This window comes from Lethenteron reissneri, chromosome 44, assembly GCF_015708825.2.
Source record: "Lethenteron reissneri isolate LAM-NWPU_2019-01 chromosome 44, ASM1570882v1, whole genome shotgun sequence".
Lineage (NCBI taxonomy): Eukaryota > Metazoa > Chordata > Hyperoartia > Petromyzontiformes > Petromyzontidae > Lethenteron > Lethenteron reissneri.
Genome location: NC_083822.1, coordinates 5,141,116 through 5,213,204, shown reverse-complemented (window position 1 = coordinate 5,213,204; position 72,089 = coordinate 5,141,116). Strand labels below are relative to the sequence as shown.

Below are 72,089 nucleotides of genomic sequence, written 5' to 3'. Positions count from 1 at the left end.
TTTGTTTACGTGTGAGCGTGTCCTAGTGTGTTGGCGTGCTATTACGCCTCTTAATCAGTGACCATGGACACGACTTGCTGTGCCAGCCACCGTGTGCGCGCATTCATTCAAAGCACAAGTGAGAATTCGTGAGTTCTTCTCCTGATCAGCATTATGATTATCAGTTAAAGCCACAAATTCAATTAATGTTATCTATTTAATGAATCAATTCCATTCAACTATTCATCAACAACATTAATATTCCTTAATTAATTCGATAAACGTCGTCGTTTTAATCCTTCAATCCCATTCATCTCCGTCATTATCCTCGCCAATTCAAATACGTGTCATCAATGACATTCACCTTATCAACATCATCATCATTATTATTATCAGAGACATTCATTTAATCTACCAGTTCCATTGATATGATCGTCTTCCAATTTTGTTAGCAATGTGACGTTTTTAAATTTGATCACATTTTAAGACCGTCTACAAATAGGGTGACCATGCACACCTTGAGGGGATCTCAACAAGAGGTTAAAACAAAACTCATGCTGTTGTTTTGCTCAGAGGGGAGGGAGTGAGGTGGTAGATGAGAGCAGGGAAATTGATCGATGGACAAGAGACAGTCAGTTTTAGCCAGTGTAGACGACGAAGGTCTTGAGCCTGAACTTGAACATGGGGAGGATCTCAATTCCGGACAACATGGTCAGCAGCAGAGAAGTAACGACCTCCCCATTGAGTGGAGGTTGACTGAAGCCTGCAACAGAAGGCCTAGGTCTTTTTTGGCATCGACAGCATGTGGAGGGGAGTAGAGTGAGACATCAAGGGAGGGGAAGAGATCGCGTACACAGGGGATCTTGAAGATGGCGAGAGCAATCTTGTAGTTGATCTCGGATTGGGTTGGGAGACGGTGGAGGGATTTGAGAATTCGGCTCACGTGGCTTCGTTTACGGTGCAGGTGAGGCATCTTGTGGCACTTGGGGCTTGGGGAGGACGGAGTTTTGGAATCAATAGGGGAGAGAGAAGGCATGGATAAGTGTCTGAGTGGCAGATGGGGCAAGGGCGTGGCAGATCTAGGAGATGTTTGCGTAATGTTATTATTTAATCATCACTATAATGAATTTCTTAACAAGATAAAAAAAATAATGGAGCCACGAGCCACCAATTCTTGTCTCAATGCCAATAATTTGGCTCCATTGTCTGTTCAATAAATCTGGCACTACCTGGTGAGGCACACCACTATGTACAGTAAATGGCCCTGTCAAGGGAATGTGGGATTTTTACCACCAGCTCAGCAACAACAATAGCATAACAAAGGCTCACCCATCGCTTTGGGGACAATTTGACCGTCTAGTTTATTCATGGCACACGTGCGCTCAAATTTCATTGTCCTTTGAAAAACGTGAAGGAGCATTATGAGGGTGCTTGCATTAAAAGCGGAACATTTAAGCTCGCTTTCATTTCGTGCTAAATCTGTTCAACAGCGTTTGTACGTGACAGCGTGATGCAAGGTACAGCCTTGGTTCCCGAAGATGCGGTCACATGCAGAGCCGCGAGATTGCATTCGTGGATGCCCGGTGATTTAATCAAACGCTCCAACCCGCCCACTTTAAATTGGAACGTTGCCAGTTCAAATCTCGGACAAAGATCCACTCAGCACCTAATCGTCCCTCTGGGGTCCATAGAATGAGTATCCACTTTGTCGGAAGTCATCAGTGGTTATGTTATACAGACGCTGTGGCCTCTACCGTGGGAATTTAGAATTTTTGCTCCTGGTTCAAGGCAGCCAATGGAGATGAGTTCCACCCCATTGCTCATTTGAGATGGGAGACACCGACTCTAAACCTGACCAACCCAACCTACTCTCTCGACGACCGGACATCTCATTGGCTTTCTCGTGCTTCTTGTTTTATGGTGACCAGTCTCTGTGGCATGCGTCTCTCATTCTTGCTCTTTTTCAGTGCCTTTATCCACTTTCACCTCTCTCAGTGCCCATTTGTCTCTATTAAGAGGTCTTTTTAAATCCTTTATATTAAGTTCGCTTGCTTGCTTGCTTACGACCATGCAAATCTTTCGGTCGTTTTTTAACCCACTTCCCGTGATCCAATCGAACTGACATTTTGCACACAGACTCGTTGTGCGAGACAATTAATGTTCGTGAAATTTGTTTTCCAAAATGTTACACTGTTTAGGGAAAACAAATTAAATATTTAATTACCAATTGCTTAATACTGGCACACAATCATCTGACCCATAGGTGGCAGCCATCTCAAGCCAGAGGACGAGAGGACTCTAGCCGCCACGCATATAAAGGATTTATAGTGAAAAACTTTGTTTTTACGGGTTATACTTATTTCCAGTTGTATTCCATGATATAAGAGGAATGTCCATTCACAGCTCTAGAAAACCAGTACTACCCAGTGTTAGAGAACGGTCCTCAGAAGGAGACATCATATAACTTATTCTGAGACCACTACAACTAGGGGGCATACATTCCCACATATTATGCTATGAAATTGGTGTTGATTACATGGCAGTTACATATATACATTTTTAAAAATTATTAGATGTGAAATTTTGCCTAATTAAGTACATTTATCTTGAGTGGTGTATTATTCAGAAACTGACAATATGGCTGACTTATAATGCTCTGGGAAGACAGATTTCCCCGCACAGCCAACTCAAACAGTAGATGTCCTGAGAAAACCAGGTGGCTGGCGACCCTAGTCCCACTACTTACTTACTTGCACTGCACGCTATGTGTGAGTGTGAGTTGACACGTTGAGGACTGACTGTCCCATCTCATCGAGTGTTCAACCACCACTCTGTAGGTCAAAGCACTTCCCTTTCTGCCTCTTTCCTCATGATGCTCGACTGTGGAATTGCCTCCCATCGACTCTTTTCCCAAGCTATTGTAGCCTTGCTCGATTCAAGATGCGTATTACTTCTTATCAATGACAGCCTTAATAGTGCTGGTTTTGTTGTTGAGCATTTGCCATTTTGGGTTTTGGGCCTGTGCTATACATATATATAATCAATGCACGGTTAGGGTCAAACCTAGACAATTTAGATATTGCCCATTGTGCCTGAGATTCAATACGTAATATCTGGTATTATGATCCTAGGAGTAGCATCTTCCTACCCTGGGCAAATTCACCTCTGTCCCCTCGAATCAAGAGACATTGAACAGCAAATCACCGCTCAGTGTACACTTGAATGGATGTAATTGGTAAACGCAAGAATACTTGAGACCATGGAAGTTAACATGCCCTGCGATAAACCCCAGTGCCTGTTTTCTTCGCTTTATTTTCCTTCACGCTCTCGGGCAAATTTCAAGGTTCACCCCAGTGCTTATTTCCATTGTAAATCGGATTATGCTGAAACACTGCAAACCGCGTGAGACAACGGTGATGCCTGGTTGCAAAGCCCCACTGCAAATGTAGTCATTTTTGTTTCATCATTATGGGCCCATTAATGCTCAGGGTCAGCATGCGAGAGAATAGAGGTTTTATGATCCACCACCCAGGGCTGTCATTCCATTAACGAATTTCATATATGCATATATAATTTTTACTGACCATGTTTTATTGTGTTTTCTGTCTCGTTTGTAGAGTTTTCCTCTGGCAGAGCACTGGGGATGATCGAGGCGTCCAGGGACACGGGCTCACAACTTGCATTAAGCTACCACGTGATCTGGTGGCAACCTTCCATTCTTAAGTTTTCCTCCCCCCGCGAATTTGTTAAATGTAATAAATTATTAATTTAAATGTATGCATATGAAAACATTGAATGCACTTACATTTCTTTGAGAGAAAAAAACATCCTAAAAATAAGATACCCATTGGATGTGACAAATTGAAGTGGTTTATAAATTAATTCAGTGCCTGATTCTTCACGTTATAGTTTTGTTGTTGTTGTTGTAATTCTGAATGCTTTACTGCATTCTTGTGATGTTGGTGGCCCAGGTCACTCTGATCTCTTGCGTGCTCACCCGGTTAAACAAAATATACTTTGAACCTTGCCATCTTCCAGTGGCCATTTCATGCCAAGGTATCATGTTACGCTGCTCAGTACGGCAGTGTCCAGGTGGAGATTTCTTCACCTTATGATATGGCACCAACAGCACAATTAAATATATTTTAGAGAAAGATTTTACTCAAATACCAGAGTCAAATAAAAAACTAAAAATGATGGAAACATATTTTTTTGTCTGTTCATTGAAATAGACCTTGAAGGTTTACACTAATTAACTGCTTAAGAAATTGGGTCTTAAATATATTGCAAATGATGGGCAAGGGCTTCTGTTCAAACTGTTACTACAGCAATATGCTACTTTCCGTACAAAATTCTCCCAGCCCAACACAGACCCACCTTTGTAAATGACTGTTTTTACAGCGGTCATTGCGCCAAATGCCATTAACGGTGCAAGAATGCAGCGGGATTTAGTTTTAATAGAGGAAAAATAAAGGGAAATGTTTCATACAATGTGAAAATACACACTCGAAAGTGATTATAACATGTGCACGTGTACAGCCCCTTTGTCAATCCACTGCTAGATGAAGGTCTCCCCACGCCGTGCGGGTCGTGGAGGTTATCTGACCATACTTCACCCCGCTGGTCAGTGCGGGTCGGTAAAAGCAGTCAGCCTAGTCGTGGGAACTTAGTACAGTCGAAAGTTACAGTTTGCAGCACTGCCCTTTGCTGCCTACAATGTTATCGCCACAGCAACTGATAACACCTGTTTTATTCATGGTGGCTGCCCATACAACCACCATCTAGGCTCAACCAACCATAGCTTGACTTCCAAGATCTGATGAAATCGGGCACATTGCAGGTGATTTAATCATAGGGTTCGCAATAACAATCCTTTATTTTTCCAGCAAAGCCAACATTTATTTATACAGCAAAAGCACGTGCTTTTGTAAGCCAGACACAGATAGCTGGCGGCCAGATATAGGGTCAGCCTGCGATGTCCCCAACAAGATGCTCATTGCAGATGCAACGAATGAACTGCCTGGCTTATCCTTGACACTGCAGTGCGCATAACCACCACGTGATCACCACACCTGGGAGGTGCGGCTCTCTCCTCCCTGAATTCGTGAATAAGGAATCGCAGCTGCGGCCAAGTGCAATACATCACTCACATCAAATTACACAGACAGAATGGGTCACTGCGTTAATCTATGGTCCTCTGTGAGTCTATGGGTCTCTATGTGAGTCGTTGCGTATCTGTGAGTCTAGGGGGTCTCTATGTCCATTTGGAAGCAGATTATGCCACAGACAAACAGCTGCCACGAGGGGTGCTCTTGGAATGTTTAAGATGAGATGTGATGCAAGTTATACCCTTAGTTTTTTCGGTAAAGTCACGTAGGTAAAAATTGAAATTAAAATTAATACAAATAAAATTATAATAAAAATCACTTGATACAGCAAATCTGGCTGTGACGGTCCCACCTGATGACGGAGAATTGTGTTGCCTCCGAAACGTCGTGATTTTTATTATTTAATTTTTTATTAATTTTAATTTCATTTTTTACCTAAGTGACTTTAACGAAAAAACTAAGAGTATGAATCATTGCAGTCACGAAAGCTTCAAATCTAGAATTGATGCAAGTTACTTTGAGCTTACCAGGCATGCAAGGAACGCCATATACATTCAAAATGTTATGGGTCTCAAAGTGAATCGATGGGTTTCTGGACGAGTCTATGTACGCGACTTTGGTGAAGTGGAATCCATCACTCATGGCACCGATCATCGCCCAACACACGTTCTTGCTGGAGGTGCAAATGGAATCCGTCTGGTGGACGCCAGGTGCTACATCACTAGCACACTGTTATGAACTTGGTCCGAAACTCTTATGAACGAAGAAGACTTTTTGATTTAAAGCGTATGTGACTGCAGGGATTCATATTCTTGGTTCATTTGGTAATGTCACGTAGAAGGGAAACAATAAAATAAGAAAAATACAAAACAATAAAATTCTCACGACGTTTCGATTGCAACACATGATGATTGCTTGTGTTGCAATCGAAACGTCGTGAGAATGTTATTGTTTTATGTTTTTCTTATTTTATTGTATCCCTTCTACGTGACTTTACCGAAAGAACCAATAATATGAATCCCTGCAGTCACGAAAGCTTTAAATCAAAACTCACCACCCTATATAGCAATTGCCGTTAATTGTTGTGTCAGTGGTAATTATCAAATGGTGACTACCATATAGTCTCTCTACTGAACTCTGTCGGTGGTGCTAAACCAGTGACGGAAATTCAGCATTCCCATGGAGGGAGACAATCCTCGTCCTCGTGTAGAAGGCAAACCACTTTTTGTCGACTTCTCTCCAAAGTGGTATTCATTTTATCGGCCCCGGGGTGATGATGGGCCGAGTCTATTCGCACTCGGTTAAACAAATGGCCGCATTGCTAACGCTCCGACGGATATTTTATGGACCTTACTTGTGTTGCAATCGAAACGTCGTGAGAATGTTATTGTTTTATATGTTTGTTATTTCATTGTTTCCCTTCTACGTGACTTAGCGAAAGACCCAAGAAAACGAAGAAGAGACGTTCAGTCTAAAGACTTTATTTTAGAGGGCGCTGTTGTTATGGCGCAGCTTTGCACAGAAGGGTGAACTTGAATGCGTTACGGTGGATGACATTGAAACTCCACTGCACAGATGGGTCTCGCATACCGCTTTCCACTCTTTTACGGGCACCTCATTGAAAACATAAATATTAACCGGAGTAACGTTAAACTCTGTGCTCGTTCAACTAAAATAAACCACCGCCTGTTATTCTTCATATATGTGTGGCTTTTAAACGTCCGCCAGTCTACGCTCGCCCCAAAATATTTTTCACATGAACTTAGAAAATCACATTCTTTACTTCCGAGTTGCTATTTTAGAAGTTGTGAAAAACAATTTTCAACAACAAAATATTACTTACGCAACGTTGTCATTCCAATGCTGAACGTAGGCTATGGGTTGGGTGGATTGCTTGGCCACACTAGATCGCACTAACCACACTACATCACACTAACCACACTACATCGCACTAACCACACTACATCACACTAACCACACTCCATCACACTAACCACACTACATCACACTAACCACACTACATCGCACTAACCACACTACATCGCACTAACCACACTACATCGCACTAACCACACTACATCACATTAACCACACTACATCGCACTAACCACACTACATCGCACTAACCACACTACATTACACTAACCACACTACATCACACTAACCACACTACATCACACTAACCACACTACATCACACTAACCACACTACATCGCACTAACCACACTACATCACACTAACCACACTCCATCACACTAACCACACTACATCACACTAACCACACTACATCACACTAACCACACTACATCGCACTAACCACACTACATCGCACTAACCACACTACATCGCACTAACCACACTACATCACACTAACCACACTACATCACACTAACCACACTACATCGCACTAACCACACTACATCACACTAACCACACTCCATCACACTAACCACACTACATCACACTAACCACACTACATCACACTAACCACACTACATCACACTAACCACACTACATCGCACTAACCACACTACATCACACTAACCACACTACATCGCACTAACCACACTACATCACACTAACCACACTACATCACACTAACCACACTACATCGCACTAACCACACTACATCACACTAACCACACTACATCGCACTAACCACACTACATCACACTAACCACACTACATCACACTAACCACACTACATCACACTAACCACACTACATCACACTAACCACACTACATCGCACTAACCACACTACATCACACTAACCACACTACATCGCACTAACCACACTACATCACACTAACCACACTACATCACACTAACCACACTACATCACACTAACCACACTACATCGCACTAACCACACTACATCACACTAACCACACTACATCGCACTAACCACACTACATCACACTAACCACACTACATCGCACTAACCACACTACATCGCACTAACCACACTACATCACACTAACCACACTCCATCACACTAACCACACTACATCACACTAACCACACTACATCACACTAACCACACTACATCACACTAACCACACTACATCGCACTAAACACACTACATCACACTAACCACACTACATCGCACTAACCACACTACATCGCACTAACCACACTACATCACACTAACCACACTCCATCACACTAACCACACTACATCACACTAACCACACTACATCACACTAACCACACTACATCACACTAACCACACTACATCGCACTAACCACACTACATCACACTAACCACACTACATCGCACTAACCACACTACATCACACTAACCACACTACATCGCACTAACCACACTACATCACACTAACCACACTACATCGCACTAACCACACTACATCACACTGGTCAGAGTGTGGTGGTGACCCACAGTGCGTGGTTGGGGGGTGGGGGGTCCAGCTACCACTCGTCTCTCACCGTTGGCCTTGGCCAGGAATCAAAATGAGGATTCCAGGTTCATGGAGCATTGCGCCAATCACTGTACCAGCGTGCCACCTCGTGTTGCAACAATATTCACGAAACAATTGCCAAAAACTTTCACAAATATTCATGGATCGTTAGCCACCGACATACTTGTTATTTTTTTTTTATAAAACAACAGTGTTTGTCGGGATATCTTGCCTCTGCCATGGGAATATGACATTTTCGCAAGAGGCTTTGAACTGTAAACAGGAGATGAGTGTTCGTTTGAGTGGAAATTTTTTTCGAGGTTTCCCACCCCCCACTGCACTAAACATACACTTCCGACGATTTATTTTTCATTTCAGCCTCACGTCCAGTAGCTGTATTTATTTACCTATATATAGCTGAGGCCATCTGTCAAAACCGCAAGTGTTTGCTCACCTTCCAGTAGTACCGGTGCAAGCCACTGGTCGCACAATGCCACGATCAGTTCACAATACCTCTCCCACCCCATCTCCCAACAAGATAATTAACGCAATCGTGCAACGTTATCATGAACCTAACCGACCCCGTTACACTTGGATGCAGGCACAGTGTCACTGTGTGAGACCATTGGTGGCATACGATTGAATAGTTCAAGATCATACTTTATTTGGAACTTTCGTGACTGCAGGAATTACTCTTTGGTTCTTTCGGTAAAGTCACGTAGTACAAGATCATCTTTAGGATACTGAGGGTCAGGGGTAATACGAGGAAATACAATGGGCCCCAGATTCGTGAATATGAGTGAACCAAATATCAGCTCACTTTAAAATCGCGAATAACATTTGTTTAAAGCTTATCTTATCTGCATCTCCCTTCTCTCAGGGGAAAATGTTGCACATGGAAGAGGACTGGCACCGTTTGGACAAACTTGTAGGGAGTGTCGGATTAATCGAGTGCGAGGCCTGTAGCATCATGTTATAAAGGGGCCCTAAATAAAAACATAAATATTAATACACATAAATGTTTAACTTGCAGAGTAAAGTAATTGTATTTTTTCATTTGCTATACAGCCAGATAATACCACAAATCGCTCACCTTGAACACCCAGTTGTTGATAAAAGTTGAAGGCAGTATAGTACTATAGTAATATAGAAAGTGCAGAATCACTGAACCGTAATTGATAGCTTGAAAGCATTTAGTGCAGGGCCTTTAAAACTGCGGAGCCCTTAGCATATGTAGCTACTTTTGATACTTTTGCTTCGAGGATAATCCGGCACTGCGTGCAGGATGGACAACAACAGGAAAATAAAAAAAAATATTCGTTGTTTGTAAAAATGGAAGAGACCGGAAAGAGAGGGAGACCTAAGAGAGAACGGCTTGACGACGACATCAGAGATTGCTTGCCAGAAAGATGTGGCCACGACTTGAGCATCTTGGCACAAGACAGTGGAAAGTGGAAACTAATGACGAAATGTGCAGTGGACAGCTACGGGCGACTTGCCCATGGATCGAGATGATGACATTTCTGCCACTGTGACTCCACCCTAAACACCCACCCACTGTTGATCCGCAAATGGATTGACATGGCCCAGCAATGACGCGTTTGCCGGTTCCAGCCTACCGGCCACCCTGGTTAATACTGCATTGCGGGTGTATTCGCCGTGAAATACACGCCGCCTGCTTCACTGCAGATGTTAAAGATTTCACGAGGTTATTCAAAAAAGATTAGCATCTTATTTGGGTCTCTCGGTAAAGTCACGTAGATTGGTTCAAAGAAAATAACAAAAAACTGCGACGTTTCGATCGCGACGCAAGCGGTCGTCATCAGGCTGAGCCGGCTGAGCCTTTGAACCTATCTACGTGACTTCACCGAAAGACCCAAAGAATATGAATTCCTGCAGTGACGAAAGCTCTAAGTCAAGATTAGCATCACGGCCCAAATTTGCCAATTGTGCAAAATTACTCCCAAATTAAAACACCGAAAAGCCACGTGTCACCATCGCTCCCTACCGGCAGATGAATGCCCACTTTGCTGGCCGATGCTGCGTTCGCCTCGTGCTGCACAGGGACAGCTGCCATACAGGGGCCCCCCTGTCGTGGGGCTCCTCGAGACGAGCCGTATGGGAGGCGCGGTGTACATTGGAGGTGATAATGAAAGTTGATCAATTGTGCGATGAGCACTGGTGGGATGGTTTCGTTGTTTGGTAAACAAATACAACGGCCGTTCACGAATTGCCAATGGTGAAATGTTTCCGATTTTATCCAGAAAATGAACTGGCCTCTAAATGTCCATCAAGTGTCGTAATGAAATGTTTCTCCCGAAGGGCTACCTACGGGAGAAAAATTGCGAATTGTGAATAATACAGCTTTAATAAAAAACCTGTCGGTGGAAACAATCGCCCTCTCTTTTCCGTTCAGTGAACTATGTTTAGCTAGTAACATTAATACTGCACTCAAAAAAACAAGTGTAATCACTCAGGAACCCACACACGCAACGAGCACAGATGCACGCGCACACACGCAGTGCCACAGCCGCATGTGTTCTGCCACGAGCCGCAGCAATTGAAGAAAGCCGCATCCTTTGAGGCTGAGGTTTATTTATCACGTGGCCCCGCATGAGCTCCGATGAGAAAATTGTGCAGGGACAATAGAAATCCGAGGAAGCAAAGCACAGATCAATGATTCGTCAATAACATTAATTTAAATATCTATTTAAAGCTTTCGTGACTGCAGGGATTCATCTTCTTGGTTCTTTCGGTAAAGTCACGTAGAATGGGAATAATAAAGTAATAAAAATAAAACATAATAAAATAATTCTCACGACGTTTCGGCCACAACGCAAGCAGCCGTCTTCAGGTGAAGAATAGATCTGTTGAGATAAAAATAGATCTGTCGAGAAGCTGCTTGCGTTGTGGCCGAAACGTCGTAAAAATGAGTTTTTTGTTGTTATTTTATTATTTCCATTCTCCGTGACTTTACCGAAAGAACCAAGAAGAACTTTAATTTACCACACGACGCACGATCCTCCATTCCCCTGTATGTCGGGAATGCACGATAACACGCGATGTGCATACAGCCCTTTCGCCAATCCACTGCTGGATGAAGGCCTCCACAATGCCATCGTCCAGCAGTGGAGGTTGACTGCCCGTACTTTGGAAAGTAAAATATTGATGAAACATTACAGTGTATAGTTTAACATATAATGGAGAGGACAGACGGGGTGGGTGATGTCATCTGCCCTACTGGCTCAGGTACAATGAGTCACCAGGGTTCGAATTTTTGTTTTCATTAATTATTTTGTATTTTCTTTTGTGTCGTTCCACACTATTATTCTGATTGTGCTATTATCCTGACCAAAAAAACCTCAATTTGGAACTCTCGCAGAGCAATGCGACGCCCTGCGTTAAAATGTAGGAACTGGATGTCACAAAACTACTTCCGAGATCCGGTTCAGTGACCTCTGGTCCATGCACGAGGGAACAGTCCTCTCCCACCCAACTTGCTGCACGGTAATTTTCATCTCGTGACAAGCGAAACATTTACATTTTCCAAGCTGGAATTTATCCAAAGTGACGTGCAGAACCAAATGTCATTCAATGGCTTTTGTGTCATATCTATACATATATAATATTGAGTGATCATAATGAGAGCAACAGTTTGAAACATAAATGCAATGTCTCTCGGTGTTAAAGGAATTCAGGAGTTGTAACAGTTTACCAAATGTTATGGTTCAATTTGGCCAGTTGTATTCAATAAAAAAGGACAGCAAATGTGGATGGGATAAATGCCTATTATCATTATTATTCAAGCCCTGTAAAGAGTGGCATTTCATAAGTCAATTATCCAATATACTGTATTGATTCTTTTAATCATCATAGCCTCGCTAGGCAGAATAAAGTAAAACGCTTTATTATTCTATTTATGTTCATCTCGGGACTATAAACTGGTTACACTTGAGAACCTAGTTTAATCACATATGGCTAGAACCTGCTTTAGAACCCATAACCTCAGTTCTGTTTGCTCTGTAGCTCCGACTTGGCATCAGCTACAACGTAAGTACATTTTAATCCCTATGGCCATGATAAACGGCATTAAGTGAAAACACATATATAGCTGGTGGGTAGTCCGTTATGAAAGCGTATCATAGCCAAAGCACAGAGACTCAGAGCCATGTTAACGAACTAGAATAATTTAAAGTTATTATTATCTAAAGTAAATAAAATAATTAAGTTTTCTCGATTGAAAACTAATTTCTTTAGAACTGATTGTTGTGTTTAGTTTGTTGTCCCTTATTCACACCTCCGATAAGCACGGTTGGCTATGTACGGTGCAAAAAAAGTTCAACATCCATACTTAATTTTTATTGGTCTTCATTGCACCAATAACTATCGCTCAATGTGCTTTGGCCTGGCTACAAAATAAATTCATGGAAGTGGGGGCGGTTTACTGCGACTGGCATTGGAGTGGCATCCGGAGGTCAGCGAAGATCTAACCCTGAAGACAGTGATGATGATGATGAGATTGTACGAGCGGACCTCAGAAGTTGGTTGTAAACTTCACAACAACTGTGGGATCTAGCAGAAGGGATGAAGCGGTTTGTTGGCATCAACAGCTCTGGTCCCTGATAACCTCGTCACGTTGGCCTTCTCCTGGGAGAGTGCTGAGTCAGCCGATGAAATATCAAATTCACATGGTTGCGACACGTCTATATAAATGGAACCATAGCTGACTTCCCACAAAAGTAGTCTAGTCTCTCAATAGGAACATTGCTCGTGTGGTATTAGCTGTTCAACAGTGGTGGATTCCGGCAGAAGGAGGTGGTGGCAAGGCTTGGTGGCATCAACCACACTTGCGCCTTACTCTTTGGTTCTTTCGGTAAATTCACGTCGGTAGAAATGAAACAAAATAAACCACGACGTTTCGAACGCAACACAAGCGCCCGTCTTCAGGTGGAAATCACGACAGCTGCGTTGTCTGCTGCGAGCAACACGATGTCCGCTGCCTTGTTTTATTTTATTTCTACCCACGTGACTTTACCGAAAGAACCAACGAGTATGGATTCCTGCAGTCACGAAAGCTTCAAATCAAGATTCTATGACAACCTGTTCATCTTCGTCTTAATATGCAGACAGTATCGGGAAGTACGCCTCAAAGTGCTCAACTATACTCGTACAATCGGAGTAATGTGAGTTCAAATTCCCATCGATGGACAACTCGGTTGATCATCACTACAGGTTCAATAAGTTAAGTATTTGTCCTCTGGAGAAAAATTGTCCTCGGCATGCACATGGAGACATTCCACCACCAGCTCCGAGGTGAGTGCAGCCACACACTAATTTTTTGAGGGTGCAGACATTTTGGCACAACCCAGAAATGGTTTTAGCAGATTTCTAGCAGCAATGGCTATTGCCGGGGAAAGAAAGCATGTGGTTTCGTTCTCCCGGTAGCCGAGCAGGGCATGTGCTGTCCACAAGTCACCTCTAAAGTGTACGGCTGGCAGTGTGTGTCTTGTGATATTTTTTTTTATTCCGGAAAAAAATGTTCCCTACCGAAAAAAGTTGGCCAGCCAAGGTATGCCTGGAATTCGCGTGCTCGCATCGGCCTGCTTGTAGGACAACCTTCAGTGAAATATGTAGACTGATTGATTTTCAACTTAACGTTATTGAACTCATTGTCTTGCAGCTCATTTTCTGCAATTAATAATGTTTTAGGTTTTCTATAAACCTTATTCAAAATGTTTGGTTCCCTATGTTACGTATAGTATGATTATTAATTGTTTACTATTATTTGAATTACTTAGATTACTTTGGATTAGGCCTCAACAATATACCTATTTCTCTGCGCTGCACAAATGATGATGACAGGAACACACGTTTCTTGCTGCTAGTATGGATGGTCTGAATCTTAAAATTCTCAGGCGTTTTGCTTATTACAGATGGCATGAGCACATGTCTTGGTATTCAAGCAGCAACGGGCCACACGTGCAAGATAAAAACACATGGCAGGGTGGATTCACGCATAGCCAAAGAAGCTCACATTGTAAAGGCTACGTCAGGGCCTAATCCTGTGCACTAGTCGCGTGGCTGTTAGAGTTTCCAAAGCAAATAATAAATACGAGTGTATTTTAATTGGTTTCACGCAGTCAGTGAGGGTTTGCCAAGCTGATACTGCAGTCATTTCCACACCTTTCACGCACTGCCGTTCTGAAATCACGCGCAGAGTCTGATTCCTGGACGCTTGTGGCAACATTCAATCTGCTCAATTCAAGTTCCGGATTTTGGCACAATTTTGCCACGTGGAATGGATGCATTACGGGGATGTGCCGAAAGCCTCTCCTCAGCACGGCTGTCAAGGCGATGTTGAAATAATCTTTGCTTGGACCTTTGCCCGTTACACTGAGATGCCCTGGAAGATGTAGTCATCAGTGCGATCCCACCTTCTTAAACAGGTGGACCACCAGAGCATCCTTCTAATCCTACAAAACCCGTCCTGTGGTCCAAATTGCTGCAATAATGGCATGCACAAAACCGCCACCCTCCCTCAGCAGCTTATTTGGGAGATCATCTCTGCCTGGCCCTTTTACCTGATCTCACTCTGACCTTGTCTCACCAATTACTGATGTTTACACACAGCACCAGGTACTCATAGTTATATCACTTGTAACGAATTCTAGTCGCGGTTTGGAATCGAACTCAGGTCACTGGGTTCGTAGTACAATGCGCGACAGTTTAACTGTGCAGATATGCTACCAGCATTACGACTGCAGACACAAATTTACAATTGCCAGTACAATAGAGCAGAGAGGTCGCAATCTGTCTATGACACTTAGCGTGTTAATGACACATTTTAGAAGCTACATGGCGCATAGGGCCATCAAAGAGCCAGCAGGTTGAGGTGATTAGGTGGAGGCTTAGGGAAAAAACCCAGATGAAGTTGACTAATTAGTTACTAATTACCATACTGATTTAATTGCTCTAATTTAATGACCGTTTTTTAAAATTAAATTCCAGGAGACCTCACAGCTTCCTTCGCTTACACTTGGAAGAGGGGGTAAATAGGCGCTAAGAAATGTTAAAACACGTTGGGAAAAAGAATGGCAGATGGTGATAATTAGGCGTGCCTTTTCCCATTTGCGAATTTCATTGTTCTCAAAATGTTGGTATTTAATTTGCTCAAAATGTATTTCAATTTCCTACACCTACATTAAAATATGTTAAAGCATGTATTGTGATAGTATGTAGTTCCGTTGTGTTATGTGCACCTTTACTGTTCATTGTGAATTCCAAATGCTCCTTGTTTAATTATCTTGCTTTATGTGAATACATTATCAGCAGCAGACGTGACCTATACGTAGCCTTGCTAGAATGATGAGGCAGGGTCCATGCCACTTGTCACACATTAATTTAATATGACTGCAACAATATGAGAGTAATCTTTGATTGTTACAGGTAGGATAGTCACACTATCTTGACATTTGATGTGTATATATATTCTAAGTCACTCATAATAAAGTTTTTGGGTTAGATCGCGTTATTTATAAATGTGTCGTAACCCTCCACCACCCGACACGGCCAATCAGCAAAAAAGTGTCACGTTGACAAAATACGAATAGTTCACTACTTTAGCCCACCGGTGTGTTGAAGAGTGAAACCACAACATTTAAAATGTTTTGAGTAGCACGACGTTTCGCTGGTAATTGCATCCAACATCACCATTCTGGCGAATTGCCCGATGATGCTGGATGCAATTACCAGCGAAACGTCGTGCTACTCAAAAAATTGTAAATGTTGTGGCTTCACTCTTCAACACACCGGTGGGCTAAAGTAGTGATCTATTTGTCTTTTTTCAACGTGACAATTTTTTGCTGATTGGCCGTGTCGGGTGGTGGAGGGTTACGACACATTTATAAATAACGCGATTTAGCCCAAAAACGATTATTATGAATAATATTGGTCGCGAAAGCCTACGTGTTAAACGGAATATTCTAAGTCAACTGACTTCGATATCTATATATATAAAATAATGCAATACAGATGGTGTGGCAAGGGCCTGACTCACGAGTGGCTTGACGCATCGCTGTAAATGCGCACGTACACACTGCAGCTTCCTCCCACGTAAACCATGCCGATAAATATTCCAGAGACTCGTCGAGACTTTGCTGGATCATCCTATCTGGAACCCCCCCTAAGGTCAACTCAGCATCAAATGAGCACGTGGTGCGGTCATTGCCCATCAGCATTAGGCATGCCGAGGTAGCAGGGTGTACGTGAGTCGCCTGGCAAGTCCTGACCGTTATCCATCCAGGTATTAACCAGGATCAACGCCGCTTATCCGCAGACATATGACGATATTAGGTGCATGCAGGGAGATTCTGAATAGGTGCTCAGTCACAGTACTTATCTCTCGAAATGCTATGATATAGGTTTGTTTCCTGAGATGATTACATTTCGCTACACAATCGATATTTTTAAAAGTCAATTAATATGGTGATCAGCAAATATAATCAAGCACTTAAAAAGAACATGAATATTTAACCGCAGCACATTGATAACTAATTAGCCGGGTGAATTAATCCGTGTAAATTGTTAAAATGGAACGTTAATTAATGGACACATCGCGTCCGTGATTGTATACGCGTATGCATAAATAATGAATCCAGTAGGCGAGAAGTCTCAATTAGATAAACAAGCAGATAACCAGGTTTTGCATGCTGTGAATTTATATGCAATGTTAGAAAACTAATCAAGATTCGACGCTTGTCAATCTAATTTTTTCGCTGCATTTCTACTGGGTGAATATACATGCAGAGTTACAGCCGTTTTGTCAACCCACTGCTGGATGAGGGCCTCCTGCCCATGTCGTTTGGTTCACACGGATTACTTGGCCACACTTTACCATACTGGTCAGTGAATGTTTGTGAAGGCGGGGCGTGTAGACGTGGGAGCATAACAGTATAGTACAACAATATTTATATATTAGCTCCACTTCCTTCCGTTGCCCAACATTCAGACTCACATTCGAGCGCTAGTAGCCAGGCTCGAGAGATACTGAGAGTGGGCACATTCCGGGTGATTTGGTCAAAGGCAGAGGACATTGGCATCAAATGAGGAATGTGACGACACGTTCGAACCTTCTAGATTTGGCATGGGGCAGTCCTCAACAGCTCCACAGTCACGTGCAGGCATGGGGGCACAAGCCGAGACGCCGCATCAACGTACCAAGGGGCCCGTAAGTCACACACACCGGTCTGTTGAGCCTCGTTCAAGGGCAAGCTGGACAGCTGCTACCCATGTGCTCGTGTGACTGATGGGCAGTGGAGGTAGAAAGTTCAGTCTGATCTGAGTCCCAGGTTGTCTGCCACCACTAAGCAACGAGCGCGATGAGCAGTGGATGGGATGACTCCACGGCTGCGAGCCACGAGAGCATTCAGCTGCAGTCACGAAGGGCAGCCTCGTTGACACTGACGTCAACCGTTGCTGTGATTCGAACCCGGGTTCATGGGTTCGTAACACAGTGCGATAACGACTATGCCACTGCCCATCAGAGGTCGCAAACGGGTTTTGATTCCTTACCCGTACCCGTACTCGGCCACACCAGGGTCGCAAATGGGTACCCGTACCCGGCCGGGTACGGGTACCCGTTCCCTACCCGTACCCTACCCGAAATGAGTGACAAACGGTTACTCACCAGTGACTCACGGCCTACCCGTACCCGTACCCGGCCGCACCAGGGTCGCAAACGGCTACCCGTACCCGGCCGGGTACGGGTAGCCGGGTATCGGGTAGGGTACGGGTATCGGGTACCCGGTTGCGACCTCTGCTGCCCATTCCCCGTTTATCTAAGAAGTGGATAATCGGAGCACTAATCCTTAGCCCCTCCACCGATTTCAATGCACGAGCCGTGATTTGAAAGCTGTAGATGTGTGCGGTTGAAGTGTATGAGGTCGGAATTTTTAAAATAAGTGACCTTTGACCAGATAATATGGCTTATTTGCCCTGCCACTGATTAGCCACTATAATTTAAGATGACATTTTTATTATGATTATTATTGTTAGGCTTGTTTACCCAGGCACACCTCAGAGCATCATGACTGGCCCCATTTCAAAATCGCACAATAGATATACAGAATATTCGTACATATTGTACTGGTAGGAACCTCCTGGTTACACCAGCCCACAGGGGATTATTGTGTCCGTCCGTCCGTCGTGCATCCAAAAATGGGAGGGGTGGGGCTGGGTAGAGAGGGGAGGGTGGGGAGGGTGGGGCTGGGTGGGGGGTGGGAGGGTGGGGCTGGGTGAGGAGGGGCTGATCACCCCATGGTGCCCTTATAAAACTCAACGTTTTACCTACTCACGCCGGCTTGTGCCCGCCCTCACAGTCGGACATATTTGCGGAATACACCACGCCGCTGTTGACCCTGCAGGCCATTGACCGAGCAACCCAACGTTCCTACCAGCTCCCTCCGCAGGACAATGTGTTTTCATGTATCTCTTTTGGGGACATATGGTCACATTTGTTTATATTCATGTTGATGGCGACCTTAGATAAAACGTTTTCCTTAATTAAAATATTTTGAAACTGATGCATTTGCCTCTCAAACCTACTATTAACGTAGCATCGTTCTGTATAGTGTGTGAATGTGTCACTCATATGAAACCACAATTATTATGGCCTCGTCGTGTAATTTTTTTTATTGTCAAATGAATCCCATATAAATTCATTAATTCTATGTTTGGGAAAGAGAATAAACTACATTAAAGCGATGTGACTACCGTTGAATCTCATCGTGCGCCACAGTACAGTAGTAGTAGTTACACAAGTAATGCTGATTGTAATTGAGTGTCACGCTCTATGCAAGTAAAGTACATACAAAATAATTGCTCTGAAGGGAAATATGAATCACATCAATATTAGTGGAGCGGCTGAAGTAGCACCGGACCCAGCAGCATGAGTTAACATCGATACCAGGATCGTCTCAGCCCGTTATGATAATAACCATCATCCATTCATCATTACCATATTTTCATAATAATCATCAGCAAGCAGCAGCAACGCCGTCTGCACTTCACCTTTTCCCCGCCCCACCCAACACCGACACGGACACGCCACGTGCACACACGGACACACACACGGACTGGCATATGGACCACCTGTACTCCCCACTGTGACAATATTTCTGCGGTTTTTTCCCCGTTGTTGTGAGCGTCGCTTCTCTGCTCTCCGTGTTTGATGGAGCACGACTGCCTCCAACTGCCCACACAAACCTCCTCCTGCTCCTCCACAGAGGCCAATATCGATACGGGTAGTACCAGTCATCGGCAAGTGCACTCAGCTCCACACCCACTTGCACAGAATCAGCTCATCTCTTCTCTAGCCCATGCCATGCCCATTTAACCTCCTCTATCCGGCCAAACAGAAGCTGCTTGGGCATGTGGTGGCTGGGCTTAAGGGTTACATGACCAAGCCAACGTAGCCTCGCTTGCCGGAAGAGCCTTAACAGACTGTAGGGGTAAGTGCTGTTAGCGAGCACCTATGAAGGCCGGAACGGTACATGAGGGGGTGGGTGGCCAGCACCACGCCCGACCGCCTTTGTCTCCCCAGTGGCGATATTTACACCGCACCAGATACAAATTTGAGGCTGGGTCGACCTAGGGGAGGCCCAGCACAGACACCACGCACGTAAATACAGACACACACACGCGGTCACAGCACTCAATCAATGTCCAACTTCATATCGCTCTCAACCATTCCTCTGCAATCCATCCATCCATCCCTGAATTGACATATCGTGCACATCGCTTGTCAATAACACTGAAGGAAAATGTGCATGTCACTCACCCTAGCAAAGAAAAAAAAACAACCCACAGCAATTCCCATTTTTATGTAACTTTGTGCCCTGCTGTTTGAGAAAGTTGTTTCGCAAGCCCTGATTAATGCAATCAGGACGCACATTCTTCGATTTAAAGCTTTCGTGACTGCAGGGATTCATCTTATTGGTTCTTTCGGTCCTCAGGTGAAGAGGACGGCTGCTTGCGTTGTGGCTGAAACGTCGTGAGAATTATTTTATTATGTTTTATTTTTATTATTTTATTACTTCCCTTCTACGTGACTTTACAGGACGCACATGTCGGTCGGTTGATGCTGTGGACAAAAACAAACTCCTTTGACGGCCAGTGGCCCGATTGTCTCCTCGGTTGTTGGTGATCAAGGCCAGTCCACATTTAGAGACGTATCCAGTTGTGCATCAGGGTCAGCAGTTGAACTTGGACGCAACTGGGATCGTAGTGCACATCGGGATCTTACGTAGTACTGGGACCACACCATGAGAGGCAGCGATGTCACCTTGGTGCTTGTGCCAGGCTAGGTGCCCTTTGAGGCCACGTGAAGTGTGGAGTAGGTTACAAGACAGATGCAGGTGTTATGGGTTAACTGACTTGAATTACTATACTGCACGCAAAGACAAACATCCCCTGTATAGCCTTAACATATCGTTGGGGCAAGTGTTGCTAGCGAGCACCTATAAAGGCCGGCACGACACGCAAGGGGGTGGGTGGCCATCACCACCCCCGGCCGCCTTTGTCTCCCTCGTGGCGATGGTTCACACATTTCACCAGGTAACCATTTAAGGCTGAGTCGACCTAGTGGTAGATCAGTTCAGACAAAATTGCCACCGATTGTATCCGTGGAGAGGAATTGAACGCCGGTCTACCCGGACCGTAGTTTGCCGTGTCAATAGCTGCATTGCCAGTTGCCATGTCCGCATGTCACACGCCACACACACACTCCCCATCACACACACAGCCAACACACAAACGCACCACACTCGCACACATACCCCTCCCCCATAGTCCCCGCACTGACACACACCGTTAATCTGTTTGGCAAAACAATCCCATCTGAGCTGTCATGGAACGGGGAATATCACTCTTCTGGCTAAGGAGGCCATAGAAGAAGCTGTTTTTTTTATTGTGTCAAAGCCTCTTTACGTCCGAATAATGATTACTACGACACAAAGCACAAAGTCGGCCTAAGCTGGAACACTTCTGTCACATCTGGGGTGGAGCACTCCGTTCCTATCTCGCTCCACCCGATAGAATTCAGAGTAAAGCAGCAGTCACGGTGATTGATGATCCAGAATTCACCAATTCACTCCGTAGACACTCGCTCACTCGCCTGTAGTCAGTCGCCCTCCTTGTCACTCTGTTATAGCTACTACCCTGGTCATTGTTCCCATAAACTCCACTCGTTGATTCCTCCGCCCATGTTGGATGCTCGGCCTGCCAGACACGGACTCTTTTTCATCTTGCCCACGCTATGTTCAGCCACCAGACCTGCAGGAGGTTACTTCACTTGTCCACTTTGGAATTCCCTCTGTGGCACATTAGGAATGGACCACACTGTTAATTATTGCCTCGTGCAGCAATGGAGTAAAGTGTGGTCTGTGAATGTCCTTATGTGCTGTGCAGTACATCCGTGCACGAATGCACACCACAGCAAGCGATACTGAGTCGGACCTCCCATCGTCTCTTTAACCAAGCTCTCATAACCTCGCTCAATTCAATAGACGTGTTACACTCTTATCCATTACAGCTGTGCTGTTTGCTGCTGGCCGTTTGACGTTTGGGATTTTGGGTCTGTGCTCATTATGACAGTAGTATTATTAGCACGAATGACGCGATGTAAAATTGCATTGTTATTTATTATAAATGCGTTTAAAACACACAAGTTACACACACACAAAATACAAAGATCCCCTCTGTGGTCTACATGGGCTGTTGGGGCAAGTGCTGCTAGCGAGCGCCTATGAAGTATGACACTGAACACGTCTATTTTGGTGTGGACAGAACCACTCCCGGCTGCCTTTGTCTCCCCAGTGGTTATGTCTAAACACCGCACCATGTACTCATATAAGGCTGAGTGGACCTAGGGGTTGCCCAGAACAGGTTCAGATAATCGCCACTGATGTTGGTCATAAGTGGGAATCAAACTCGGGTCTCCAGGGTTGTAGCGCAGTGCGCCAACCACTGCACAATCGCTCCCCACACAAACGCAGAGCTTAGTGCACACACACACACCATGTAACACACACACACACAACACACACAACACACACACACACCATGTAACACACACAACACACACACAACACACACACAACACACACACACACCATGTAACACACACACACACAACACACACACACCACACACAACACACACACACCATGTAACAAGCGCCATTCGCCACGAAGTGGCGGTGACGTCACCACGACGCTTGTGCCAGGTCATGTGCACCTTGAGGCCACGTGGAGTGTCGAACGCCCGCTGGCAGGAGGTCACGGGGCAGACCCAGGTGCCACGGGTCGACTGACTGAGATGACCATACAACCACCAAAAAACCACACTGACGCAACACACACACACGCACACCAACAATACGACGCACACAGCACACCAAAGCCACAAACACACACACATAACACCCCAGAACCACCCGCACACCACAACACACACACATACAACACACGACACATTTGCCACACTCGTACCACACGCGCCACACACACACACCCAACACACAAATCACTCATGTGTATATATTTCCACAGTGGTAAATGTGACATCTCGCTGTGAATGGGTTTTCCTGGTGAACGTGTGAATGTGATGGGATGTAACATTGTAATAGAGTTGACTCAGGGTAGCTTGAACGGGAGCAGGGGTGGTGGTCAGGTTTCGTGGGTTGCGTTGTGAGTTGTGGTGTTGTGTGGTTGGCGGTGGTTGGTGGTGGTAGTGGGTGGTTGGGCGATACGGGGGATAAGGGCTTCGAGTGAGCGATGGTGGCGAAGCAAAGAGTCGTTCATTGTTGTCACTTTTGTATTCGCGTCGCCGCGAGAGGAATCTGCGGCGCTGCTATCTCGACACGACAGATTGGAGAGGTCTCGTGAATTTGCTGTTTAAAATGTCAGCGGTGAGACGGGGCCATTGCACGGGCCGAGGGAATCCCTGTGGAGATTTGACCGGGTTGCAGCAGCAGGGCAGGCCCAGGGAAGCAAGTAGCACGCGATAACATGTGCGGGCAGACCCTTGTTTTTTTTATAAATCCACTGCTGGATGACGGCCTCCCTACACCATATGCCACGTGGCGTTTGACGCGGTGTTGAGACATTGCCTCGTCACGCCGGTCGGTTAGGGGCTGGCGGAGGCGGGCAGCACACAGAAGGGAGCCGGAGTTTCAGGTGGAGCATATTGTGGTCAACTCGGCACCGGACTCAATTCACTTGCCAGCCGGGACAACATCAGAATCGCAGGTGACCCAGGATGTCCGCGATGGAGACTCCGGCCTGAGGTGGCAGCACATCCACCAACTTCTTATCCCATCGCTTTTGGAGCACCGGACCAAATGATGTATTTGTTCAGTCTTCTACATAGCACTTTGTATTTTGATTTTACGGAGTGTTTAGATGCTCACCTGTACAGCGCCTTCTGATCATTCAAAGAAAGGTCTTACAAATATTAAAATAGTATTACGTGTCCGCTTCCATGTCCCAGCAGTGGGGTGTGTAGCTGCACGCAGAACGCGTCTCTCTCTCTCTCGATTGTCATCCTGTGAGCCACGTGATTCACTAAAGCGCCTATTCATTTGGAAGAAAACGCCTTCGATGAATTCCTTTAATTTCCCCTGCAACCGCTGGGTGAACAAGTGAATGGTGCAAGATTACGCGATGATGATAATTATTATTGTACGGTGATTATAATTACGAATGAATCGCGATCGTAAGTGGATGATGATGTATGATGAGGAGGAACACGATACGTTGCAGGTGATAACGATGGCAAAGACAATCGACCTTTAGTTGGGGTTTCAACTCATCCCTCGAGATTGGGAGCCCTGTTGCTTTAGCAAGCGGGCTTTTTGAATTCATTTACAGCCTTTGCTGTTGATCCACTGCTGGATGAAAGTCTCCGAATGCCATTTCGGTCGTGAGTGTTGTTTGTCCATGCTTCACCACCGTGGTCAGTGCGGGCTGGTGGAGCTTGTATGAGCCGGGTTAGTACTTGGACAGGATACTGCCTGGGGGTATCAGGTGCTCTAGCCTTGAGCTGCGAGGCAGCCAACAGAGGGCAGTATGTACCTATGTATGTTTAACTTATTTCGTACCGTACGTAGCCAACCCTGCTCACCAGAAAGACAGCAAACTAAACAGAAACTAGTATAGCTATGATCTAGATTTGAAGCTTTCGTGACTGCAGGGATCGATACTCTTTGGTTCTTTCGGTAAAGTCACCTGACTTTACCGAAATAACCAAAGAGTATGGTATAGCCATGGATTGTTAAATCCATCTATGCAGCGCTTTTAGCGTTACCTAGTCTTATTGCATTGTGAGTTTTCTTTCTTTCTGTGTTCTCTGGTTTCCTCCCACACGAAGGCAAACACGACCATGAAAGGAATTGACCCAAAACATCCCGATGCAGCTTTCCCGGGTAAATTAAAGGCATTATTATACTGCAATTATTATATTATACCGAGTGCTTCAAAACAATGTGAACACTTCCGAGAATTTGCAACGACACCACAAAAAATGTGTCGCCTCCGGGCTCTGGAGACCACCTGGAGAAGATCCCAGGCACGCGTTGACAACGATGGCGAACAAGTAGAGACTCTTTGACTTTTTGAAGCTATTAACATACATTTGTTATCATGTTACACAGTGTATAATCCGTTCTTCTTACATTGAAAACGATAGTACCATATAAGTGTTAATATTTTTTGAAGCACCCTGTGTGTATATATGGAGAGAGTCATTTTGTAAAGACAGCGAAGCGACGCGTGATATTCAAGGATATAAAGCCTCGGGACTTGGATGGACCACGTGGACGGCAGTTCAAGGCAAGAGAGAAATATAAAGTGGCTTCGTCAAGGTCACTCGTTACTCTCTCTCTCTGTGTCAGGAGTGAGACATTGCGATCACACTTTGAAGACACACACAGCGTGTAAAATGCAGTTCACGTCAACAACAAAAAAATGCCACATTTTCATTGACCCGCCGTACTCGCAAATGAATCTCAACGCGTAAAGCCCTGTCACTCATTACGCTGTAATTAATATCGCCTCGCGTATTCCTTCGGTGGAGGCGAGCAATCATTAACTGTCTCACACAACCATTTGTCCGCCTGAATTATTCATGCAGTTGATGCAGTGTACAACATGCACATGCATTCTTTACAAGCAAACACACGTGGCCGTGTCAAAGCACGCGGACAAGTGCCGTGAGTGTTAGCGAGCACCTCTCAAGGCTGCCGGTTCTGGGAATGGACTCGTCTCGTCGTTGCTGTCGTCTGGTCGCCGTCGTCGCTAAACGTCTCCGCTAGACATTGCGCTACACGAAGGAGAGTAGTTGGCTATCTCAGTCAGCGTCGTCAGTGTTAGACGGCTATTGTAATATACAGGCCCTAGGCTGAGCTACTGTGGAGAGTGTGCAGACGAGACCGTGAAAGTTGTTAATAAAGAAAGTGCCTCCGAGAAAATCTGTCTTTGAATCGTTGACACTACACAAGCAAGCAAGCAAGGAGAGTGGCTTGGGTAGGACAAAGGGACGTTTGGTTGTGCAGTACCCACCCCAGGGCTCCTCCAATGATGACTCTGGTTCCGTGACCTAATAAATGCGCCGCCACTCTCCACGTGTGTTTCAAGTTTCAGGCGTATTTTGTTAAACAGAGGAGAGACCTCCACAGACAGAATCGTCTCATTTGCAAGAGTGACCTGGGTCACCACACTGGCAAAGGCAAAACAAATATAAATAAATTATAGCAATGCATCAAAGAGCAACAGGACAAAAACAACAGTTTGCCGTGCGAATGAGAAAATGCTGAGTATATAAAGTATACATGTATTACACATGCATGCTGACACATACACATTCCCTGTTAAGCTTGATAGACAGCTGATTGAAATGTGAAAAGAGACCAATGTGGACAGGGTTAAGCGCCAGAGAATGGCTAGAGTTAGTGTTATGGTACCAGGTATAACTATACTCTTTGGTATTTTCGAAAAAAGTCACGTAGGTAAAAAAGAGAAAATCAATTAAATCACGACGTTTCGGAAGCAACACAAGCAACCGGCATCAGGTGTTGACTGCTCCAGCAAAATTACTGAGGCGTATGATTTTGCTTCTGAAACGTCGTGATTTAATTTATTTTCTCTTTTTTACCTACGTGACTTTACCGAAAAAAACTAAAGAGTATGGACCCTTTCAGTCACGAAAACTTCAAATCTAGAATCAGGTATAACTAGTTATATGGATTGATTGGCCAATGACTTATGGTTAGTGTTATGGCTAGTGTTCGATTAGTGTGGCTTAGAGTCGGGATTGTGTTAGGAACTAGTTGAGTATTTTGCATGAATGTAGTTGTAGGGTCTGGTTGGCAAGATTGGTTAGTGAATAGGAGGAGTCGGGCTTGTGTCTGGTGGGCTGGTGTGGTTAGGTTACAGATACGTTTCGGGCTACCGCTAGACAGATTCTCGTGGGGTAGCTGGGTTGTGGTTAGGACTGATGTTTTATTGACTAATGCGTTTCATTTCGATTTAAAGCGTTCGTGACTGCAGGGATTCATCTTCTTGGTTCTTTCGGTAAAGTCACGTAGAAGGGAAGTAATAAAATAATAAAAATAAAACATAATAAAATAATTCTCACGACGTTTCGGCCACAACGCAAGCAGCCGTCCTCAGACTCTGTCTACTTGACAGACCTGTTCTCCACCTGAGGACGGCTGCTTGCGTTGTGGCCAAAACGTCGTGATAATTATTGTATTATGTTTTATTATTTTATTATTTCCCTTCTACGTGACTTTACCGAAAGAACCAAGAAGACACGATCAATGTTCTCCGTACCACTCTAGAAAAAAAAAATTTAACTGGAAAGTTGTATGCAATTAAACAACATAATAAGTATGAGCAAATTTCGGAGCACTCTGGGTCATGACTGAAAACGTTCATATGTATGCATTACGGAGGCTTTTTCTCCAAAATTCATTCGAGCATTTCAGTGCTTATTTCAATATGTGATAGTTATATTAAATAATAATTCACAGCCCTTTGTCAGTCCACTGCTGGATTACTCAATGCTGCTTGGTAATTGAAGTTTTTAAGCTTCACTGGACCAGAAGTCATTGGTGATGCATATTCGGAACGGCCGTTTTTAGGCCCTGTGCGTGCATTCATGAATATTATTTTACATTCTTGTGATTAAAACTTAATACGAATTCCTTCCCCTTCACTGGAAGCCACACGCACAGACCGATATATGGCAGGGCTGTTGTACGAATAAAGTAGATCTCAGTGGTGGTGTTTAGCTCACTGCGCTATGAACAAAACGACATGAGTTCAATTCCTGGCCACGGCTAACTTCAGTGGCTCGCTGCTGATGAGCGACTTCCATCTGCCACACAAAATAATGGGAAGTGCTAAACTGGATCCATACAATCTAGATTTGAAGTTTTCGTGACTGCAGGAATCCATACTCTTTGGTTCTTTCGGTAAAGTCACGTGGGTATAAAATAAATTAAGTCACGACCTTTCGGGCGCAACACAAGCGCCCGTCATATATATCTAGCCTCGTGTCACAAGCATCCTCTTTTTGCCCATTTCAGCAATTTGTTTATTCCTGAGGTTGTTTCCACCCGATGATGGGCACTTGTGTTGCGCCCGAAACGTCGTGACTTAATTTATTTTATACCTACGTGACTTTACCGAAATAAGCAAAGAGTATGGATCCATACAACCATCAAAGCTGCTGATAGATGATGGACAAGTGGAGAATAAAACAATACCGATTGTTGAGCGACTGGGGTTGTGAACACTAAAACCACGGACCATATCGCTTTGCACATATCTTAAGGCAGTGTATTAGCAATTCACCAATTCTCAGACTAGGCAATGGAATGGCTAAATCACCGAGAACTGAATCTTTCATGGGTGCTCTTCATTGGCTAATACGAAATCATCATCACGGGTGGCGAGTGAAATGTGTAGCGGTCTCAGGCGCTCGGGGTGACCGACATGTACATCCAGTGCTCGCTGAGCTGCATTGGCTTTCAGTTGCCGAGCGAATACGTTTAAAGGTCACACTCTTTACACACAAAGTGCTCGCCACAAACGAACCACAACACCTTGCTGGTCTCGTCAAGGAGCAAAAAACCATCACGCGAACTCGGGTCATCGTCGCAGCAAAGTTTTTCTAACCATCGAACAAAGACGATTACCACATCACGCGCTTTTAGATGGGATTCTGTGGCCGTCTGGAACGCTCTTTCTTCAAAAATTAGGAAGCCACAGGAGATATTCCCTTTGAAATCTCCATTAAAAAGTCACTTCTTTAGAGCCGCTTTTTGTGTTTAGTTTGTGTTCCTTCTGCTGCAGCTCCGAGTAGCACGGTTGGATACGTGCGGTGCAAAATAAGTTCAACATACAAACAAACAACCGTCATAGCTCCGCAAAGATGGATTCAATAATCTGTTGCTACACTGCTATCTTCTGGCCACCTTGCAGCCCACGGCGGCATTAAGCGTGAAGGATCAAAACCTACCCTCACCCACGATTAAACCTTTGCTATACGTCTTTCTCCAACTCTCCCCAATAACTTCAATCAGAAAGTTAGAAGGGTTTGCACATCGCGACGAGCCGTGGTGACGGGATCGGCGAGCGTCAAGGGGTTTGTTTTGTTCCCTGCCATCTCACGAGTGCTCCGATTGGAGGGTGGGATTGGGGAGATAATAGATAGATCGTTTATTGTCATTGTCACCAGTACAACGAAATTTAAAATGCTCACCAGTCAGGGCATCATTCATAAATTTAAATTAAATAAAACAAGAAAATAAAAATAAAATTAAATGAAAGATAATCAATTTATACTATACTAGATATAAAAACAGCCCAAGTATACCCACGTACCCACATAAGGTTACATTTTGTCATTGCACATCTCTATTTCACAATCAATTGTAAACACTATTACTTAATAATTAATTAGCATTATTGAGTGTGGTGATCGCTGTAGGATAAAAGCTCTGTTTGAATCTGTTTGTCCTTGTTTTGACTGATCTGAATCGTCTGCCTGATGACAACAGCTCAAACAGTGAGTGTCCAGGGTGAGAAGAGTCCTTTATAATGTTCTGTGCTTTTTTGATGCAACGTGAACTGTGTAGTTCTTCCAGTGTGGGGAGATGGCAGCCGGCGATCTCTTGGGCTGTGTTGATGACCCTCTGGAGCGCTTTCCTCTGAGCCACTGTACAGCTGGTGTACCATACACAGATGCAGTATGTAAGAATGCTCTCGATGGAGGCTAAGTTGTAACATTTGATTTCATACGGGAACTGATTTAATCTCTCGCATTAGCATGGATGGTTACGCCACTGCGATAAGATTGATGCAAATTGCTTGGGGTGTAGACGCTGTTTGAGGTTGTCTGTGTTTACAAAACAAAATCCAGATTTATAACAACTCTAATATTTTTTTATGTGAATAGCATCCATCATCGTCATCGCCAGCAGCAGCGGCATCAGCAGCAGCAGCCATCGCCTATCAACCGCTGAATGAGTGTCTCTAAGCACGACCTCGCCATCGCTGGTGGTCCTGCGACAGACACATCTCACTCCAGCACGTGAACTTATCTCATTGCCTCATCTCCGCGGTGGTCACCCTCCCGGGCATGATATTGCCTTTCACTGACATTGTCACCATCGTTGACATCTGCAGCCGATTAGAATCTATGATTATTCAGTATCGCGTGTTATGTGACATGCTGTGTTTACGGCATCCTATATGTACTTATGGGATGTCGGTCCGAGATGAATGCCAGGAAGCTCGTGCCCAAGACGGAAAAATGGAAAAGAATGCGGCCGGGTAAGCGTTGTAGGGGACCGTCCATAAATTACGTCACGCACCTAGGGGGGAGGGGGGGTTCAGACATTTCGGGTTTGAGAAATGTGACATCACATCAAAATGCGCAACTTTAATTACATATAGACAACACGTTTTACTTGATTAAATAGACGTTTTAATAAATGTTTTCTCCTACAACATCAGAGTGCAGCGCCACATTAAATACGCACTACAATGACAATAGTTTCAAGCGATTTGAAGCATATTTTATTTTGGGGGGGGGGGGCGGGGAAGAGATTTGTGACGTCATATTTGAGGGGGGGGGGTGTCTGACTTTTTGTGACGCCGTGTGACGATGGGGGGGGGGGGTCAAACATCGTCCAAAATCGCGTGACGTCATTTATGGACGGCCCTTAGGATGCTGGTTAGGGCGTGTGTGCGAGATGGACGAGGGCCAGTTATCAAAGACAGCCACTGGAGTGGTCTCCGCGAGTCTGGCGACGAAGAAAAAACGAAACCAAAGAGGAGACACGGCGGGAGACTGACGTGCCCCGGCCTAGGGAGTTGCAGCAGCAGCTGCGGGATCTGACAAGAGGGTCGAACGCTTTGGCGATTCACTGCTCCCTCTGCCATGGTAATGCGGAATTTCCACCAACCGGCTCAGGGATGTGCGTGGCAATAAACAACTGCTCCACGCTAATTCTTGGTTCTTTCGAACATAGATGGACTCGTCAATCTGACCAACTGCCACATCGCTGTCCGTGGTGCTGACGTTAAGAAAAAACCGCCACTTTTTTCAAAATTTATTGCTGTGGATTTCAGACGTGATGATGATTGCTTGTGTTGCAGTCGAAACGTCGTGATAATTTTATTGTTTTATATTTTTTTTTATTGTATTATTTCCCTTCTACGCGACTTTACCGAAAGAACCAAAAATATGAATCCCTGCAGTCACGAAAGCTTTAAATCAAAATTTAGCCTCATGCTTGCTTCGGAAGGGAAACATTTCACTGTTTTTTTACTTGAGTGAAACCTTGGAGGTCGGATGTCGACTGTGCAACATTCGCAGTATCTGTGTACGTGTGGTGAGATCAACTGCATTGGCTGCGATGACCACCAGACCCATCTCCCCGTTTGTATTCATGTCTATACCCTATATCAAATGTGTCATCTCGCTGGCCGCAAACGCAAACAACCATTCTCAACGCACAGCAGCCACCTATCGGCCTCGTATCTCACACCTTCGCCACGTGTCGCGATGCTACGTGCGTCATCTCGGGCAAGCACGCGCAGAGGATTGCTCACCCTCCCACTGTCATGATGACCTTTCCTTTCTTTCCTTAATAAATGGACCTGTACACACACACACACAAAATATATTTAAAAAACTGCCCCCGTCCCCTACGGCTGCTGTGACTGCGTGCTCGCGGTCAACATGACTCGGCTTCACAATGTTTATTCATCACCTACGATGCATTTGCCGTGACCCTGTTTCGGAGATATGAGTCGAGCGCCTCGGAGCTTGCACTCCCAATTACCCTTATCATCCAAAGTGGCATTCCTGCAGAGGACAAGCCTTACCATTGTGCGATATCCACGCCTCGGCGTTCCCCGTTCAATCTATTGCGCGTGTGCCGTGCCGGCCCTTCAATAGGTGCTCCTCGCTAACAGCACTTGCCCCGACATTCTGTTAAGACTTTACGGGGGACCTTTGCCTTGTGTGGGGATACGGTAGTGTAGCGGTGAGCGCACTCCGCTGCGAAGTCGGCGACCTTGGCTTCCATTCCCGACTCGCGGCCAACACCGGTGACGATGATCTGAATCGGTCCTGGCCCTCCGCTAGGTCGACTCAGCCTCAAACTAGTACCTGGTGTGATGTGTAAACATCGCCACCGGGGAGACAAAGGCGGCCGGGCGTGGTGCTGGCCACCCATCAGTTCCTGTGCCGTGCCAGCCTTCTTCATATGTGATCGCGAACGGCACTTACCCCAACAGTGTGTTAAGGCTATATAGGGGATCTTTGTCTTGTTGTCTATGGGGAGCGGCAGTGTGATGTTTGGTGCACTGCGCTAGGAATCCGGCCACCCGAGTTCAATTCTCACTCACAACCAATAACAGTGGCGAGTATATGAACTGGTCCTTGGCCGACTCAGCCTTACTTGAGCATCTGGTGTGATGTGTAAACATGAGCACTGGGGAGACAAAGGTGGCAGATCGCACCACCTCTTCACATAGAAACAATCCATTCCATGCACTGGCGACGAGACATCAGCCACACTGTTAATAAGACACATTTAGCCACCGTGGTTTGCGGCATAGAATTGGCGATCGGTTGACTACACAAGATTTAGAAGTGAGTAGTTTGTCGAGATTGTTCCTCACCACAGGGAACTCGGTCCGCTGTGGCCAGTCCCGGGTGTGGTAGTGCGCCTTGGTGTCTACATCTTTTGTAGTCATTTTTGCATTACTTTAGTATAAATACATGTTAATTTTGATTCATATGTTGTTTTTTCTGACTTTATGTGAACGAAAAGACAAATTCGCCCGTTTTATTATTGAAAAAAGGTAAATTTAAAAATATCACTGTTCTTGTCACAAAAGCAAAGTTTGTGGGGAATAATAGACATTTTCTGTATTTTTGAGGCATAAGCAATTAGGAAAAACACTTACTACCCAGGAACAAAAACATTGTTACACAGTGTTTTCAACCATTGGAAAGCAGTTTATTTTTGGGGCTCCCCAATATCTGAGGTCCCAGGCTGAATTCCCTATAAAGCCCCTCTGATAATTCGGCTCTTGAATATTTTTTGCCACGATATGACCTCTATAGAAACAATTTGGATATAATCAGATTCTCTACCAACATAGAGGCCTACACGATCTAACCCCACGGAAACAAAAATTCTGAATCACAGCACGTTACTTTTACGGGGCACATCATTAGGAGTAGATCCATTGATAAACATCAATTATTGCACTCTCTGCACTGCATCGAATCGTGCGTGTGAAATTCTATCGTTTGAGAGTCGTGCGAAGTCCATTCCGATGTTACATTCGGGATAATGGAGCGAGCGAAACTGTTAAAAAAAACAGAGATCGAATTGTATTTCGCCACTGCAAGAGTAGACCAAATACGATACCCTCTCGAGCACCGCCAACTGGGGATGCTTCCACCAACATTTTTGTTCACTGAAATATATTTCTGGAAACTAGTTCTGGCAACATGAGATGAAGCTCACTGCTCAATTGCTTTCACATGAATCATTTTTAACAGCGTTGTTTTGAGTGCATTCGTGATTGATTCGAATATTTTCCAAGTTGCACTGATGTGGCGAGAGAGCGTGACTTGCAATCACAAGGTTGCGAGTTCGAATCCGGATTGCGGTCGATATGAGGATCATTAAGATGCCTATTAAACTATGCACATTCGACAGTGTTTGGCCGATGGGTAGACTTGATTCTGCAATATTAATGTGGAATATGCATCACTGGCTCTGAAGGATAAGCACAAACGCAATACTGTGTGCAGTGAGACACCTGACTTGGCATTATGGCCATCATTCATTGTGGCATTTGTTGTTGACGTGATGACTATCAGAATAGGTTTTCCCCTTTTATCTGACAACAAAACAGGTGTGTTAACTTGTTAAAACACCAAACTGAAATCTTTTACAAGGAATCATGTCTGCATTAACCACAATACTTGTGGTCAAAATGCAAAAAAAAAACATACTCTGATAATATGCACTATCAAAGTAATGGTCCCATGGTTCCATGATGTAGATGCTCACCCCGAGCTCTCATTATTCTGATAGTGCATTGTATTTGGGCTGTACGCCTTTTGGCGTCCTCTGGTCTAACACCGTTTGAGACCAGGCTCAAAAGAAAGCTGTCTCTGGTGTGGACCAATCAGTTTCAAAGACAATGCATATATTATCAGAGTATGTTTTTTGTTTGAATTTTGACCACAAGTATTAATGCAGACATGATTCCTTGTAAAAGGTTTCAGTTTGGTGTTTTAACAACTTAACACCTTTTTTGTTTGCCAGATTAAAGGGGAAAACCCTATTCTCATATTTTGGTACTGGCAAAGGAGGTCCCATAATGATGGCTATCGTTACAGTCTTCATTTCTCGGGCCTCGTAGGTGTCTCCGCATTGCCACCAATGGAGCCTCCACCGCGTGTGTTTTTTTGCGAAAGATTTTGCTAAAACGAGCCATCGCCAAGATGGGAATGATCCTGTGACAACGTAGTCGTCTGCATATTGTTGTGTACCGCCACCTTGTGGTGTGGTGACGATCATTCAACAGGCAAAATAAATAAGTCGACAAGGAGGCTACGTACATTGACGTTTCTCCACATGAACAAACACTTAAACTATTTACACAACCCATTGACCCAATAGCTTTCTGGGAGTGCATAATTTCAGCAGCACTGATTCAGTACAAGCAAACACTGGCTGGTTAACTTACAGATGTCAGAGGCAAGGACTGTCTCTAAGTTATGGGTCCAAGGCAAAACAAAAATAAGATCACCATGTATGAGTTCAGCCAAAACCAAATCGTTATCGGTACGTTTGGTATTGTGTGCAGGTGGTGCAAAACTGCACCACGGCCCAGATGCCGGGCTACGAGAGAGGGAGCGATATTTTAGATGGGGGCCCCCATTTCATGGCTTGCACTTGGCCCATGGCAGCCACGCGATGCCAATGCCCCGGCATGGTCTGAAACAGAGTTCTTCCACGCGCCCAGCGCTCGTGCAAGACAAGGCAGTGGCGCTCTGTATGCGAGACGCATGTGGATTATTCTTCATCAGTTGAAACCGCAAATGTTAACTAAATGTTAATGAGATGAACGAGACTGTACGGATGAGACAGAATAAACATGGCAAACCGTACAGATGAGATTAATACAAATGTAAGAGTTTTAATTGTGGACACAAATGCGAGCAAATGTAATCGTATTCGTGACGGGAATTGGTTACTTGGTCGGTGTGAGATACGGAATCGATTTAACTGATAACAAACTCAACTCTGTGTCCGACGATACCCATAGAAATTTAAATCCGACGCCTCCATAATTATATAAATTATTTTATATACCAGCTCCTTTTCAGAGGCAGCCTGGCCACGGCTGTTAGCTTATCTACGTGGCTTGTATTATCACACGTGGATAATCATCGTGGCAGACAAACACTCGAAAAGCACGTTTCTCATGTGGAGGGTGAGACCGGAGGACCCCGGATAAAAACCCACCCAACCAAGGGAGAGAGAAAGAGAGAGAACTCCCCAACTCCAAATATACAACAGACATAGTCAGGGTCGGGGATCGAACCCATCACACTTCCTGCGTACCAGGAGAGAGAGAGAGAACATCTCGCCGTTGGTGAGTCACCCCCTCCCTCTGTGTCAGAGAAGGTTGCCACTCAACGATAGCAACAAGTTTAATCCCGTCACGTCTGTCTCCACTTTAATGTGGTTTGATTTATTCTATAGAGTCTGCACTGCATGTGAGCCCGGGTCTCCCGTATGGCTACAGCCCGACAGAGACGATTGACACCAAACTGTAATTCATACATTGTGCCTAAAGAAAGGAAAGCCGATTACAACCATGTTCTCGATTAATAGATGTCAAACGTTTAATCTACAGTCTATAGCAGGTTAAATATGAGTTATGGTCAACGATAGTTCAGCCTTTGATGTTACATGGCAGGATTGAGAGGTAGTGGTGGCTTTCAGATGGCTTAATCAAACAGTGAATGGAACATGGCTGATGATGATCAAAAGAAGACAATGTTCTTAGGCAATTTCCCCCAAAATGACATGTAAACCGGAAGTTACATAAAAAACTCGCATTGAACACGTACTAATATTTCCATCCATATTTATTATTTGTAGACATGTATATATTGTTTTTCACATTCTCAACAAAAATACAACGGAATATTTTTGCCCACAGTTTGCCGGAAGTGACATTTTGATGAACTCCTACGGCTATATTTTTTTTAACCCGCGACCCACGTTGATAAATGTACATATTTTACATGACGCCGCCGCGAAAACTCTGCAATGATCTTTCTTGGCACTCTCTCATTCCGTGTCAAAGGCGTGACCGTTTATCAGGTCTCTACAAACCCCATGGCTCCCCTGTAAGCAACGAGAAATAAAAAAACATAAATATATTTTTCAATCACACAACAGAAAGAGGGTCCCAACTTTTTGATACATTCAGTCCCCCGGAAGGATTGTCAGCCTCTATCAATACATTAATTGTCCCATTCACTCAGCTGCAAGGATCGGCAGTGCTTGCGCGTGTGGACAGCGCAGCATCGCACTGGGGTTTGCCCTTCATCTGAATTTGCCATCGTCCGTTGCGGTGGCGATGTGTTTTATTGCGATGGTGGCGATGTGTGTGCTCGTGTCGGTTATTAAGGTGGGGGGGGGCAGAAGCATAGGGGCCGTCCATAAATGACGTCACGCGATTTTGGCCGATTTTTGAACCCCCCCTCCCCCCCTCGTCACACGGCGTCATAAAGTCAGACCCCCTCAAATGACGTCACAAAGCTCTGCCCCCCCCCCTCCAAAACATATTTCCATTTTGAAAATAAAACATGCTTCAAATCACTTTAAACTATTGTCATTGTAGTGCGTATTTAATGTGGCGCTGCACTCTGATGTTGTAGGAGAAAACATGTATTTAAAAGGAGGCGTTGGAAAACTGAAAATTAGAAAAAAATTAATTTGCAAATATTCAACGTCTAACTAAAACTGCAGATGTTCAGAATATTATATTGAAAATCTCTTATAATTATAAAAGATTAAAAGTAATTATAACTATAAAAAATACTTTAAACTTTGTAGAAGAACGAAGCAAAATGGAGAGTATAATTATAACAATCACATATTAATTTCACAGAATGAAAAGCCCTGGTAGAATCATTAAAATAAAATTGTTTAATAACAATCATTCAAATTTTTAAAAAAATGTATGCTTCTCCATTCTCCCATGGAGAAGCAAAATGCTCCTTTATGGAATAAATAAAAGGTGACCTTTGTACATTTTAAAAATCAAATAGTAAATAATGAAAATTAGTGAAAATTAGTGTTGTTATAACAATTATATTGTTTATATTTATTTAAAGTTGCGCATTTTGATGTGACGTCACAATTCTCAAACGCCCCCTCCCCCCCTCGTTGCGTGACGTCATTTATGGGCGGCCCCATAATGGGTAACACACTCCACGAGGAATCCGGTGACCCGAGTTGGATTTCCTATTTACGGCTAACATCTAAATATTTAAACCAGTTTTGGGCCTCACCTAGGTAAACTCAGCCTTAGATTAAGTACCTGGTGAAGTGTGTAAAGACTAGCACTGGGGAGACAAAGGCAGCCAGGCGCGGATGCTTGCCACACCCCCCCCACCCCTTGTGCCCTGTCTTGGCCTTTATAAGTGCTAACAGCACTTGCCTCAGCAGTCTGTGTAGGTTACACAGGAGATCTTGTTTTCGTTGTGTGTGGTGATCATTATGAGGAACGTGATGGTGATTTTTGTGGTGGTGGTGGACGTCGTGGTGGTGGTGGTTACTAGGCCCACGATTCTATGAATTTTTGCAAATTGCTTCACGAATAAGGTTTTAGCCTCGTTTAAATTCTCTCCTTTGTTCGGTCTTATTTGTTCTGGCTCCTCCTTCCAATAGTCCAAAGGTAGCATATTTACATCTTCACAAATAACTGAATTTTGCACAATGGTTACGTGCCTAGAGGTTATACACGTAGAACTCTAGTGCTGACGTACAATGCTACTGCTGCTGTTGATAAGTGGAGCTAATGGTCACATTCGAGGTCAGGGTGGAGGTGAGAGTGGTTAGGATATTTCTGATAGTGATGCTCGCATCAGTGTTTACTCTGCTGGTAACAATGGCAGTGATGGTGTTTGGGTTTAATGCTACTGGTGGCGTTATTGGCAGCGGTGGTAGTGTTGATGCTGGAAATGTTGGTGGTGTGGTCGCGGTGGTCACAGTGGAGATAATGGGGGTGTGGATGCTTTGGATGGTGGTAATGTTGGTGCTGCTGGTAGTGGTGGTAATAGTGATGGAGTTGATGGTAGAGTTGATGTTGTATGAAGAAATAACTCTTTCTTGATACAGCAATCGTGCTGTGATGGTTCCACCTGAAGACGGAAGCTTGCGTTGCCTCCGAAACGTCGTGATTTTTATTTAATTTTTATTTTACCTTTATTAATCTTAATTTGTTACCTACGTGACTTTACCGAAAAAAACCTAAGAATACGAATCCTTGCAGTCACGAAAGCTTCAAATCTAGAATTAGGAGTTGATGTTGCTGGTGAAACTCGTGCTGGCGATGGCGTTGCAGACGGCTTTGTTAGCGGCTCCAAGAAGTGTTCCGATGCGGCTCCTTGTTCACGAACATTTAAACCAGGTCTCCATCATCGTCACTCTGCAGGCAAAAGGGTTTGGATGAGTGGGTCCCAGAGAGAAAAAGTGGGGCATGCACAGAGAAAGCCACAGTCCCCCTTTCACCTCCACTGTTTCCATCTAAAACTGCAAAACAAAAACACTTCTCCCTTCCGACTCGTTTCTTTGCACCGCTCGACGTTGGAATTCCCGGCCTTCGTCGCTTTGCCCAAGTAACTTCTCATACATCTCGCTCAATTCAAGGAAAGCATTTTGCTTGTCTGCAATAATATCACGAGTGTCCTATGTAGCTTGCTGCTTTCTCTTGTAGTCAGTTGCGATGGTTATAGGCCTGTGATTAAATTTTTGTTCATTTTTATAAATCAATGTCATTATCATTATTATACCTGGACCATCGTCACATACCTGCCAACCCTACCGATTTAAGCGGCAGACTGACAATTTTGAACATTGTACGGCCTACCGAAATGCAAAACAAAAGTTGAATCAAAACATTCTATTTGATTAAAAACATTTAATGACGTGGTATGATTAGCTTTGCAAGCTGGTATAAGGTTTAAAGGTTCGGTCGAGTTGGAACGCATGTCATCGTTCCTCCATTATCATCATCACTGACGCCATCACAATTTCATTATCATCGTCACATATACCATCATCACACCTCCATTGTCATCATCATTACATACATCATCATCATGCCTCATTCATCACTGCCAACTACATCACCACACCTCCAATATCATCATCACACACACCATTATACCTCCATGAGCTTTCGATGAGCCGGAGATATTCGTTGTACAGTAGGGGGTACTTTTCGTACAGAATGAACACCATTTGTCCGACCTGAAATGAGACAATTACCATCACAGCATGAATGCGAGTCACAGATATGCGTCACCACGTCATCCAAAAAAATCAGCAAAATAACAAGGTCCGTGCAAATCACAACCTTTCACGCTGGCTTGACCCTCGGCGCCATCTGCTGGCAGCGCCGTCCGTCTGCGACCCATCCTCACTTCCTCCTGTGCCGAGGCCTCTGGCAACCTTTGACCTTGCTGGGGCAAGCGCAGAAATTGGTCTGGCTGACCGCAGAGCGAGGAGTCCTCCGAGGGACTGGTCCCGGCACCATCACCGCCGCCAGCGCCAGTGCCACCGTCAGCATCACCTGAAATTTCTGGCCGCCCGGGTTTAGACCGCGAGTCATCGTGTTTGACGACTAGCGGCCGGGACGAGCGGCGGAAACTCGGGTAGCGTCCGAAACTCTCCGTGGGTCTCCGAAGGGAAACGTGCTGCTGCATGGACAGGTCTTGCGTTCCACTGTGACTCCACGACTTCCTGATCTCCTGCCCGATCACAGATGGGCGCCTGGGCTGTGCCATGGCCTGCGAAGAACACGGCGAGTTGTTGTTAATGCCATCTCACTCACTCGCTTAGCGGTGTCCAGATCTGATCCCAATTTGCCAAATTGGGTCAATTACTGCAGTCGCAAAGAACAGCGAACGCATTATAACCATTTAAAAAACATCAGCGTGAAAATCGTTTTAATGGATTAATTGTTTGACGCATAGCGAGGACGAACACCGTATGTGGTAATACTCACATCATCGGCACGGCAGATTCGAAACGTCCCCTTACGCTTCTGCTCCAACCGGGGTGCCTCCTCCTGGGCCTCGCCGACAGGAAGTGACATCACGCACTGCAGGCGACGCAGGAAGTGCTGCACCTGCCCCAGGATTCTCTGGAAGGCCGGCTCGGGAGCGGTGTCCAGGTCTCCTACTGTTGCGTGGGTGTCCTCGGATGGCGGAGAGATCATGGGCTGATCATCGAAGCCCACGAGGATTTCTGGGGAGGGATAGCGGATGAGGCAACGGGGATAGTGTTACGACATAGGCGCGGAACAGTGTGGTGGGAGCAGTCGGTGGTAGTTGGAGAGGTCAGTGTGGTTTGGGTGGTAGATGATAGGTCGCAGATCCCATCGTATCCGTTTTTTCGTCACAAGATTCGTCAGTATTTTTGGCATTGGGAGCTCTTGCATCCCTGATTGTCTTCAATTACAACAGGATTTTTAAACATCAATTTTCATAAATGTGCTATCGATGTCATGTTATGGGATAAAAAAATCTAATTGGAACTCACAGAGTCGTGGATTCACCCGAATAGCCCATGGAAGGAGATATCACAATACTACTGCTGAAATCTCCTCAGGTGACCTGTTAGTCACTCGCAACAACCAGTATGGTGAAGTATGGTCAAATAACCCTCAACACGAACCACAAAGTGGGGAGAGGTCCTCATCCAGCGATAGGAAGGCAAATGGACCATGCACACACACACGCAGTCGTAACATCGACACTGTTTTTTGTGACACAGGTCTCTTTAAAAAGCAACACCTGATATTCACCTCAATGGGCTCCCACCTGGACTAAATAAAGATGTACGACTGGACGCGACTACATGTACTTTCATTTGGTCCACCTGGACGGGAGGAGGGGATGATGGGGGGGGGGAGGGGGTGGGGTGTGCGGTGGGAGGTCGCGATTGTCGGCGAGACGGGGAAGGCGGTGGGGGCCCACCCCGCGCATCCGCGTGGACTCACCGCTGGCGAGCGCCTCTTCCCGCTCGTGCGCGTCCGGCTGCCACCCCGGCGGGGCCTCCCAGGCGGGGCCGCCGCCGCTGTACCGGCGCAGCACGGTGTGCAGCTGTGCGGGGCTGAGTGCCGGGAACGCCTTGCGCAGGGACGACCACGAGCACTGGAGCGATCGCACGGGCAGACGAGAGACACGCGCACAGCGCAGACGCGGCGCGAAGGGACGGGGCTCGTTTTATTGTTTTACGACGGCGAAGGGTGTGCAGGTTGCTCACGGAAATACCGGGCTAAATGAGGAGTGCCACTGCCCCTCAACAAAACCCCGTTCCTGTTCAGGCCAAATTTTGCCTATTTACAGCTCGTAATGTATTTATGCATCTTCATTTGTGTTATAATGCCATAAAAAAAGCAACGAAGCCTGTCATTATCAACCCTCCAGCACGAATAGCAGTTGTGCTATGGAGAGATTTTCCCCTGACAAGGGAATCTGCAATTTCTACCGCTGACTGGGGAGCTACTAACATATGGGCGGCACCCAGATCTGTTTTAATTTTTAAATGTTATTATTATCATCATCATCATCACATGAATGGACAGATGGACAAACAACCAAACTGCTAGAGAACTCGACAGCAAGACAAGCAGACAGACAGCAGACAAACATATAGCCAACCATACAAGCCAAAACAGACAACAGCCGACCAAACAGGCAGACCTCCAGAAGAGATGGGCAGACTAACCATCAGCCAGCTAGACAGACGGATCAACAGACAGCCCAACCGACTCTAAGTATGTACGTTTAACAACTTCTTTCCCACCATACCAGGGGTGCAGTAGACACAGAAACAGACGGATAAGTAGGGCCCACCCACCACTGCCAGCTTGGCTGGCCCATTCACGACTCACCTTGGCGAGCTTCGCGGGCGGGTTTGCAAGCAGGCGCGATGCGGCGAGTGCCGGTGCGAGGATGGCGTGGGGCTCCTGCCCCAGCTGTGTCTCCGTGCACCACGTGAGGAGGATGCTCACGCTGGCGTAGAAACGCACGTCGGGACGGAAGCCGCGCTCCAGGCCTGCGTGCGGTTGCCGAACGAATTACGTTATGAGGTCGCGCTGATCGCACGCAAAGTGTTTCACCCACAAATTATCCACGATAACTTCCTAATCTCGTCAAGGAGCATAAACCATCATACGAGTTCTGGTCATCCTGGCAGTGGTGGCTTTTTGCTGGCCAGCGTGCAAAGATGATCACTCCATCGCGCCCTTTCAAATGCGCCTGTGTGGCTGTCTGGAACGCTCTTCCTTCCGATATTAGGAAGCCACTGGAACGATGCACTTTTGAGAACAGGTTGGAAACAAATTTCTTTAGAACTGCTTTTTAAAGAAATTCGTTTTTCAATCTCGAGTGGCCATAGGCAGGGACACGTCATGAGAACAACTCACGGAGTGACAACAAAACTATGGAGTGGAGGCCGAGAGAAGGGAAGAGAAGCCGAGGGAGGAAATGGCCTTTTCCCAGCAACAAAATGTTACAGGCCGACAACAACAGCCACCGGATCGTGATGGCACAGCCGAGATTAGAACACAATCAGGGAACAAAAAATACACAGCCTTTGATTCGCACCTCTCTCCATGAGCGAGTTGAAGATGAGCGCGTGGGAGAAGCGCAGCAGGTATCCGGCCAGCTGTGCCGACAGTTTCGCGTCGACGCCTTGCCACGCCAGGAGGTCGGAGGTCACCTGGAAGACGGCCAGCACAGCCGCCACCTTGGGCGGGCCCTCCTGGGGCCCCGCGGCCGGCCCCTCCTGGCCCGCGCACGTGCCCTCCAGCAGCTCTGGCAGGACCTGGTACAGGATCTGTGAGGGCAGAATTTCAGCCTCTTTAGTGAGAAAATGGTGTCGTGATTTTCCGTGATATTCCTCATCATGGAATACCATGGGATGACCTGACTCAGATTGCTATATATAGCTCAGTGGGCTTTACCTGGTGAAATAAAAAATAGTTTAATATTGTCTTCTTGGTTCTTTCGGTAAAGTCACGTAGAAGGGAAGTAATAAAATAATAAAAATAAAACATAATAAAATAAAATAATATATTATTATATTTTAATAAACATAAAACATAATATATTTTAATAAAAATAAAACATAATACAATAAAATAATATATTATTTTATTTTATTATGTTTTATTTTTATTATTTTATTATTTCTCTTCTACGGGACTTTACCGAAAGAACCAAGAAGATGAATCCCTGCAGTCACGAAAGCTTTAAATCGAAGTTTAATATTGGTTTAGTATTTGTGTGTTTTGTCACTGAAACGTGGCGACGATGTCCCCCACACACAGTGCATCCACCATCATTACCATTCCGTAGCCTGCGCCCACCTTAAGGCTTTTGCGTGCCCATGTGGGGTCATGCCCCATGGGTTTGAAAACCGCTTGTCTAAGAAAATGGGTCTCTACACTTTATCTTTGGTTGCGAAATGGTATTATGGTCCACATTGAAATGTGCGAGGTTCAGTCAAAAAGTTGACGTGAATCATTCACAAGATCCATCCTAATTCAACTCGGGGTTTCTCCTGCGTCGTGGTGACACTCGCCTGCGATCCAGCGCTTTCGAAGCGAGGGTTGGTGGATCACGGAGAGATCCGTGAAACTCCCAAACCCGCTGGGCTGCGGAGTGGCCAGGAGATGGCATCACATGCAAGGCCATTTCTGGATCCATCGGCTACCGCCTCAAGCCCCCCACAAAACACGACGAATCGAGAATAACCGGTTGGTACGCACGCAATGCGACACATCCATCATAAGCATATTTATTTTAATCGATACACCCTTACATGCCTAGGAGATTGTAAAAATGTTTTGACCACTCGTACGTACGAGTATACTGTGTTCGCACAGACGAACAAAGCGTCAGTCTTGAAAGACTTCAAACACCGCTGCAGTTAAAGCACCGCCAGCAGATGGCGCGTGTGTGTGTGTCTCTGTGTGTGTCTGTGTGCGTGTCTGTGTGTGTCTGTGTGTGTGTCTGTGTGTGTGTGTCTATGTGTGTGTGTCTATGTGTGTGTGTCTGTTTAACAGCAGAGGTCTCACTCCGAATCAGTCGAGCGGCAATATCTTTTCATCGGTTGCGTAAACGCTGTGTGGAAGCTACCTGGTCTGTCGCTTCGCACGAAGCCTCAGGTCTTCTCGGCCACGGTCATTCCCTCCCTTCTCTACGCTTGCGAAATGTGGACCCCCCTAATAGAGCATCTTCGCCGGTTAGAAACATTTAGGCTGGCCTGCCTACGATCCATCCTGGGTTTAACCAGGATGGATTGTGTGAGGAGCTCACAAATCCTTGAAAGATCTGGGCAAAGTCCCATCGGTGAGCTCCTCCGGCAGGCAAGGCTGCGTTGGCTGGGTCATGTAGCCCGCATGCCCAGCCACCGCATACCTTAACAGCTTTTGTTCGGCCGGATCAAGGGGGCTAAACGGGAGCGGCACGGGCTAGAGAAGAGATGGAGTGATGTGGTACAGGAGGACGTGGATCTGAGTGGACTTGCCGATGACTGGTACCAGCGGTGTCAAGATCGGCCTCTGTGGAAGAGGCTCGTGAAGGACGCTACTGGGCAGTTGGAGGCAGTCGCCCTTTAACAACAACGGAGGGCGGAGGAGCGATGCTCACAACAACGAGCAGAGCGCCGGGTGGCTAAAGCACAGCAAGTTGGCGCAGTAGGGGGCACAGGTGGTACATCAGCCAGTCATCTCGGTCATCTCAGTGAGTCGACCCGTGGCACCTGGGTCTGCCCCGTGACCTCCTGCCAGCGGGCGTTCGACACTTCACGTGGCCTCAAGGTGCACATGGCCTGACACAAGCGTCGTGGTGACGTCACCGCCACTTAGTGGCGAATGGCGGTTGTTGTTGTTTTTGTTGTCTGTGTGTTTGTTTGTGTGTGTGTGTCTGTGTGTGTGGGGAGCCGTAGTGCAGCGGTTAGCGTGCTGCGCTATGAACCCGGCGACCCGGGTTCGATTCCCGCTCACGACCAACACCAGTGACGATTATCTGAACCGGTCCCGGGCCTCCCCTAGGTCGACTCAGCCTCAAATGAGCACCTGGTGCAGTGTGAAAACATCGCCACTGGGGAGACAAAGGCGGTCGGGCGTGATGCTGACCATCCACCCCCTCGTGTACCGTGCCGGCCTTCATAGGTGCTCGCTAACAGCACTTGCCCCTACAGTCTGTTAAAGCTATACTGGGGAAGCTTTGTCTTTGCGGATGTAAATGACCACCAAACACTTTGCAGTTTACAACCCTGACTCAATTACAGGAGCAACCAGCTCATTTAACTTCAAAGCATTGGCTCAGTTTAAAGGGGTGTGTTTTCATTTCCCCACCTAGGTAAGGACAACTTCAAACTTCCTGCGGGATTTGTTTTTTAACACTGAAAGCACTGGACCATAATAAACCAATCCCAGATTTAATTCCCGCCCTAATGCATTGCACGGACCACACGGGGTTAATCATTGCGGCCACTTGGCTGCCCATCGCTGGACGATGACTCCGGTTTTAAAAACCAAACTTTTTTTTTAATACTGTGACTGCCATAGTCGCAGCTCGGAAAACACTCGTGTGTTATCGAGCTGGCTTAGAACACAGAGTTATAGTGGGCTGATGTTTCGGGTAATGTCCCTTCTTCAAGGCACATGGGAGTGCAGAGAGAGTGGCCAAATCGACAGTTACAATCACTGAAACGTCCAACGGGTAATGAACTACAGGGGATGGATAAATGTAATAGAAAGTCACGTACAAGTTCCCGAAGTAACCAGGGATGTCTGTAAGAGAGACACGGCTGTGAACCACGGCAGGATGTGCATTACCTAGGCAGCAGTCGGTGAAGGTGGGGAGATGACGACGTTGAAGGAGAGGAAGATGAATGGGTTGGAATGCTTTCGAAAAGTTTTTCCACAGCTACGTACGGTGTGAAAGAAGTTCAACGTACATACATATCTGAATAAAACAGCTGTACTCCTTGCAAATGTCAAAACCTCGTGGATCGGATATAGGCACTGACAAAGAAAACTAAACAAAAACTTCTAAAAGAAAATGTTCCAAAAAATAAACAAACATCTTATTGCAGAAAACCAGGGAGAGAGACCGGTGCTAATGATGTCATTGAGAGACGTGAAGAGGAATATGCAAATGGTTCAGAGAAGGCACACATGCTTATAAAATACACAGTGTTGACTGTCAAATGTCAAAATATAGCGTTGACTCTTCTTCTTGGTTCTTTCGGTAAAGTCACGTAGAAGGGAAATAATAAAATAAAAATAATAAAACGTGATAAAATATGTTTAATTTTTATTATTTTAATGAAATAAAACATAATAAAAAATGTTTTATTTGTATTATTTTATTATTTCCCTTCTACGTGACTGTATCGAAAGAACCAAGAAGATGAATCCCTGCAGTCACGAAAGCTTTAAATCGAAACAGTGTTGACTGTCAGATGTCAAAATACACAGTGTTGGCTGTCAAGTGCCATTTGACTTGGGCAGGACACATGGATGGCCGGTGGGCGAGATTAACAATTGGGTGGCAAACAGAATCGGAAACGAGCCAGAGAGGATATCCCCCCTCCCCCGTGGAGATGAAATCATCTCGCGTGCATGTGCGAGGTGGACTCTTCCGTCACAAGACTGCGAAGGATGGCGAGAGGGCTTTGGGGGAGGAGGCCTTCTTGCAGCAGTGGATAGATCATGGCTGATGAAAACATGTTGTATGTAATGTGTTCATGTGACCCATGCCACTGCCCGAGGCTGTTGCTACATTGACGACTGTGTTTCACAAATCATTGATTCTTGAGAACTCCGAATCGTGACAATTCACCGCATTGCCGGGGGAGTGGTGATTCAGCCTCGGGGTCTCTGTTTTGCTCATTCGAGGTTTTTTTTTGTTAAACCGGCAATTTCTTCAGTCCACTGATCATTGGCAAAAAGCCATTCCGGCTCCACAATAAACAGGCTCGTTTCATTTCACAAATGAATGTCATATTCTCATCAATGTTTAACCTGGAATTAAGTCAGGGCCCTTAAGCCGGGACCTCTTTACCATGGTGAGTCACAGTAGAATCATCGTACAGCCTTCTACTGAATTAACACCGAGCAGCTCAACCTGCCGCATAAACAGAGTTTATGATAATAATAATAATAATAATTCCCTTCACCCAGAGAAACCTCACCGAGTCTCAAGACCGGTGGCGGCTCCTGCAAAATCTCTCAGGGGGGGAAAATGTCTGGATGATTGATAAGGATAAGGTCCACCCATGCAATGGATAAATTAACAGCTTAAGCATGTAAAGGCAACTTCACTTCTTTAATATTAATGAAAAATAGAGTGACTCTTTTAATACATCTTGTTTGTTTCTATACTCACTATTAAAACAAACCACTCAAGTTTATTTTATTAAAGATTCCACTCGGTGGCAACAAATTATATTGTTGGATGAAACGTGCTTACGTATGATGACGTAAGCACGTATGATGACGTACGTTAGGGCGAGCCCTCCCGGAAGCCATAGAGAATGCATTGCAGCGCCCCCGTTCGAAAAAAAACATCTTTGAATGTAAGTCTATGGGGCCACTCGGGGCGATTCTCAGCCGGAGTGAAATCGCCCAAAAAGAGGCGGTACTCCACAGAACGTGACATGATGCTGATTGGACTATATCCAGAGGCACAGTGACGGCTAGCGTGACTCTGTGGTTGAATGACATTGGTGGTGCGTCGCCCAATCGCCCTAATGAAGAAACCGCCCCTGCTCAAGACTCTTTTTCAGGAGGGTTCCATTTCGGAATGCACGGCCAATTCCGGTGATGTGCATTTGGAACGTGGCAGAAAAACTGGTATAGCTGGAAAGATCAAACCCGTCATGCATATGAGGAGGTACACGACTCAAAGCTCCATTTCCTGGCCACCTCATAGCCCAAGCCCCAACACCTGATATTCTGAGATCAAAATGATAAAGCGCTTGACGAGCGCAGGCTGTACAACTCCCTTGAATGAACCTGATAGTGGGCAGGGTTAGGGCAAGCTCAGCCTAAAGTTCTTGCCTTAAGTTTCATGCGACACACTCACACATATACAATCCCTATCATTCGTGACCCAAGTAAAATGCCTAACATGAAGTGCGATGTTGGAACGAATAGAAAGCTCGCTTGTTAGCCTGCTACCAAGTAACCAGTATACATATACGCTCTATTGGGCAATATAATGGGTATCATTCTCATATTGATGACTGCTCGTCATAGTGTTTGTAAAATCGTGGTGGAGCCAGCTCCATTGGTAGCAATGGGGATATAGGTTTTTTGGGTTAGATCGCGTAAATATATAAATGTGTCGTTAAACCCGCCACCACCCGACAGACAATTGGTAAGGTTTGTCACGTAAACAGAACGCGGCAATTTGTTACTAGTACAGCACACCGGTGTTCATATTTACACGATCTAACCCAAAAAAACCTATATTATGGATGATATTGGTCGCGAAAGCCTACGTGTTAAATCTTACGTAGAAAAATCAGTCACTATGGAATATGATAGCCCAGGATTACGAATCACAGCCACAGTGAACTCAGTTCCATCATCATCATCATCACCACCATCATCATCATCTCTGGGGTCAGTAAATTGATGGAGGCTTCACTACTTGGTGCTGGAGTAGTCAACAGCGGTTGCACTATGGGGCAGACTGCTCCTTGCCATATGAACGTGGAATCACCATATCTAGCTCAAAACCGTCAACGGAAATAAGCACTCGGTCCCCAAAACTCATTCAAGCCTGGTGTATACCAAGTCTTCTTTTGTTTTACGTGCGATAGTTTTTTGTTGCTTATAATTTATTTATCCCATTTCTAAATCCACGGCGTGGAATTTGAAGGGCCTCCCCCTTAGCTACTCGCTGCATTCCTCTCTCTCCTTGGCAACCGTTGCCGAGGAGGCCGCAGCATTTGAAACTGACGTGGCTGGGCTGATGTCATTATTGTGCGTGTCTCTGTGAACGGAATACCATTACGGCTCGGCTCCCTGCCTCTCGCGTAGAAAATGTGCTCCAGGGCAGAGCAACATGTGGCTACGGTTAACCTTCACCCAGATGCGCGTGCTTGTCTGCGATTGTGTGTGTGTGCGAATGCCCTTTGAGTGAAGTGAAGAATGTTGTTTCATTAAAACTGGAGGAAGATTGTTTTTTTTTACAAGCGTCACCACCCTAATGACATGGATTACCATCAACATGACCGCTCTTATTACCATCGTGACTTTCATAAATAGCATTAACGTATGGTTCAGAGAAGTAATCTTTAAATATCACAATTATCATCCTGACTATTATCAACACCATCATCATGAACATGATCATCATCATCACATCCATCACGAGCATTACCTGCTGGATCTTATTATGCAGTAAACCCAGACTCTCTCAGACTAAAGAGGAATAACCTCTGTGGCATGAATGTCCTCCCCCCGCCAGCAGCCCCCCCCCCCCATTGTCCCCACCCGTATTCCCAATCAATCCCCACTCGATTATAAAATGCAACGCAAAACAAAAACACGTGACACACACATTTACTGCCTCTGTTGGCAAGGCTGCTGCGATGGGATCCAGTCATCCTGGCACAATGAGTTCTTCACACAAACACACACATATACAGTGGCGGCTCCTGCAAAATCTCTCAGGGGGGGCAAATGTCTGGATGATTGATAAGGATAAGGTCCACCCATGCAATGAATAAATTAACAGCTTAAGCATGTAAAGGCAACTTCACTTCTTTAATATTAATGAAAAATAAAGTGACTCTTACAATACATCTTGTTTGTTTATATACTCACTATTAAAACAAACCACTCAAGTTTATTTTATTAAAGATTCCACTAGGTAGCGATAAATTATATTGTTGGATGAAACGTGCTTACGTATGATGACGTTAGCACGTATGATGACGTAAGCACGTATGATGACGTAAGCACGTTAGTGCATGCCCTCCCGGAAGCCATAGAGAATGCATTGGAGCGCCCCCGTTCGAAAAAAAACATCTTTGAATGTAAGTCTATGGGACCACTCGGGGCGATTCTCAGCCATAGTGAAATCGCCCCAAAAGAGGCGGTACTCCACAGAACGTGACATGACGCTGATTGGACTATATCCAGAGGCTGACAGTGACGGCTAGCGTGACTCTGTGGTTGAATGACATTGGTGGTGCGTTGCCCAATCGCCCTAATGAAGAAACCGCCCCTGCACATATATAGACCAGACTTCCCAAGGGCACCCACTTTTAGCAAGCACATCAGCACATCTTGGAGTGGTATGCACCTGGGCTAAACTTGACATCAATCCCATCTCATTGAAATTACACTTTGCTATTGGGCTCTTTTGTCCAGTATTCTTGCCGGCGTTTGTAATGTACGAAGAGTGAGTGATTAATAGGTCATCAGCACGCAACGTGATTGAAAGATAAACATGCCCTATGTAGCCTTTAGAGGCTGTTGGAGCAAGCGCTGTTTGCGAGCACCTATTGATGCCACCACATTGGACGATCACATGGTGCAGCCATTACTACACCCAGGCGCCTTTGTCTCCCCAGCGTTGATGTTACACAACACTCCAAGGAATTATTTAACATTTAGTCGACCTTGGGGAGGCCAAAATCAGTTCAGATATACATTTCGGATATTAGCTGTGGCTGGCAATAGAACTCAGGTGACTGGGTTCGAGACACCACTGCTCCCCATCAGTCACACGCACAGCCTTGTATGCACATATGCACGCATCGTGCGCACAATTAACTGACCTTGCATATGTAGAAGGCGTACTGCTGGAAGGTGTAGAGCACCACCTCTTCCAGCACAGACGCCGCCTCCTCCATTGCCTCCACGTTCTGCGTTTCATCGTCTGTGCACAGGCATTCAAGACATGTGCGAGAAAGAGAGAGAGCCTGGTCTCGCTTATCGCTGTTTTGCTTTCGGGATCAGAACCCGATTAGAAGCAAATCTTTTTACAGCCTTTCCATGACTGCCGGGAAAGCACGCTGGCTCGGTCCGTGAACCAGACTAACCGGCCCCAGCCCGCACTCTCATGGCGGGCCTAGCAGGACGATTTGGCTCCAAGCGGTCTGCTGATGTGAGCTCAAGAGCTCCCTTCCGTAAGGGAACGGTGCGCTTTCACCTGGGCTGCCCTTGGAACTAATTGCGACACCAAGGGGTAAACTCACATATTGGATTGCGCTATCAATCGTGGCAAGATGTTAACTACATCGCCTGGAATGAAGGAGGTTGTGGCTTCGATACTGACCCTGACGCTTGTATATTTGAAGTTTGAATGTTCTCCCCTTGGTAGCGTGGATTTTTCTCCGGGTCCACCGGTTTTTCCCTCCACATTTAGAAACATGGGTTGAGAGTATATGGCTGCTCAAAATTTGCACGTGATAAGCCACTGTGCCGAGCTATCATTTGTGGCCAAGTCGCTTCTGAAAAATTAACCCGTAAAAACTAAGTTTTTCACTATAAATCCTTTATATGCGTGGCATCGGGGCGGCTAGAGTCCTCTCGTCCTCTGGCTTGAGATGGCTGCCACCTATGGGTCAGATGATTGTGTGCCAGCATTAACCAATTGGTAAATAAATGTAATTTTTTTTCCCTAAACAGTGTAAAATTTTGGAAATTTTTTTTCACAAAAATTCATTGTCACGCACAACGAGTCTGTGTGCAAAATGTCAGCTCGATTGGATCACAGGAAGTGGGTTAAAAACGACCGAAAGATTTGCACGGTCCTAAGCAAGCAAGCGAACTTAATATAAAGGATTTAAAAAGAGCTATATAGCTCAGGGGGCCTAACCTGCTAAAATATATTTTAAAAATAGTTTAAGTCTCTTGTCCAACCCAACTTTGGGGCCACATTTTCTTTCATGACAAATAAAACTTGTGCTTTGAAGTTGCTTCTTGTGGCTCAGGAAGTTTGGGAACGCAGATCAGAACTACGCTGTTGATCCTGGAACGGCCCAGAACCGGTCCTGGAAACCAAGCATGGCTCAGCCAACGGTCAAGGGAGCATTTGCCTCGTCCATCACTGCAAATCTGACAACATAGTTGTGAAGGTCTGTGGTCGATCCAATATACAATAGGTAGAGAATGTATGACTTTGTTTCATTGCTAAACAGACTGCAATCCCTCTGGGATGTCTGTAATAACCTGTAACAATCGAAGTATGGGGGTATGCTAAAGCTAGGTGTGGAACTTCCTTATTATGTATATGGGACCTTTTTGCCAGTATCAAAAATGATGAAAAATAAGAATAGGTTTTACCCTTTCTGGCAATAAAACAGTTGTTAAAATGTTCAAACACCACATAGAAACCTTTTGCAAGGCATCAAGTTTGCATTAACCACACGTACTTGTGGCAAAACATGCACAGAAACATGCTCTGATAATTTGTGCATTATTATACATTTCTTATTTTGCATTAATGCACGTAGAACTTCTGTCGCACCGTACATAGCCAACCGTGCTAATCGGAGATGCGAGAGTAAGTAACATCGCAGGGGCCTGTATCTCCATCTGAAGTGCCGGTCAAGCAAATGCAGCAATGGGATGATAGTTGGCCGAATCAACGCCTGACTGCAATTAGAACTCACGGCCTTCCCACAGTGGGTCCAGGAGTGTAATCATAATAAAAAAAACTCCTTAATTTATCCAGGAAACCTTTACTGAGCCTCAAGACACTGTTTTTTTCTCCCAGGAGGCTCCTGAATTGTGATGCTGGGCTGGTTAATTACTGAACGTTTATGCACGTGGGAGGAAACAGGAATTCCTGAAGAAGCCTCATGTCTGTTTCATTGCCTCGTTGTTATTGTTTTGATGTCTTGTTTTGTTTTAATTACTCTCTGTGGTTTTAGTCCGACGATGATGACAACGACAACGTTTGCGTGCTGCCTGCACATGCGCAAGCATGCCTATGTGTGCGTGTATTCGCGTCCCAACGCGTGTGCACTCCTGCGCGTTTTCCATGCGTGCCTGCACGCCTGCCGTGTGTTTGTGCCAAACGAAAAAAAACACAAAAGATAAAAAGGAGACGGTAAACTAGACCAGAGAAATCGTGCATACACATGGGTTGTGTAATGCTTAGCGTTGATTTAGCAAATAGAGAAGCTGATAGGTAGCTGTCAGGGCAAAAACGCACTCGCGGACATGCACGTGTATGTGTGCGCACAAGCAATATATATGTACAAGAACAGAACTTGTCCTTTTTGCGCTGGATTATGTCTCCAGGTTTTGGGAAACTCTCTGATCTATGTGGCCGGTTTTCAATAGGATAGGTAACTAAGGCAAAAACCTTCCACTACGACCCTGTAAACATGCAACGTTGGGTCAACATCGGCATGTGGTTGCAACCGTTGAACCGTTGGCCTAATGTATCATGTTTACTGGTAAGTTTGTTCATTACACATTGGAACATCTAAACGAGAGATTCATGCACGCCCCTGTGGTGTATGGACCGACAACGCAAACGCATGAACGCATTTGGATCTACGGTTGAAATGCACCTTACAAAATCAAATGATACTTTTATCATTTGGAAATCGTAACAGACAAGGCACACACGACTCGATTAAATCACGACCCCAAATCCGAGGCGCCTCGGGGCGAGTCGCCACGTACGTTTGCCGGTAGCGGCGATTCGCGGCATTATTAATTTTTCGATTTAAAGCTTTCGTGACTGCAGGGATTCATCTTCTTGGTTCTTTCGGGTAAAGTCACGTAGAAGGGAAGTAATAAAATAATAAAAATAAAACATAATAAAATAATTCTCACGACGTTTCGGCCACAACGCAAGCAGCCGTCCTCAGGTGAAGACCAGGTCTGTCTCCCCGACAGACCTGGTCTTCACCTGAGGGCATTATTAATGTTTCGTTCGGGTGTGCGGCGTTGCGCTTGGTCGCGCCGCTTGGCTCACCTGCGTCTCCGTGGGCTCGCGCGTTGCCCCGCGCGAGCCCCGGCCCAGGGTTGCGCAGGAAGGCCAGCAGGTGCAGCGCGTTGGCGAGCCAGTGGGCGACGGGCTGCAGGGCCCACACGAGGCCCGGCACCTCGCTGGCGCTCACCTGGCTCTCCAGAGAGCTGCAAAACAAAGACAAAGATCCCCCACCCCCCGTAGAGCATGAACAGACTGTTGGGGCAAGTGCTGTTAGCGAGCACCCTATGAAGGCCGTCACGGCGCACGAGGGGGTGGGGTGGCCAGCACCACAACCGGCCGCTTTTGTCTCCCAAGTGATGATGTTTACACACCGCACCAGGTGCTCATTTCAGGCTGAGACGACCTAGGAGAGGCCAATGACCGATTCAGATAATCGTCACCGGTGTTGGCCGTGAACGCAATTCAAACTCGGTTCATGGCGCAGCACGCGAACTGCAATACTGCCGCTCCACACCGAGAGCTGCACACACGTGCACAGCCACACAGATCTCCCCCCACCCCTTTATAAGACTGTTGGGGCAAGGGGCTGTTAGTGAGCGCCTATTAATGGCGAGGCACGTAGCCATCATTCACAACCCTGAGTCCTTCCGCCTCCCCACTCACCTTTCAGGATGCTTTTCAAGGAAATCCTTCGTGTTGTCCTAAAACGAGAGACAGCGAAGGCACATTAAGGAGGCAGCGAGCGTGTTGCAGGCCCTTGCAAGCGAGCCTCTGTCGAGGTTCGCGTCGTGTCGCGGGCTGCGCTGACCGTGCGAATGGATGCCAGCCTCCATCCACGTGCCTCTGTTGAACGTCATGAACCGTTTTATAAACCCGGGGGTCACTCTTGCAAATGAGACGGGGGTTCTCTTTTGAGTGCTCACCAGGGTAAACAAAATAAACCTGGACTTGTTGAGTTTGAGTTCGCAAGATAGTGTGAGGACTGCTCTATGGTACAGTTACAAGCAGAACGCCATTCTCTATCTCCAGGCGATACAGAGTGGAGTTCTGCTTATATTTGCTTTTACCCATGATTCTCTGTAACAACCACAACAACAACAACATGATGAGTCTGTATACGACATGGCAGAGTTAAGTCACTCCGTGACCAGTCTCTCCATCAACAATGATGATGTTAGGGAGTGGTCGTTTCTCCAGTTCAGATCGGCATTGATCACCGCCTCGGGTTTTGTTGTTGCAGGTGACGCGAGCGAGGTGATTAATTCACAGTTACATGGAGGAAAGCAGCAAAGGCCTGTGTATTGTACCATTAGGTCCGGCCAGACCTGTTCTCCTGGGAGCCTGCATGGATTTATTGCCTGGGAAAGCAGGGGTGAAGGTCACAGACTGCCTGACCTGAAGCCACAAGCACACCTCCGTATGACGGTGGGCGCTGGTGGTGATAATGGTGGTGGTGGTTTTTAAGTCACTGATAGACTAAACTATAGAGTTTACTCACACGTGCAACCAACCAGTTTGTTCGTGGTGCAACGTTCCTTGAAAACCCTGTGCTCGTTCTGTGCAATATTCACGTTTGTGTTGCTGTGCTCTTCGTGTAAAATAGCCAGGCAGCTGGCTAAAACGGGATCATCCGTGTGACAAAAATACAACTCAACTAAGCAAACTGCTTTGTGAATGATTATGATGATAGTGGCTGGGATAAGGGGTATGATGATGGATGATGATTATGCCTGGATGATGCTCAATTGGGTGGAGCTCATTTCTATTGGCAACTCTGCTGTCAGTTGTTAACATTCCCATGACAGCAGCCAGCCAGTCTCTCACCATCACAATGTTGACTTCCCATACAGCGGTGCCAAGGTTATTAGCTCACAGAGGATGATGGGCGAAGTCGATCCTCGATCGAGAACATGAACTAGCGTCCTGCCGAGTTTTAGCACTCCAGCCAGAGTCGTCTACTTCATAACATTACGGTGCTGCAAAGAGACAAAGGTCCTTCTCCTGTAAGGGGCCGTCCATAAATGACGTCACGCCATTTTGGACGATTTTTGACCCCCCCCCCCACCCTCGTCACACGGCGTCACAAAAAGTCAGACCCCCCCCCCAAATGTGACGTCACAAAGCTCTGCCACCCCCCCCCCCAAAACCATATTTACATTTTGAAAATATAACATGCTTCAAATCGCTTTAAACTATTGTCATTGTGGTGCGTATTTAATGTGGCGCTGCACTCTGGTGTTGTAGGAGAAAACATTTAAAAAAGAGTCAATTTAATTAAGTAGAACGTGTTGTCTATATTATTTAAAGTTGCGCATTTTGATGCGACGTCACATTTCTCAACCCCCCCCCCCTCGTCACACATTGTCACAAACGTCTGACCCCCACCCCCCCCAGGTACGTGACGTCATTTATGGACGGCCCTTAACCTAACACAGTCTGTTGGGGTCTATGGGAGGGCAGAGCACCTATGAAGGCCGGCATGGCACACAGCTCTATGTCGGGGTGTGTCAGTGAAGGTGTTGGCCCTTCCCATCGTGTTGGGGTTTTCAATTTACACCTCGCCTCGTCTGTTGGGGGCAGATAACAGCGCAGGGAGGATCACGGGTGCTCACAAACACTGCCTTTAATAGCACCCACGGCTGGGCGATCATTAATGTCAAGTAAACACGGCACGGGGGCTTCACAATGTTCTTCACAGCAGCTGTGATGGAAACGTGCATTGTGCGCCGACTGTATGTGGACTGTGTGTGTGTGTGCTTGGGTCGAGCGGTGGCACAGTGGTTAGCGCACTGCGCCCTGGACCCAGCGACTGTTTTTAAATTACCGCACAATTAGCGAGCGTTATACTCGAAGTGGCTCCTGGGTCTCTTCGAGGTAGACTCAGCCTTAAATGAGTATCAGTCTGTGAACATCAGCAGTGGGGAGACAAAGGCGGCTGAGTGGTGGTGGCCACACCACTCCCACCATTGCTGACCAATTGTACGTTTGTATGTATGCGTGTACGAAACTATGAATTGTGGGTATTAATTATCTCACGAACGTGGGTAACGACGCACACGAGCAGTGCTGCCTGTGTAAGATCCTACCAAATCGACGGGGAAAATTCAAGTAGCAATTAAGAAATGTTGACTTAAAACTTTCGTGACTGCAGGAATTCATATTATTTCGTTTTTTCGGTAAAGTCACGGAGATAGAAAAATAAAAATAAAGTGAATACTGTACTGGCAGTCTATAATAGTCGACTGTAGCCTGGTTCTATAACCTGTAGGTTAATGCACCCAGCTTAATAACCATTGCTACAGCCTACATTATAGACTGCCAGTACACTCACTCTGATTAAGAACCAGGCTACAGCCTACATCAGTGGTTTTTGTTTTGTTAATATTTGATTATTTATTATTTTTATGAAATTTATTTTTATTATTATTTTTCTATCTACGTGACTTTACCCGAAAGAACCAAAGAATAGCAGTGAAGAAGTCAGAAAGAGAATGAGACATGGGTGGGGGGCAGGGGGGGGGAAGTCAGTCTCATCGTCAAGGATGAGAGACTGCAGTGGCTCAGACATCGAATAACGACGGATCCCATTCAAGAGGTTTCATGAAAACTGATGCGATGGAAACCCACACAGGGGAATCGGAAAGAGATGAAGGCACGGGCCCAGACACCTCGCGCCGATGAGAAGACACGGGACCACGGCCGCAAGATGCAGCAGACAGGGCCTTGGCACGATGATAAAAATGCAACGCTACTAACAGCAGAGACCCGCAGCGAAAGATCGCCAAAAGGTGGTGGGGAATTTGCGTGATGAACAAGACGGTTGGCTACGTACGATGCGAAAGAAGTTCAACGTGCATACAGAAAAACATGATGACACCCGGATGCTGTAGGAAACAAAAGCATTGTGAATAACACGAAAGAACCAAGCCAGCTGCCACCACACGCTCAAGGCTCTCACAATGCAACACTCCTGGCTCCCCCACTGAATGTTCACGTACACACACACACGCCGAATGCCCGTTACGCAAACACCACCCGCGTTCTCAGCACACTGCTAATTCACGAACGAGATGGCAGCAGTGCCATGTGTTTATAGCCCCAGTGAGTCATTCCTGTGAACACTCGTTATAAACTACCACACCTGGCCATACATACAAGCGTATTATTGTAATTGCTCAAGGTAACCTGTGTGTGAAATGGGTTACATATTAATCGTGTGACTATTCAGATGATGTTCTTACGTCACTTTGGGCCCGAATCATCGCAGGGCCTTTGTCTTTGTGCCCCTCCGTTCATCTGTCTGTCACCCACTCGCCCAGCTATTTCTGAGCCTCTTTGTGTTTGCACCTCCAGTGATTTAGCCAGGATTTAAAACTTGGGGGATGTAATGGGGTCGTACGTGCGCTCAGAGGTCCTTTAGACATCGTACGACTGTTCATTAGTGTGACTGTCCGTCTGTTAGTCTACGAGTCGAAATTTACCTACACCACCAATATATTTGTATGTTAATTAACTTGTCCAGCCATCTCTCCATCTTCCTCTCTGTTTGTTCATATATCTGTCCCAAGACATTCCATCCATCTAATCTGGCTATTCAGCTGTCTACCCATCCATTCGTTCATCTGCTACCTGTCCATATGTCTGGGTCTAATGTTTATTCGTATGCCTGCTTGTCCACTGATCGTTCTATCTACTATCTACCTGCCCATGAGTCTTTCTTTACATCCTACATCCATCCAATGGTATGCTGATCCATCTCACCGTTTGTCCATCTGTCAGACTTCCATTGTCTCTTAATCTGTCTCTCTGCCCATTCATCTTGTCCATCAGTCTGCCGTACAAATTGTTAATTCATCTACCTGTTCATCCATCTGCCTGCCTATCTGCAGGGCCATCCAGATATTAATAATACAATAACAATTTGGATTAATATAACGTCTAAATGTGACCACAAATCAAGAAGCTGAAAGAAAGAAATGACCATCGATATATTTTCAGCCATCCATCTGTCCATACGTCTATACTTTTATCCATACTTCTGTCTGTCTATTCGCAAGAACTTCAATCCATCTGTCCATCTGTATCTGCCCAACCACCCATCCTATCCATTCATCTTCGTTGACCACCTCTCTACGCGTCCACGCGTCGTCCACGCATCGTCCACACCGTCCCACTCACCCACGCGGCAGCCTGCATGCGACTCGCCATCTTCAACATCAGCCGGCGCATCTCGGGCGCCGAGAAGCGCAGCGCCGCGTGGCGCATGCACAGGCACAGCAGCCGGGCGAGCGCGAGCGGAGACGAGCTGCCCGCCTCCTCCTCCTTCTCCCCGCCGCCGCCGCCGCCGCCGCCAGCGGCAGCAGCGCCTCCTCCTCCACCGCTGGGTGGCATCTTCAGGATCTTGTGCAGCAGCAGATCCTCGCTCCAGGGCTCAAAGCACAGCACGGCCGCCGAGCGAAACCTCGTCTCCTTAATTTCCGCCGGCAAATCGTCCCCGTCATCGTCGTCATGGTCAACTTCATCCTCCATTGCCACTCCGTTGCACTGCTGCCGCGGCAGTTGCCGCGGTTTTGCCGTGACGACGCCGCCCGGCGGGACGTTGTTCTGGAAAGAAGTTGACCCCGAGCTGCCCGTCCGCTCGTCCGCCAGAGCCGAGTTGCATCGGTGGCACAGTCGGTTTCTCTCCCCCGTGGGCCCCGTTTGTCCGACAGCTGCTCCGCTGCCTGGTTTGGTCACCACTGCCCCCCCATCACCGGGCCCGGGAAGGGCGACCCCGGCGGGCATGACGGTGGCGTCGGTGTCCGTGTCGTCCGACGAAGCGGTCTCGGTAAAGACGGACACCTCTGCAGGATGACAAGACGCATCGGAGGCAACGTAAGCTGTGGCCGTGCTACGTTGCCCACGGGACTCGATGAATGGGTAACTGTCCATAGGCCAAATTAACGCCGTTCATCCTGACGCACTATCAAAGTTACATTTAAATCAGGGCCCCATTATTATTATTCACTTCATCTCTCTGCCCTCTGTTATGATTAAGGGCATTAAGGGCTATTGGCCACGAAAGATCACACATTGTATAATCTGTTCTCTTTGGGGCAACGCAGTAGCACGATGTTTAAAGTGAGCATGGAGCCATATCTTAACCCCCCCCCCCCTCCGCAGTGATTCTATGAATTGTCTCGATGGCCAGGGCTGTGATTTGATCGTAGAATCTCACGAATTTACCTCCTCATTTGTATTGTTGCTCATTATTTCGGTCTCATTTATTCATCACAGTTTTCGAAACGTCGTACTCAGATTGTAAATGTTGTGGCTTGGCTCTTCAACACACCGGTGTGCTGTACTAATGACGAATTGGCCACGTTCTGTTTCCGTGACAACCCTTACTAGTTGGCTGTGTCGGGTGGTGGTCAGTGCAAGTTCGTAAAGGCGTGGGAGCACGGATGTGGGAGCGTAGAAGTAAAGTACAACAATGGATTTAGCTGCACTGAGACCAATGGATCACTCTGCTAGGCCAGTGTTGTACATTCCACATTTCTAGGGCAGAGGCATACATCTTTATTGACGTCCCACAAATCGGTGGTTGCCGTGGGTGGCTCAGCTCAAGGTCAATAAAATCACCGCCACTCTGTGAGAAGTCTCGCACAACAGACAACGGCCAGCTCCTGCTACAGGAATGTGGAATCTCCACGACGGGTCCGAGCGCCGCCCAATTGCTCTGCTGAGCAAGGGCATATTTCTATTTGATATTTACGAAGTGGGCAAACCTGTCCGTGTGGGTTTATGCGCGCCACAAATGTAGAACTCTACACACCCTCAGTGAGTGTCCCCGTGTGTATTTAGCCAGCAGAGCGTGCTGCGAGGCGCATTCCTCCACCGAGGCAGGCAGCGTCGCACGCCTTGCCAGCCCCTGCCCTCCGGTATTTCCCCTGCCCCACAGAGACACTCTCTTCCCCATCAGCAGCAGCGTGGACAGAGTACTTGTACAGGAAGTTCAAGTGAGACCGCGAGTGTCATTGCCTGTGTATTTCTGTGCCTGTGTGTCAAGCGTCTCTGTGTCTCTGTGCACACGCCACATCAGTGTCTCCGTACCGTATTCATTCCCTCATTAAAATGCAAATCAATTTATAACATTTTTGACATGCGTTTTTATGGATTTTTGTGTTGTTATTTTGTCTCTCACTGTTCAAATAAACCTACCATTAAAATTATAGACCGATCATTTCTTTGTCAGTGGGCAAACGTACAAAATCAGCAGGGGATCAAATATTTTTTTCCCTCACTGTATGTTGTGTATCTGCGTTCCTGCATCCACGCCCATGCATCCGTGCGCACGCGTGTCCTTGTCTCAGTGTCCACGTGTGTCCTTGTCTCAGTGTCCACGCATCCATGCGCACGCGTGTCCTTGTGTCTCAGTGTCCACGCGTGGCGAGTACCTGCCGGCCCTGTCGTGGCCCTGAGCTCCATGCCCGAGCGCCGTCGGATCTGGAATCGGCGCGAGAACCCGGGGCTGGGCCTCCACAGCGCCTGCAGCTCCAGCGGCCGCTCGTTAGAGGCCAGTGCGCGCACCGACTCCGGCACCCACACACGCGCCTCCTGCGCACGCGGCACGGACAACGGATCCCCCGTATAGTCTACAAGGAAACTGCTGGGTCAAGTGCTGCTGAGCAAGGAGCTGCCTGATAAGGCTGGGGCTGACCATGAGGGGGGTGGTATGGCAAGAACCGAGACCAACTGCCTTTGTGCCCTCAATGCTGATGCTTTCACAGCGCAGCGCACAAGACAAGTTCAGGGTGAGGACGTGTTCCTCGGGTCGTCGTGTTCGAAGCGCAGTGCACGAAGCACTGCTCTGCTGATCCACATTGGTACACAAAGACTAAGATCCCCCGTGTAGCCTGAACAGACTGTAGGGGCAAGTGCTGTTAGCGAGCACCTGTGAAAGCTGCCACGGCACACGAGGGGGTGGGTGGCCAGGACCACGCCCGGCCGCCTTTGTCTCCCGAGTGGTGATGTTTACACACCGCACCAGGATCTCATGTGAGGCCGAGTCGAGGGGATGCCCAGGACGGTTTAAGATGATCGTCACCGGTGTCGACCACGAGTGGGAAACGAACCCGGCTCGCTCCCCCACAATCATAATCGCCACCACCTCTACCACCGACAACCTCACATCCACCGCGACCACCACCTCCCAGCACAGGCCCACCTCGGACGACGTCCCCTCCGACCCGTTCCCATCCTCCACCCAGGCGCACTCCGCGTCCTCCAGGCGCCCGATGGCGTCGCACAGCACGTACTCGTGCGCGCGGCTCGGGTCGAGCCCGTACCGCGAGAGAGCATCCTGGGGGGGGTGGCGGGGGGGACAGAGAAGTCGTTGTCGTCATCGTCATCGCACGCCCACCGACCACCAGCCTCCTGCACCATCGAAAACTCGCGTGCGGATTCGTCGCGAGTCGTGCGAATTCCATTTGAATGCGGGCAACCGGAGTTTCCCCGAGGTGGAGGTGAAATCCCGAGGGTTCTCCAGTGGGATCGGCGATCTGGTAATTCATCGTTCAGCATGTTCACGTTGACCCACATCCGTCACCAGCAAAGTGAGCATTGGACTATCGGACACCTCCGACGTTGGATAAATTCATGTTCATGTTTTGATGTTGAAGATCTCTAATATTCGGCAATGGATGCTCCTCACCTTGAGTAGCCAACGTGAGCCACATGCAATCGGAAGGTTGCAAGTATACATCTCGGTGGGGAGGGGGTGAGCGAGATTGACTCATCATCCCTACAGGCAGGGGCGGTTTCTTCATTAGGGCGATTGGGCGACGCACCACCAATGTCATTGAACCACAGAGTCACGCTAGCCGTCACTGCCAGCCTCTGGATATAGTCCAATCAGCGTCATGTCACGTTCTGTGGAGTACCGCCTCTTTTTGGGCGATTTCACTCCGGCTGAGAATCGCCCCGAGTGGCCCCATAGACTTACATTGAAAGATGTTTTTTTCGAACGGCGGGCGCTCCAATGCATTCTCTATGGCTTCCGGGAGGGCTTGCACTAACGTGCTTACGTCATCATACGTGCTAACGTCATCATACGTAAGCACGTTTCATCCAACAATATAATTTATCGCCACCTAGTGGAATCTTTAATCAAATAAACTTGAGTGGTTTGTTTTAATAGTGAGTATAGAAACAAACAAGATGTATTGTAAGAGTCACTTTATTTTTCATTAATATTAAAGAAGTGAAGTTGCCTTTACATGCTTAAGCTGTTAATTTATCCATTGCATGGGTGGACCTTATCCTTATCAATCATCCAGACATTTGCCCCCCCTGAGAGATTTTGCAGGAGCCGCCACTGCCTACAGGGTTAATACAACTAGCACCGTTTTGTGGGAAAGTCAGCAATCGTGTTCATATGGAAAAACCCTCACCATAGGAATGTGGAGTTTCCACCACTGGCTCAGCACTGCGTCCAATTCTACTTTAAATTGACCGTGGTCTGGATGCGTCGCTCTAGTGCCAGGAGAGAGTTCTCTTACGCATATAACACCAACATGACCTTTAATGCTTTGTCAAAAAATATTTGAGCTCGATGGCTGCTGCAAAGATGATGGCTGTGTACAGGTCATGAGCAGTGCACAACAGCATTTGAATATCAAGAGACATTATCTCATGACGTATAGGAGACAGCAAGGAAAGACAAAGTCAACGAGCACCTATATAGCCTTAACAGACTCGTTCGGCAAGTACGGTTCGAGAGCACCCATTAAAGCTGGCATGGCACACGAGGGGGTGGTGTGGCCAGCACCACACCGGCTAAATTTGCCTCCCCAGTGCTGATGTTAATTACACACCACGCCAGGTGCTCATGTAAGGCTTAGTCTACCTAGAGGAGGCCAAGGATCGATTACAATTCCATTTAATAATTGCCACCGTTTGCCGTGAGCGAGTTGCCGATGTTGTGGCACAGCCCGCGAACCACCACACTGCAGCTCCCCACAAGCGTCAATAAATACAGACACTAAGGCAAAGATCTCCCGTGTAACCCACACAGACTGTTGGGGGCAAACACTGTTAGTGAGCACCTCTAAAGGCCGGCAGAGCACAACAGCAGCGGGTGGGTGGCCAGCACCACGTTTGCCCGGCTCCCTTTCTCTCCCCAAAGCTAAAGTTTACACATCGCACCGGGTGCTCGTTTGAGGCTGAGTCGACCCACGGGAGGCCCAAAACCGGTTCAGATAATCGTCACTGGTGTTGGCCATGAGCAGGAATCGAACTCGGGTCGCCGGGTTCGTAGCGCAGCGCGCCAACCTGCTACACTATCGCTTCCCACCCAGACACGGATCCACACACACGCAAAGACGCACACGACAAAGACACAGAGACGCTGGCGAGAGGCTCGCGAGCTCCTTGCGCCCACACACTCACCTGCACCAGCTGATGGGCGCTGCTGTCGGGCGACGTGAGCACGCCCTTGTAGAGCGTGCCGCGGCTGATAAGGTCCCCGTAGACCCTGACGACGGACGGCTTCGACGGCAGGAGCCCCCCGTTCAAGCCGGGGGACGTGGAGGGTCCGGGAGAGACCCCCCTCGCATCCCCCGGGCCGCCACCGCCATGCAGGGAGATGTCGGTCGAGGAGGAGGAGGACGGGTTGCGACCCCGGGGCAGCATCCCCCGGATGAAGCCCAGGCTGTAGCGCTTGTTCTGCCCTTGCCTCGCGGCGCTCTGGCCCGAGGCGGCCGGCTCGCTGAGGGTGCCCGAGCTCGCAGAGGAGTTGGACCTGTGGTGCGAGCACGAGGGCCTGGTTAGACAGACGCCGGTGGTGCTGCTGCTGCTACTGCTAACGATGGTCGACGGCGGCTGGGCGTGGTGCTAGCCACCCACCCCCTTCGGGTGCCGTGCCACCCTTCATTAAGTGCTCGCTAACAGCACTTGCCCAAAATGTCTTTTAAGGCTTTAGGGGGGATCTTTGTCTTTGGTGGTGGTGGTGCATGCTGGCAATGGTAATGGCGGTGGTTTGATAGCAATGGTGGTGTGCTGGTAGTAGGTGCTGGTGGTAGGTGATGGTGGTTATCGTGGCGGTAGTTGTGGTGATGTGATGTTGGTGATGGTGGTAGTATCGTGGCAATGGTGGTGTGTTGGTGGTGTGCTGGTGGGAAGTGGTGGTGATCGTGCTGTTGATAGTGCTGTTGATAGTGGTGGTCGTGGCGGTTGAGACAAAACGCATTGCCTTCACGTACGCAGATGACCGAAAAGGTGAGACAAATGCCAATGATGTTTAAGCCACGGTCTTCCTTCACAAGCGTGGCACACAAACTAGCCCGCCCTTCTCAGATATTATTATTGTCAGCAGCTATTGAACGAACCGTTCCAGCACTTATCCCCAGGACTGTTGATGTGTACCTCATTTCTAGGCTTACTTTGAATATCCTCTAGCTGGTTCGATGAATTGTCACAATTCTGGCTCGTGATATGAACCAACAGTTACAACATATAGTTTTAACACCATCCGAGTGCCTACAGCAGTAGCGGCAGTGGTCACACTAACCGCACTAGTTACAACTTACAATTGGGTAAGCATCGATTTTGACGTGCACAATTGATTTCAGCTCACGCACCGTCTCAACCCCGACGCGCCATAATCTACAATTAACCTCTGATCACGTGTGCCGCTGGCTGGAGACGAAGCATCAGCTGACCTAATAATCTCCACTGTTGCCAGCCTATCTGGGATGCTGCCGTGCTGTGATGGTCAGCAGCACTGGACTGGCAATCCAGAGGTCCGCCGGCTCGCTGAAGTTGAAACAATGGGGTAAGTTTCTTGAACTCCACCACCCCCACTGCCCCTTGTGTTCACCCAGCTGTGTAAGTGGCTTTAATCACTACAGTCGACAGGCAGGTCCCCTGTGGAGGGGCAAATTGTGGGTACTCCACCACCAACCTCTTACGAGAAGACATCTGGCCAGTGTGGAGGAGTAGGCCAAAGCACACCCAAGAGCTCTTCTCTACAGAGTCATCTGCCAACACGTGACCAATCGATCACAGGGCTTCATCATTGCCTTTGACCGATCTTCTATCTGTAGAAATGTTTCCAATTTATCTCTATGGATTGTACGGACCTATCTCTAGATAAGACATATGAATGTTCGTCTCTGGTTTCCTCACATTCATAAAATAAAGTCAAGAGAAGTGGCTACATATCGCGAGCAGGACCATATTTCACACAAGTCCCGAGATTCAGTGCGGGTTTTCCGTGTAAACAAACGACTTGCTCCGACAGGATTAAACAAATCAACGACCACACCTATTCGCGTTAAACAGTCCGATCCAAAGGTACTGTATGTTTCTATAGCATTGATAAAGTAAATAAGTACATGGACTAAACACAGAAGTTAGAAAGTCAGAGGTCGGCATATATCCCTGCTCAAGTGAGCGTGGGACAGTGCTCAGCTCCACTGGCAGCCCTAAGCTAGCGTTGCGAAATTCCACATTCCTATGGCAAGGACCAGTCCATCTATGCATAGCGCTTTTCCAAAAAGCTCAACTAGTCTTACCATTCCCAGATAGTCCGAGTGATGCGTTGAGCTGCTCCCCCCAGACACACAGATGAGTTTACAACTCTTAAGCGAAGTACGAGACAAAACAGATACAAATCATAACGTGAAGCGATGTTACGGAACGCGAGCACATGAGCCGACCTTGTCCAACGAAGCTTTGCTCCGCGAAAGACGTTCAGAGCGTTATTCCTTGAACCGACACCCACCGAGTCCGTCGGCGTTCGAGCGATTTGCCGGTGGGCCTGTCCACAAACACCCGGCGAAGCCCAACACCACCACGACGCTCTCCGTCCTCCTCGGTGCCCGTGTCGCGTATACAAACGCCTCGAGAAACTAAACTCCGAACCGTGGGTGTGTGTGCGAGCACACGCACGCACGCGCAAGGTGTTCAGAGCGAGGGTGTTGGCTGAGCTATGGGCCCGGGTGCCAAAGGTATGTTGAAGCTTGCGGCAAATTGACAAAATGTTGTACCGACTTGCAAGTGCATCGGCGGAAGCCTCGCCCTCAAGGTCAGGGCTGCAATCGGAAGGGGAAAGACATCTCTGCCCGCTCCTGGACTAAAGCGTCTTTGAACTGCGACCAAACACCTCCGACTTCGGAGAACGGTGGTGGAAATTCCACATTCCAGTGACGGTGCCCAGGCTCCACTCCTGACTTAATGAAGCGGCCGCGGCCACCGCAGACTTCTCTACAACGGAGTAGACGTAGCCTCATGGGGCGGTGTTCATTTTTTTTTTACCATCGCGGAGGTTGGGATGACGACAGCGATTGATGGCGATGACAAATGTGAACTCGTTCCGTTACCAAACACCTGCACCTTGCAACGGCTGCCAGCTTAGTATCGGAATGCCAAGTCAAGGGTCTCCCTGCACAACTGAACGTGCGGGGGTGGCAACTCCACATTCCAAAAAGCGGCACTTGTATCATGGAGCACGTCGGATGCTAATCAACGGTGTTGTTCCCGTGGATTGACATGGCGCCTGTCATAGAGACGTGGGATTTCTAGCAATGGCTAAGGGTTCCTCACCCCCATTGCTTGGTTGAGCAGGGAATCATTGACTATGAAAAGTGAGTACAGTAGTCGCCTGATTGAACAAATTAACAACGACACACACACATACGCACAATAACACGAAGATTACACACAGGCACCCAAACATATATACACAGACAAACATACACAGATGATATACATACAGATAGCCGAACACACACCAGCATGCAGGCACACACAGAGGTGCCTAAACACACATAATACAAACACACAAATCACAAAGGTACCCAAATACAGACACACGAAAACACATACATACGCAGACACCCACATACATAAACAATACAAAACAATGACACCTACCGACACACGCTTTACACACGTAATTACCTACAAGCATCTATTTCTGTGCCAGCTATGAGCAATATGTCAATGCATGAGAACCTAGTATTAGATCATTGGGTAAACGTGGTTGGGATTAAGACAAATTTAGGATCTCTGGAGTTATATTTGTTTACACGATGTTTAAATGTTCACACTGGCTGTGTAACCATTAATGTATCGCTTACACGTCCAGTTGTTCAATAACAATTTGTCAATAGTGCAAAGACATTTTATTGTTTTCAACGGCTAAAACTCACGTTAACAATGTCGACCTTTTATGTCAAGACAGTATTTTGTAATCTCCAGTGCCATGCAAATTCCTCTCATTTGCAACCCTCTTATCAATGACTCCTATTATTGGTGACCGCTGAGGTCCGCGAAAACTCCTATTAGCCACCGGCCCTATTATCCTTATTATCCACGATTACCAGCGACCTATTGCCTGGGTCTCTGTGGGAATGGCTTCATATTATCCGATTTGTGCGTGGATAAGGGAAGTCCCATGGCAAATTCATCCTATTAGCCACAGGTCATCTGTAAAATTCTACCCCACGGATAAGAGTGAAATCGCAGACAACCTTAAGGTCCCATTACATTAATTCCCCCACAGATTGGGGGCGTTTCTCCTGTAATTGCATCGGAGCAAACACTCTCCCCAAAACTTTGTATCCAATCATAGCCCAGAATCTTGTTCTGATCCCGATCGTAGACTTTCCTAGGTCTGTGATTTAACAAAAAGCAGTGACCGCAATATGCACACGCCAGTCCCTACATAGGTCTATCAAGACTGTGCAGTCGATTGCAATAAAGTTCAACACCAGAACCTGCACCAGATCTCAGTACAAATACATTCTTGCCATTCCAAACGCAAATGCCAATTCCCAGTGAAACCCAGACAAACTCTGAGGTACTAATTTCTCTAACCTGTAGCACCGACTCCTCATCCTCACAAACTCATAATCCTAAACCCTAAATCCCTTACCAAAAACCCCAAACCCCTGAATCCTTATCCCCACTCCGAAATACTAAACCTCGAATACTAAACCCCGAATCTGGAATCGCTGACCCCTAAACCCCAAGCTGAAATCCCGACTGAAATCGTTACCCTAAAACGTAACCCCGACCAGTGCACAAAGGCTAAACCAGTGGCGTCTTCTCATAGACTGAAAGTTAAACAAGTGGGACTCTAGGAGAACCGCTAACGAGTGGTTATAATCAAGGGCAGCTCTATTTGGATATACATCTGCAGGAATCGTAGTGTTAGAGACACGCGCACTATCCTTGGCATCTGTGGGGTCACTAGGAATAATAGTTTCAACTGGTAATGTGCCACATAGTGTGCGGTCACTCACGCGATGTGCGGCCACCAAATTCCCCCCCCCCCCAAAGCTCTGCAATCCTCTACATATTAAGGTGTCATCGGACAATTAATTTGTTTACATGCGGGAAGAAACCGGAGCACGGCGGAGAAAACTCACGCATGGAAGGGGGCAACACTCTATCCCATAGGGATGGAACAGGTGGAGTCCACATTTGTTGTGCAGATTTCTCTTGGCGAGTCAGGGTATCACTCCTCCTCGACGCCGACAGGAAGGGAGTTTCACAACTTGTGTGATCCATCAACCCTCGCCCTCACAGCGCTGGATTACAGGTCACTTGCATAGCAAACCACCACCCAGTATAGGTTGCAATAGTCACTTCCTGATGACAGTCAATAAATCAACCATGGGAATTTATCGCATGATCTCACATAGGAAGCTGCAAAGGTGGGCTAAAAATGAATATGAGCAAAACAAGTTCGCCATGCAACTGAAGATATCTGTCAGGGGGTCAGGAGTGGAGAAAACAAGATACTGTGTTTTGCCGCAGGGCAGTTATGGAAGGAAAACCGGGATAACATATGACTAAATACAGAGGCAGACGAGAGCAGATTGGAGTGTTTTCGAATAACTGAACTTAATGATAAAAAGCAAAACACCAACTGGTCACTATATGAGAAGGTCGCGAGTTAAAATCCTGGTTGGAGGTTGCCTCAGCCCATCATCCCTCCGGGGTCAATTAAACGGGGACCACTTTGTGGAGAAGTCAACAGTGGTTGTCCTATGGATACTCTCGCCCTCGCCTTAGGAATGTGGAATTTCCGTCACTGGCTCAGGAAGTATTTTTTTCTTAGTTTAACACGTAGGCTTTCGCGACCAATATTATACGTAGGTTTTTTCTGGGTTAGATTGCGTAAATGTGCCGTTAAACCCGCCACCACCCGGTACAGCCGATTAGTAAAGTTTGTCACGTAAGAAACAACATGGCATTTGGTTACTAGTCCAGCACACCGGTGTGTTGGAGAGTAAACCCACAGTTTAACTCCGTGTATATTACTTGATATGACATTTGGGGTTTCATTCCAACCCTCGGCCACCAACACCAGCGACGATTATCTTAACCGGTCCCCTAGGTCGACTCGGCCTCAAATGAGTGTACCTGGTGTGATGTGTAAATGTGGCCCTTAGGGAGACAAAAGCGGCCGGGCGTGGTGCTGGCCACCCACCTCCTCGTGTGCCACAGCGCCGGTCTCCACAGGTGCTCGCTAACAGCACCTGCCCCTACAGTCTGTTAAAGGCTATACGTGGGATCTTTGTATGTGTATGAATATGTATGTGTGTATCCATGTGTGTGTATCTGTGTGTGTGTGTATCTGTGTGTATGTGTATGTGTGTATCTGTGTGTCTGTGTGTGTGTATCTGTGTGTGTGTGTATCTGTGTGCATCTCTGTGTGTGCATCTGTGTGTGTATCTGTGTGTGTGTATGTGTGTTTGTGTCTGTGTGTGTATCTATGTGTGTGTGTATGTGTGTGTATCTGTGTGTGTCTCTGTATGTGTCTGTGTGTGTGTCTGTCTGTGTGGATGTGTATGTGTGTGTGTCTGTGTGTGTGTGTATCTGTGTGTGTGTGTGTATCTGTGTGTGTATATCCGTGTGTGTATGTGTGTATCTGTGTGTCTGTGTGTGTGTATCTGTGTGTATGTGTATATCTGTGTCTGTGTGTGTATATCTATCTGTGTGTCTGTCTGTGTATCTGTATGTGTGTATGTGTGTATATCTATCTGTATGTGTGTGTGTGGATGTGAACTCGACACTGACCACACGGAGCTGGCGCTGGGGCTGCGCGAGTGGCTCGAGCCCGGCGAGTCCGCGGCGGCGGCGCGCGGCGCGTGCGGCTCCGCGGACATCACGGTCCGCATGGCGCCCTCCGCTCCCCTCTCGCCTCTTCCTCCCTCCCTCCCCAGAGAACCCCCCCCCCACCCCTTCCTTGCTTACTTCTACAGACAGCCCTGTCCCCCCTACACACACCGCACTCTCCTCTCTCCTCCTCCTACAGACACTCAGGGTCCTCTGGGTCCTCTCCCGTGGGAGCAACTCCCGTCTTTCTTCTCTCTCCAGACACCCCTCGACCCTGACGTGTCTGCTGACTCTTCCCCTACTCCTCTGTAGACAAACCCCTACTCCACACACACCCTCTCATCCATCTCCTCCTGTCTACTTCCCCCTTCTCCGGATCCTTTATTCTCGACTCGCTCCCCCTACGCTGCTAAAGCTCTCCCCTCCCTCCCTCTCAGTCGCTCGCCTCTCCCTCCCCTCCTCCTCCTCTCCCTGCCCAGCACTGCTCCAGCCTCCCCTCTAATCCTCTATGAATCCACCACGCAGCCAACATCAACTACCCCACGTGTCCCCAGCCTGAGCGACCACATCAACAATTGACCACTCTAAACAGACGACACGGCATAGGCTCATACACTCACCCACAGCCA

At 46.8% G+C, this 72,089-nt stretch overlaps 1 protein-coding gene across 3 annotated transcripts; it reads right to left on the bottom strand.

The window, feature by feature from the left end:
- Nucleotides 1–36,249: 36,249 nt before the first annotated feature.
- Nucleotides 36,250–71,565, bottom strand: LOC133353558 (ras-interacting protein 1-like). 3 transcript variants are annotated; one of them, XM_061569881.1, is made up of 15 exons: nucleotides 71,422–71,565; nucleotides 64,780–65,131; nucleotides 62,558–62,692; nucleotides 61,788–61,947; nucleotides 59,530–60,194; nucleotides 55,015–55,052; nucleotides 54,394–54,554; nucleotides 51,236–51,336; nucleotides 43,030–43,261; nucleotides 42,315–42,478; nucleotides 41,418–41,571; nucleotides 40,422–40,663; nucleotides 39,771–40,203; nucleotides 39,582–39,664; nucleotides 36,250–38,840 (listed from the first exon to the last, which is right to left on the bottom strand). In XM_061569881.1, exons 1-15 carry the CDS (start codon nucleotides 71,520–71,522, stop codon nucleotides 38,814–38,816), a joined length of 3,048 nt encoding a protein of 1,015 aa, XP_061425865.1. In that variant the 5' UTR covers nucleotides 71,523–71,565; the 3' UTR covers nucleotides 36,250–38,813. The 3 variants fall into 3 exon arrangements, with proteins under 3 accessions (XP_061425865.1, XP_061425866.1, XP_061425867.1); XM_061569882.1 differs by lacking the exon at nucleotides 71,422–71,565 and adding an exon at nucleotides 67,050–67,549; XM_061569883.1 differs by lacking the exon at nucleotides 71,422–71,565 and adding an exon at nucleotides 67,115–67,549.
- Nucleotides 71,566–72,089: the final 524 nt, after the last annotated feature.

Excerpts from the sequence above, each read along its gene's own strand:
- LOC133353558 (XM_061569881.1), bottom strand. The coding sequence starts at position 71,522 with ATGCGGACCGTGATGTCCGCGGAGCCGCACGCGCCGCGCGCCGCCGCC. Across the intron at positions 54,555-55,014 it reads CTTGAAAAGCATCCTGAAAG|CTCTCTGGAGAGCCAGGTGA; the intron begins GTGAGTGGGGAG and ends TTTGTTTTGCAG. Across the intron at positions 40,664-41,417 it reads GGAAGAGGCGCTCGCCAGCG|AAATCCTCGTGGGCTTCGAT; the intron begins GTGAGTCCACGC and ends ATCCCTCCCCAG.